Source organism: Vulpes lagopus, chromosome 1 (genome assembly GCF_018345385.1).
Source record: "Vulpes lagopus strain Blue_001 chromosome 1, ASM1834538v1, whole genome shotgun sequence".
In the NCBI taxonomy this organism is placed as follows: Eukaryota; Metazoa; Chordata; class Mammalia; order Carnivora; family Canidae; genus Vulpes; species Vulpes lagopus.
Window position 1 is genome coordinate 90,444,374 of NC_054824.1, and position 50,762 is coordinate 90,495,135.

The 50,762-nt window shown below is 36.0% G+C and overlaps 1 protein-coding gene across 1 annotated transcript; it reads right to left on the reverse strand.

Annotated features, from left to right (window-relative positions):
- Positions 1–9,559: 9,559 nt before the first annotated feature.
- On the reverse strand, positions 9,560–47,020 carry LOC121473678 (T-cell receptor-associated transmembrane adapter 1). Its single transcript, XM_041726306.1, has 6 exons — positions 46,839–47,020; positions 32,624–32,731; positions 25,647–25,683; positions 19,220–19,281; positions 17,028–17,116; positions 9,560–12,266 (listed from the first exon to the last, which is right to left on the reverse strand). The coding sequence occupies exons 1-6, from the start codon at positions 46,843–46,845 to the stop codon at positions 12,009–12,011; spliced, it is 561 nt and encodes a 186-aa protein (XP_041582240.1). The 5' UTR covers positions 46,846–47,020; the 3' UTR covers positions 9,560–12,008.
- Positions 47,021–50,762: the final 3,742 nt, after the last annotated feature.

Genomic DNA, 50,762 nt, shown 5'->3' on the forward strand with positions numbered 1-50,762 from the left:
CTTTGTGTGTTTTCTTTCTACTTAGACTCATTGATGTTCATCTTCCAACTTTTTTTTTTCTTCCAACTTTTTATAATAGATATTTTACCCTTCAGTAGTCACCCTATTTTTTTTTTCCTAACATAAGCACTCAAGGTTCTACATTTGCCTACAATCCACAAGGAAGTGGAATTACAGTTCCATTTTAGCTTTCAGTTTTGACTTTAATTATTTCCTCTTTTATCCATGGGTTACTTAAAAATATGTTTTTACAATTTCCAAATGTATGGATGTTTAAACTTTTTTAAAAAATTGATTTCTAACTTAGTTTCATTGTCAAGGAATATGTCTGTGTAGTCCTGGTGCTTTGACATATATTGAGACTCATTTATAGCTTAGAATGTGGTTAGTGATTTTCTTTTATTATTATTTTTTTAATTTTTCTTTTATTTTATTATTATTATTTTTTTTTGTCAATGATTTTCATAAAGGTTCCATGCGTTCTTGAAAATAATGTCCACTGGCTGAATATAGTTTTCTATGCAAGCCCTTTTTCCCAGTTCTTCACAAACATTTTCTGATCATGTCTTACCGGGATAAATGAATGAGGTTGGTTGTGGTCAGATGAGACAGATCTGTAAGGGTGAAGACACCCAGCCCGCTGTCAGCTTTCCCTGCAACAGAGCCAGTAAGGTCTCATGTGACTTGTAAATATACTGTAACAAGTTGCCAGAGCACAGCAGCTTACAGGTTTTGCATTAGGTCAATATTGACTATGTTTTGCAAATTTTTCAAATCCTTACTGATTCTTTTGTGTATTAATTTATTAATTACAGAGAAAGTTGTGGTTACGTCTGTTATTTTTATACTTACTCTCTCTAGTTCCATAAATGTTGGCTTTACGGATGGTATTAGGTACATACAAATTTGAATTCTTAAATATTCCTAGTAAATATTAACTTCATTAGTTGCAGTGACTCTTTTATCTCTAGTCTTGCTTTCTGTCTTCCTGTCCATTTGTCTAACAGTATAACCATGCCAACTTCCTTTTATGTTATTTACTTATATTTTTTTCATCCTTTTATTTTTCAACTTTTTGTATCCTTATGTTTTAGGTATATTACTGATAGGGAGTAGGTAGGTGGATTATTCCTCCACAATTTTTGTGAAATATTACTTCTGATAAGTTTATAGACTTGATCTCTTATTAAAACAAGAAAGTTGTAGTCATAGGCTTTAATTTTTTCCATCATGGCAGTGAATTCTTTTCTGATACGATCTGCTAATCTTCCAAGTATTTATGTTTAAAAGCACTAAGATACCAGATATAACAATATTACCAGGTCAAGTGAGATAACCATTCAGAATTGCAAGTTTTTTAGGTATTTGTTAGTATTTGTTACAGGGCATGGCAACAATCTCTAAAGTCTTCAAAGTCTTACAAGAATCTTTTCTGATACTTTCAAGGACAAATTTAAATTAATAGAACACTACAAGCTGGTAACAGTTATGAATATTCACACAAGTCTCCTTGTTAGAGGAAATAAGATTGATATTCTTGTGAATGTTCTCAATTTAATACCTTATCAAATCAGACCTCTTGAATGTGTTTTATGATGCAGAAAGCTCTCTCTCTCTCTCTGTGTGTGACTTTAGGAAAGAGGGGATATCTCTTTATCTCTTTTAGACTTTTTTGTTAATTGTGAAGACTTCTACTCTTTTTTAGATGAGGCTCTGTTAACTTCATGACTTAGCATAGGAGGTAAAAGCCAGGCTTAAGATCTCATTTTGATTTGCAGAGGTGGAATAAAGGATGAATAGGATTTTACTTATTAACAGTGAAAGAAGATGCATCTAGCATTAACCTTCCATATTCTGATTTTACAAATGAGGAACGTGCTATTTGTCATTGAATGCAATGAATGCAAGAATGACCAAACTGACAGGCAAACGTCACATTTTCCTCTTTAGGTAATCCAAGGTTTAAACCTTATAGAGCAGGGGACACTGCAGCACTCTCAGTGAGAGGGACCCATTTCTGTGTTCACCCAAGTCCCCCACCACAAGATGCTGCAGACCTGCCCCTGATTAGGAGATTAGTGACTGTCCCACTTCTCCATTCCTTTCTTTTCACCTGTATCAGAGCTGAACTCTGCAACCAACTTGATTTATATCTTTGCTGGAGGCTTGTCTTCAGGGCCTACTAGGTTGAATGAATTAGGTCAGACTAATGTGACCTGGATAATTGAAAATACAGCCAGTGATCTTGTCCTTAACAATCTGATGGGGAGATTGAGAGAGTGAATGAAGTATCAATAACCAAGGGATTGTTGGTCTTTTATTAAAAATAGGTTGGTTAATATTTATTTAAAGTATCTGTAAATGTCTTGCCAAATATTTTCTTTTAAGTGATCTCCTGAAGGCGCAATTTTATTCTCTTGATTGTATTTCCTCTGAATTGGTGAATATAATAATTAATAACTATGCAAATTTAGCCTCCCTAGTCATATATAAGATATTCTAAATTTTGGGGATCCCTGGGTGGCGCAGCGGTTTGGCGCCTGCCTTTGGCCCAGGGCGCGATCCTGGAGACCCGGGATCGAATCCCACATCGGGCTCCCGGTGCATGGAGCCTGCTTCTCCCTCCGCCTGTCTCTCTCTCTCTCTCTCTCTCTCTCTGACTATCATAAATAAATAAAAAAAAAAAAAAAAAAAAAAAAAAAAAAAAAAAAGTTAAGATATTCTAAATTTTAATGGAGAGGAACAAGTTTATGCATTTGTGAGGAATTTTAATATTAATCTTCCTGAAAACTGGCTTTTTAAAGATCCCTAAGAACATTCTGAGTGATGTGGAGTCAGTCTGTAAAAGGAAAAAAAAAACAATGCCACAGATTTCACTCTGACACCCTCACCTCACCCCATATGACATCATTTTAGCACTCCTTATTACCTCTTGGGAAAAAGTTCACTAAAAACTGAAACCAAGATATTTGTGGGTATATTAGATCAAGTCCACCCACAAGTAACAGAAAACTCAAATAACAATGGCTTAAATAAAACAGAAACTTCTCTCTCACATTGAAGAGGCTGCAGGTCCAAGGCTGGTGTGGTGGTGGTCTGCGTGTTAGGGAGGTAGGTTTTTCTTATCTTGTTTCTCTGACATCCCCAGCCCATGGCCTCTTGCCTGTGATCTAATATGGCTGCTTAAATTCAGGCACCAGATCTTTCCTCCAGCTGGAGGAGATGAGGGCCAATGAAGGCCACACAGAGCTATAGGGAGGGCATTGTTCCTTTAGCTATGCATTCAGTATCAATTGCACTGGACAAAGTTAAACAGACAATCAAGACTTTACTCAAGACTATGGCAGTAGAGGATAGAAACCAAATTCCACTCTACAGAACCAAAAAAACTGGAGAGATTTTAAAAGCTGGGTGGGGGCAATCTTAGGCCAGCTGTGTTTCGGATGGGCTTTACCTAAAGGAAAAGTAAACTCTCTCCTAGTTGGGTTTTTTTTTTCTCTCAGTTATTTGAAGAATAATTACAAAAACACAATAATGTTTAATTCAATAATTAATCTTATTGGCAGAATTTCAGGTACTACTATGACTTGTGTGGGAGAGATTTTGCAGGTGTGGAGGACCCTCCCAGTGTTCTGAAAATTCATTTTGTATCACTTGTTAAGTGATTTCCACTTATGTGAGCTATTGTATTGTATCACTTGTTAAGTGATTTCCACTTATGTGAGCTATTCTCTCTCCCTTCTGTAAACAGACTGACTTTTGACCACAGCATGAAAAACACTCAGGCCAGTAGATATTCCTCTTATAACCTGTTGAGTTTCCTACACGCCCCAGCGTGGTATGCTTTCCAAGAGTCAGTGGTATTCATTTCTAAAGTTGATCTAGCTATACTTGTTACTGTAGTTACATAAGATAATTGTTATGTTTCCTAATGAAATATGGGTGCGGAAGGAATATTTTCTTTCATAATTAACTTTGGTGCTTTGGAAAAAAAATCAATAAACCTAACTTGCTTAAAAATTGCTGCCAATTTTAGATGGTAGCAATACTTATAAAAGTCTTAGAAAAAAGGCCAAAAATCTGGAGAAGTTCTGCACTTAGATTTCATCACAAATGTTTTAAAGTTTTATTCTACTTTAAAGAAACTAAAACTGGGGCTTTAGACAGTGTTTTATAGTCAGTGAGATTTAAATAAAAAATATGGCATGGAAATCCCATCATAGATGTACTCAAGAAAAAGTCTTGTCCTAGGTCAAAAGGTTAATACCGAAAAGTGTATACATTTGAGGTCAAAATGTTTATGGTTCTTTTTATTATCCAATACTTGGATCATTTTTAAAAATTAATCTACCAATTCTTGTTTCAATCAATTGAGATGAAAACAGAACAAAAGTAAAGCTCCACTAAAACTGCCCAGTTTTATAACAGACCAAGAGAGTTGTTCATTACTTCAGAGGTGGCCAAGGACACTACTGATTGAAATGCTTATTCACTTTTCATTTTGGCTTAAATACAAAGATTTCTCTAATTTTAAATGAGATAACTTTAATCCTCACCCCACCCCCCAGATAAAATGGGACAAAATTGAGCAGAAAATCGGGGTTTAGCTTTAATATTGGAATTTTTTGTGTGTCTAAGTTAGTTTTGCCTTTTGAGGGGCTTGAGCATGACCTTTGTATAAAAAAATCATCAAAATGATGATGTCTGTCTTTCAAGGTATTTAAAAGCAAGTGTCATTGATAAAATATTTTCCTGTAAAAACACTTTGTTGTTTCTTTTTAAAGATTTTATTTATGTGAGAGAGAGAGCACACATACATGAGTGAGGGGCATCAGGTCAAGGAGAAGCAGGCTCCTCACTGAGCAGTGTGAGCAATGTGGGGCTCAATCCCAGGACCCTGGGATCATGGTGCAAGCCAAAGGCAGAGGCTTAACCCACTGAGCCACCCAGGTGCCCCAGTAAAAACATTTTGATATGAATATTTTGTGGGAGATGACTTAGTGTTTATATAGAGCAACAGACTGTCATTTAGGTGGACTTATGTTTGGATTTGTCCTAAACTGGAAATCGTGTGTGTGAAAGTGTGTTTTCCAGTGTGTGAAAGCTACCATAAATTGTCATTATTTTTCAACATTTTAAAGAAATGTTTTTTATTTTGTTTTAATGATAGTTTTGACTTTAAATAATAGAAACTCAGGGACACCTGGGTGGTTTAGTGGTTGAACATTTGCCTTTAGCTCAGGGCATGATCCCAGAGTCCCAGGATTGAGTCTGGCATCAGGCTCCCTGTGTGGAGCCTGCTTCTTCCTCTGCCTGTGTCTCTGCCTCTTTCTCTCTCTGTCTCTCTCTTTGTCTCTCGCTGTCTCTCATGAATAAATAAATAAAATATTTTTTTAATTTGTTTAAATAGTAGAAACCCAGTCTATTTAAAGTAGAGAAAGATTAATTATGACCAAATAGGTGGAGAATACGACAATCTAAAAATAGAGCTTGAAGGTCTTAGGGCCAACTGAAATGATCACTTCTGTACAGAGCCAGCTCTGGACTTAGACTGTGTGTTCAGATCTTGAATCTACAATTTATTTGTGCACTATTAGGGAAGTAATCTTCATCAGTCTTGGTTTTCTCATCTGTAACGTTAGTATTTAATAGCATCCATCTTTTAGGGTTTTATGTGACTAAATTAAGTATACAAGTAAACACAGCTCAGTGTCTTGTACTTAGCAAGTTTTTAATATTAGTTGTTGTTGTTATGGTAGTAAATTGATTAGTCTGATTAGTTATGGAGTCTTGAATGCCACTCTGTAGTGACTATCATCCTGCATTTACTCTTAGTTTCTGTCCTTTGTAACCGTGCCTCGCTTCCCAAAGCCCCCTTTCTATCGCATGGCATCCTTATGGCTCTCGCTTCAGTGACCACTGTTCAATCATCTATGTATAGATTGCTTCTGAAGATGAGTTAACTATCTTGATTCGAGTATTCACCTCTGATCTAGGCAGCCATGACTTCTTAGATTGTAGAACTGTTAGTGGGTAGGGTGTTTTCCCGCAGAACAGGTTAAAGGAATGACAAGCAGGATTAAGAGAGCACTTCTACTGGGTTTGTATTCTTTCTTGCTTCCTTCTCTAAATTTTGGTGTTTCCTGTTTTTAGTGTCTTATTATAAATTGTCTGTTCTGTTAATCAAGTGACAAAAAAAAAACCTCAGAGAGAGATTTAGAGCATATTTCAAAACTAATCACCCTAGTTTTACTTTGCCAGAAATAAGCGCTATAATACCAAAGGGAAATGGGTTATTGCTATTATTCTTGCAATTCGAGTGAACATTTTGGAGCTTTAACATTCTCAGTGAAAATAGCGAGAATTCATCTGTTTTCTAGTCGCAAATTTTCTCTGTATTCTTGTCTGTGCATTTTTTTCTTAGTTGAAATGTGAATGCTTATAATGAGACTCCTCTGGGACATAAGCCCTGAGAACTGCCACAGGTAAAGTATACATATTCCCTTAATAATTGCATAATGATCATAATTCATAGCTTACTAATTAACATTTAAAAGACTACAAGTTAGGTTACAGAATTACACTAAATTACACAAAAAATATATTGTAGAATTACAAAGTGGTATGAGAGACTTGGAGTTTTGCTTCTGGTCAAGATGAAATTACATTTTAGATTTACCCTCTCACTTGGATTCATATACCCTCCGACCTTAAACAATTACAACCCAGACAAAGTATATAAGACATTGGCACTCAAGACATTGGCTATCAGGCAATGGAGGACAATCATCTCTGAAGGATGAGAAATAAGGTGAACTCTACTGTTGCCATATCTTGTTGTCTAGAGAAAGTTTTCAGGCCTTAGAGCAAGTAGAGGGATTGTGGGTATTGCCCACTGATCACCAGAGCCAAGAAGATGAAGCTTCATGTAAAAAAAAAAAAAAAAAAAAGCCAGGAAGGTGGAGTACTGGAGGAGAGAGAACCGTACATGAACTCTGAGATATGTAGAGTTCCCGTGAGTAATTTAGCTGAATACTGATCAGTACATGCATGTAAGAAAGCTACCAAAAGCTTGGAGGTAAAGACCCACCTAAAAAAGATTAGAGAAAACAGTGCCCATGCCTCACACAAGACTGGACAGAGTACCTGTTTTCCACAACCAAAGCAGAACACCTTGTAATTGAGAAGGGTCTGCTGAGATTCTCTTCCTCTCCCTTTGCCCCTCCCCCAGTCACATGCACTCTCTGTCTCTCAAATAAATAAATAAATAAATAAATAAATAAATAAATAAATAAAATCTTTAAAAAAGAAATATAAGCAAGATACTAAAGGGCCAAATTGTGTCCAAGTAACCTATTTTCCAGAACAAGGCTCAAGAGTATTAATAGGATTACAATATATCCATCTCCAAACAGAGTAATTTTCACAATGTCTTCTGCACAATTAAAAATTACTAGGAATTTTAAAAAGTTGGAAAATATAGCCCATAATGAATTAAACTAGTCAGTTGAAACGCAGAAGACAGAGATGATAGAATGAGTAGATAAAAACATTATAGTAGTTGTTAAAGCTACATTCAATATGTTCAAAAAGTGAGAAGGAAGGTTAGACATGTTTGATAGCTATGTGGAAAATGAAAAAAAAAATTACTCAAGCTGGATTTGTAGAGATAAAAATTAAATTGTTTGAGATTTAAAAATATCTATCTTGGATTACTGATGGATAAACATTTTAGAAGCAAAGGTCAGTAACTTTGAAGACATAGCAAAAGAAACTATCCAAAATGGAGCACAGAAAAAAGACTGAAGTAAATGTATTAGTGAAATGTGGGAGAATTTGCAAGTGATTGAAGAACTTGATGATGAGGGGGGAAGGAAAAATATTTAGGGAAATATTGGTCATTTATTTCTCTGCATTTGATGAAAACTATAAATACACAGATTCAAGATGCTCAAGAATGTCCTAATACAAGACACATAAAAACAAACAAAAAACTACTCCAAGGCATGTTATTTAAAACAGTGAGAAGGAAAATCTTAAAACAATCAGAGAAAATAAGAAATAACAGAGGGACAAAGACAAATATGACACTAGATTTTTTTCTTCAGAAAAATGTAATTGAGAAAGCAGTAAAGCAGTATCTTTGAATTACTGAAATATATAGTCAACTCAACCACAATTATTTTACCCAGAGAAAAGCTTTCAAAAATGAAGGCAAGTAGAGTTTTTCAGATACATAAAAGCTGAAGGAATTCATCACCAGCAGACCTGTTTTAGAAAAATGTTTAAGAAAGTCCTTTAAGCTAAAGAATAATGATAGTAGATAGAAGCCTGTGATCTGCACAAAGGATTGAAGAGCTCTGAAAATGTTAACTATAGAGATAGACATGAAGCTATTTATTATTATTTAAATCTTTTAAAAAGAGGATTGGCCTTATTAATAGAAATAACAAGGATAATTCCTTATTAAGGGAAAAATAGTAACAGTGTATAAAATAAATTAATCCCAGAGCACAAAAGCCAGAAGGGCAGAAGTAGAAGTACACTGTTTTAAGGTTCTTATACTATACCAAGGTAGTAGTATATCATTTGAATATAGGCTGTGATAAGTTAAAGATGCTTATTATAAACTCTGAGCAATCACTAAAATGACACAACAGACTTCTAAGTTTCCAACAATGAAGATAAAACAGAGTCATAAAAATATTACCAATGTACAGTTGGCCCTTAAGCAGCATGGATTTGAACTACATGGGTTCACTTACATGCAGATTTTTTTTTTGATAAATATGGTACAGTACTGTAAATGTATTTTGTGATTTTCTTAATATTTTCTCCAGCTTACTCTACTGTGAGAATATAGTATATAATACATAAATATACAAAATATGTGCTAATTGACTGCTTATGTTTATTGGTAAGGCTTTCAGTCAACAGGAGGCTATTAGTGGTTAACTCAAAAGTTATATGTGGGTTTTTGACTGTGGGAGCAGGGAGTTATGTCCCTAACCCTTGTAATGTTCAGATATCAACTGTAATATAGAAGTCATAAAAAGGGAAAAATGAGTGAAGAATAGATGAGAAAAATAGAAAACAGAGACCAAAAGTATTGGTTTAAACCCAATCATATCAATAACTGCATTAAATAAGAATGGTCCAAACACCCTAATTAAATGGCAGAGATTTTCAGATTGGATTAGAAAAGTAAAACAAACTCTATGCTGCCTATAAAAATGCATTTTAAATAGAGAGGATATAAAAGACTTGAGTAACTCTATCAACCAAATTAACTAATGGCATTTAAAGAATATCCTAACCAACAAAAAATAGACTATGCATTCTTTTCAAGTGCATATCATCATTCACTGAGATAGACTATATTCTGGGCATTAAAGGAAGGCTCAATAAATTTAAAAGGATTCAAGTCATGTTTTCTTACTACAATGGAGTTAAATTAGGCATCAATAACAAAAAGAGATCTGGAAATTCTTAAAATACTTGGATACTAAGTAACACACTTCTAAATAACCCATGGGCCAAAGAAGAAATCAAACAGAAAGTAGAAATATTTGAAATAAATAAAAACACAATATATCAAAATTTGTGGGAGATTTATAAGACCAAATACCTAGTTTAGACAAGAAGAAAGGTCTCATTACTGACCTGCTTTCACTTTGGGAAGCTAAAAAAAGAAAACACACAGATGAAAACACATTGGTCAGAAAAAATAATATAGATCAGAGGGCAAAATAATGAAACAAAAATATAAAAACAATCGAAAAATTATGTGAATGGTAACTGGTTATTTGAGAAAATCAATAAAATTGATAAATCTCTATCTAGACAAAGTGGGGGGGGGACAAATTCCCAGTATCAAAGAGAGGTTAAATCATTAGATTCTACAGATATTAAAAGAACAATATGGGGATATTTCAAACAACTTTATGCCAAGAAATTTAACTGCTCAGATGAGAGGGATACGGTCCTCAAAAGATGCAAACTACATCATTCACTCAACAGGAAATAGATAACTTGAATAGTCTTTTCTCTATTAGTAAATTTACATTTATAGTTAAAAACCTTCCAAATTATCAGTCATCGAGTACAATTGAGTAGAATTCAAATGATATAAACCAGAGGCAAAAAATTCAAATATCTTTAGGAGCTAGTGTAAGTGAATGATGTAGATTAGTTACAGGAAGAAGTAACTGCCAAAAATACAATCAAACTTTATTTTTACTGAACCACAGTATGTATAAAAAAGTAACACAAATGCACATAATAGTGAAGATTTTGAAAATTTCAAGTCAATATATAATTAATTATTATTTCTATGTTTTTATGGCTCTTTTCTAAAATCAGGGATCTGGTTCTTTTTTCCTGCCCTTAGATATTAAAATTTTTTGGAATTTTTTATGGCATTGTAAACTTCAAATATTTTACTTTAGCATTGGCATTTAATTTTATGCCAGTTCATAATGGAAAAACAATTATTGACAGAAGTTGGTACTTCCAAATGTGGATAGAGTTCTTCCTTCTTCTCTCTTCAGGTGGATGGCTCCTCATTGTTCAATTCTCAGAATTAAAATGTTCTCCTCAGAGATGCCCTTCTCCCCATTATTGTTTCTCATTCTTCCATTTTCTTAATTGTATTTTTTCCCTAGTACTTATACTTTATTAAACTGAGACTCATCTTTTCTACACATTTCTAGCTCCATGGGGGCAGTGTCTACCTTGTTTTACCTCTGTTTTCCTCGTACACCAGTGTCTAAGTTAGTGCCTACACTGTGCTAGGAGCTCCACAAGGAACTAAAGAAAGAATGAGTAAAATCCACTAAGTCCTGATTAGAGGGCAGGACTACAGCTCCCATGTACATTTTCTTTGGTTAGTGATGACTTGAGACTCAACCAAACTCCTCTTTCAAGTGGAGGAAGGTAACAGAAAGATTTGTTTTTAAATAACTTCTTGGAGGGCAGTTTAGGAATTGAAATTGGACACATATTCTGACCTACTCATGACCTTTTAGAAGTATATCCTATGGAGATTCACTATGCACATGTTTTAAAGCAGCAATTCCTTTCCTAGGCATCTAGCCTCAATAAGTCATGTAAGTACTCAAACGTGTGGAAATGCATTCTCATTGCAATATTATTTGTAAAAGTGAAAAACAGAACTTGGAAGTAAGCTAAATGTACTTTCAAATTATTTGAATAAATTCTATGTAGTCATCAGTGAGATGCTATGCAGTCATTAAAATTATAGTATGTAACTCTACTTAGTTAAAGAAACAAGGAAAATAAGTCCCCAGTATATTAAGTGAAAAAATTTGAATAATATGTATAAATTTATTTTTTTGGTAAAAAAGAAAGAGACAACCCATGTGTGTACATATGGAAAGTTGCTCATAGTGATTATCTCTGGCAAGTGGAATATCCAAATCCTTTTTTGTTTTTATTGTTATAAGGAGCACGTATTAACTTTATAATAATTTTTTAAAGTAATAAAGATACTTCCATTTGGAAACAATACTTCTTAATTCCGCTTCTAGTAGGGATATATTTAATGTCTCATGTCTTTCAATTAGAAATTTCTTTCAATTAGGGGGTGTTTCATATCAATGAAAAATGAAAGATGTTTTTTTAAGAGTGGCTTTTATTTTTCTTTCAACATGTTCTAGAAGATACTTATGCTTAAAACATTTGTTTTATCTGAGTATTAAGTATTGTTGGTGAATTTGTGACTTCGTAATTAGGCTCAATTTGCGACCTTGAAATATTTCATTTTACATTTTACTACTAGGCATGTGTTAAGCAAATCTAAACAACTAATTTTCATGCCATTACATTTGGTGTGCAAGAACCTAAGCTCTGGATGAGAGATAAGCCACCATCCCCCTAACGAACGATTTAGATCGTCACCCTCCCATACCATGTTGTGCCGTATACGGATTTTGTTTTCTTTAACATCTCCAATAAGAGCCAGGTTATTGAGCTAGGTCACAGTCCAGCTAGTTTATAGATTCTTTCTTTGCACGAATCAATCCAAACAGTCTGATGGGATCATCATGAACATTTTCCTCTATTTCCTGGTTCTCAAGTGGGAAACTCTTTACCAAAGTGGTCTTAGAGAGGCTGACATCCTCTGCATGTAACTGCTCATCTTCATCCTTATCTAACACATAATTATTCTGTTTCTTGGGCTTCCTGTGCTTCTCCTCACAGTTGTGATCCAGCGAGGCATAGAATACCTGTGCTTCCTCGGATGCCTAAAAAAGAAAGGCATGTTAATTTTCCATTGTTATATCATTCCTTAACTTTGATGACTTCTGGGAATTTCTAAGGTCTATGAAAAACAAGCAGCTTGTTTTCTGCGCTTTGGCTACCTTGTTTTGCCAAATTTGTCCGGTCGGATGTGACAGCACAAAACAACAGCTAACTCAAGACTTTTGAGTAGAAAAACACTTCAATGAAATTTTTGCGTATTTTGATTTCTTTCTTGTACACAAAATATACACGAACATTTTGGGTGGACTCTCACGTGCCTCTCCCTCTGCCTTCACCTGATGTAGCTTTTGTGCTGCTTTTACCAAGTGACAATATTCCAATTTGTTAAGCTGGGCACAAGCACGATAGGAAGGAAGGCAATGAATATCAAAATCTACCTTATATACATTTAATAACTGGTCATTTGATGGTACACACAAAAGTCCCCAATTTTTCTACATTTTTGAGGTTTGGGAGTATCAATTATAAAGATTCAGATGACAGTATCCATTTATGTGACCAGCATCTGGCAAGAATTCTACTTTCCATCTCCCTCCCATGATTTCCTTCTCGCCTGCCTGTCTGCAGGTTCCCTCTGAGCTCATTACAGGTTGGCCTGGAGATCTTCATTTGCACCCAGGAGGGAGGGTGTGCTGGGCCTTGACCTAGAGCTGAGAGAATAAGGACAGGAGACAAAGGAAGCCTGGGGAACCAGTAGGCTTGAAGCCAACACCTTGAATTTGGTGTGGGAAAGCCTCGCCTTGAATCCTGGCTCTGTAACGTACTTATCGTGGGACCTTGGGCGATTTTGAAAAATGACTTTGAGCCTCAATCTTCTCACTTATCAGTTGAGGGTATCTATCTTCTAGTGTTAGGAATAAGTAGAGATAATATAGGTGGAAGCTATAATCATTGCCCAAAGATAAATTGGGGGATTATAGTCATTAGAAGTTGTAGGCTAAAACTTTACGACAGCTATTGAATAAACCAAAGGATTCACCCTTAAGAGCAGGCCCCAATTATATCAATTTGTGGGGGGCATGGACTAGGGAAGCAACAATGAGGTTAACAGAACTTCTAATGCATCAGTAAGCATCTCCCTGTTGCCCTCGTTTGCATGCTAAGAGTTACCTGTCTTAATATTTGCTACCAGGTGGAAGAGATGGTCCTATTTACAACCTCTCCGGTGTCTTGTCTTTATTTTCCCTAAAATAATCATTTCGGGGAAATTGCAATAGCTGCCTCACTGGTATCCTTGCTCCACTCTCTTCCCTTTGCCAATTAGCCTGGCTGTGGTCTTCAGATTATCTTCCTAAGCCACAACTTCGATAGTTTTGCCATCCTGTCTGCAAAAATTTAGCGTACAAAATCTGAGTTTCATATTCTGACATCTAAGGTCACCTTTTTTATTTTGATCCTGCTACTCCCTCTCCCCCGGCCCCCTAAACGGTATTCCAGACAAGCGGGAAAATTCACTGCTTCCCACACACACCATCTACTTCTGCCTGCTTTGCCTTTGCCCAGACAGACAGAGAAGGAGATTCAAAAATAACTAGAAGGCACTCAGTGATACAAAGGGATGGATATCTTTTTTGTCTGTCCAGCACTTTGTTCCCTTTTTTCTTTGATAAATTCTCCTTTTTATTTTGGGAAATCCTTCTGCTCTGAGTCCTGGAGAGGCTGCCAATTACAGTCCTGTACCCCAAGCCTAGCACGGAACTAAACATGTGACTCAGGCTAGAACCAACCATACCACCCATTTCCTTGGCAAAACAAGTTGGTCCAGGAATGGACATGTGAAGGATGCCTGGGTGGCACAGTGGTTGAGCATCTGCCTTTGGCTCAGGGTATGATCCCAGGGTCCTGGGATCGAGTCCCACTTCAGGCTCCCTGCAGGGAGCCTGCCTCTCCCTCTGCCTATGTCTCTGCCTCTCTCTCTGTGTCTCTCATGAATAAATAAAGTCTCTTTTTTTAAAAAAAAGAATGGGCATGTGACTTAAGCAGAGCCAATTATATGGCATCTTTGGAATTGATGTACAGATGTAGGAAAATGTGTTTTTCCTTGGCACTGGGAGGAAGAAAATCTGGGTCCATTCGTGGCTTGCCCAGCCTCCACAGAAGGGTCCATTGGTAATAGAAGAGAAGGAATTCATTAAGCAGGAGAAGCAGGGAGGAGAAATGGAGAGAGCCCTCATATTCAGTCATCTCAAAAACAAAATACACCCTTCAATCTTGCAGTTATAGGAGGCAATAATTTCCCTTTTTTGCTAACGTGGTTTGAATCTGGTTTCTCTAATTATAACTATAAGCAATTCAAATAACATATGTTTGGTCAACAGTTGGTCGACTTTATCAAGTGCTTCAGAATTCAAAGAATGTAAATTCTGAGAAAGTATCACAGATTGTACATAAAGAGTCCCTTGTGACCTCCAGAGCGTGGTTTCCTTTGAGTGTATGGGGTGAAAAAAAATATTGACAGTAGTAAAAGAATGTGTATCTATGGAAACAGTAGAGGAAAGTAAGAATCGCTTTAGGAATTAGGGAGAAATACAGGTAGAAGGTGAATTTTGTTGTTTTGTTTGTTTTTATTTTTATATATCCGGGTGATTTGTGCATATTGGTAGGTAGTGATGGTTCTTTAAAGAAAAAATGGAAAATTGAGACAAATGAAATAATTGAAGGTACAAGACCTTGAAAGAAATAGAAGAAATGATGAAAAGCATAAGTAGGGTGTTGGCTTTGGAAAGGAGAGCGGATACTTCAGACATAGGAGGAAAATGCAAGATCAGTGGGAGACTGTGACATCGAGGGGAGCAAGCTCACACTGGTGTCCCTCATTTGTATTACAATATAGGAATTTTGTGGACTCATTTTATTATTAGGTTTCCTGATGACGTCTTGCTAGTTAATAGTAGATATTGAAATTATAATTTCTGAACTGTACACACCATTTTTAAAGGGCAAGAAGCTTATTTCTTTTTCTAAGAAACAGACACTTTATCCATAAAGCTTTCTGCATAATATTGTAGACTACTTTTGTAATTGGCCAACGTAAGTATTGTAGCAGCAAACCGGGTAGTGGCTTTCATGATAATGATCATTCTAATAAATGGAATTAAGCAAATATAAAGAAATTACGTTTAATTTGTGGAACTAAATTTGTGAGAAGGATATAATAGAATAAAGGCTAATCTCCTTAGAAGTGTCTTTAAATACATAATTTATAAAATAACAGGCTTTTAAAGACATTTAAAGCTTTGCATAATTTCCACTTGAGTAAAAGCCAGATGTACCACAATTCATATGTACTAAATAGTAACTTTTATTATCAGTTTTAAGTGCCTTTGCAATTAAGGTGCGGTGCATCTCTACATTTTAGATGGTGTGGTTATATTTTAACTTTCTCTAAGAAGTTTTCTTTTTATTGTCCTGGATTTAGCAGGTCATATGAGAACATGCAGGTTTATATATCTTTTATCTAAAAAAAATTTTAGCACTAATTGAACAGCAGGTGACAGATTTGTGCATCAGAAAGTGACTTCATATTCTGCTTAAACCTTACCACATCTTGGTTTCTTAAAAACTTCAAGAATTCTGATTTTTTGGTGGACTCATATAAAGGAAAAGAGAAAAATTCTATCCTAATGGAACTTTTCGAGATGTGACCCATGTTAGGGAGGAGAATATTTTTTGTAAGACAGAACTAAGTTTAGCTTCTCTTTCTACTTAGTACTTGAGTGCATTAGGGCAAGTTTTTCATCCTTCTCAGGTCTCTGTCAAATGGAAGAAATAATGCTGTTTCCTTCATAAAACTCTAAGACAATAATACATGTAAAGCAATACGACAAGTCCTGACACAAATGACTGCAGAGGAAATGCTGGCTGGCCCTGTGACTGTTTTGAGGGGTAGCAAGAGAACACGTAATTGAAGGGACAAGATCTTTTAACTGAAATGTATAACATTTCAGGAGCGTGTAGATGAAGAATTGTGCATGGCTTCTGATGATGTCAGTGCTATGTCTGAGGATGTTGAACTGATTTTGGTAGGAAAAGGAAAAACTATTTCTTCTTGAGTTTTTATATGTTTCCACTTACATTTATATCCTATTTAACCCTACACGAGTCATGTGAAAATCTCTTGCCATTAGCCCACAGCCATAGAGCTGTGTTAAAATTTACACTCATTTGCCTTATAAAATAAAAGTATGCTCTTTTATATCCAGCTAATTTATCTTTTAACTGAAGCATTTTCTCTTTCACCCACCCCACTCTCTCCCATTCTCTCTCTCTGTCTCTCTTTCTCTCCTCCATTTCTATCACTCTCCCTCATTCTCTAAGGCACAACTTTCTCTTTCTCTCCTTCCCTCTCCCCTCCTCCCCCTGTCCCCATAAATTCCTAGCATCTAGGTCTTATGAGCATTATATACATGTCACCTTTTATGTTTATTTTTGTGAGTTACATAATTTTTTTCAACCTGAAAGAAAAAAGCTTAATTGGTTAATAATAGCATCCAGTTGTTTCCTTCAGTCTATTGCCTTTGTAATGGTACACAATTTTGACTTTTTGAGTGTGGTAAACTGTACTGTTTATTTGCCTTTGAGGTTCCCTTTAGAGCTCAGGTCCCAGAACTTGACAATATTTGGCCTGTAAAATCGCAGGCTTCAGATGTGAATCAGAATGTGCTGCTCTTATATTCTTGAAACATGCAGCTGTGCTGTGATCTAGGCTGAGCTTGACCCCTAATACAGACAATAAAACTCACCTGTGTAGGCAGGGTGGCTCCTTGCAGTTCATTTGTACATCTCTCTGGTCGGGCTTTCATTTGTTCATAGCAATTTTCATCCACTGGTTCTTGGAGATGAAACGATCATGATTTACAATGGAAAAATGAAAAATGCTGGCACAAATAAAAATACATGACCCCAAAAACACAGCTGTAAATATGAAGCCCCCAAGGGTCTTTCAACTTGTATTTTTTGTGGAGATGCAAAAGAAAAAAAAAAGGATGCACAAACAATTTTATGCATATCAGAATGTGAAGAAGTCTTTTGACCCACAGCATCACTTGGGATAAAGACTAGATCATATTAGTTTATGCCATTGCAGGATATAACAGGCTCATCTCAAGCTTCCACTGGATGTTACAGAGATCCCATGTGTTCTTTTCTATTTAGGTATGATTGCAAGTGATGCAGGGGGCCACAGCATAGTGTGCATGCACTGATGATTGCAATTTGGTCATTTTTTCCATGAGTAAGAAATTTTATTCAGAGGTATATAAACACTTATGTCCTATTTTTGAAAAAGAATGTTTAGATTATATTTTTTGTCTCAGAAATCAGTGATAGCACAGCCAGGCTGTTTTGAGGGTCTAGAGCTCTGTAATGCTGATCCTAATTACTTAGAGTTTTTGTGCAGTGTCTGATACCCAGAAGATAAGCAGACATTTTATCCCATAGGGACATGCTTATTATATCATCCTTCCCTTCCCTCCGCCTCCCCCCTGCCCCAGATATGCCTGTTTGAAAGGGAGAAGAAAGAGAGAAAGTGACTTGTAGGATGGCCAGTCCACTTGGCAGAAATGTGGATTGCACTAACTTGATCCATAGAAAAAAGATATATTTACTGCAATGCAAGTTATCTTATAATCAATCATTCAACCCTTTCTGAAAAGCAACACAGAGGAGTGATGTTTCTTGAAGCATCATCCATGGGAAACATGCATTAGATTCACCTGGAGATTTGTCAACTAGCAAATTCCTAAATCCTATTCCTAAACACTACTAAATCAAAATCTGTGGGGTGGCACCTGTGCTGCCTTAGATATGGAAATTGCAGATATGGTGCGTGTTGCACCACCAGAGTAGGTAAGAATTAAACTCTCAAATATTACAGGTGGATATGAGGATTATACAACGTGGAACAGAAGAGCAAGTTATTTTTAATAGGTTAGTCTTAAGAAATAGTTTTGATTTCTCAGAGTATACAGATTAGAAGACACTTTACAAAGAAAGGAAAGACAAAGATTTAAATACATTTTTAAAATTAAATAAAATTTAAATCCTTTAATGGTCTCACATTCCTCATTTTAGGAGAATTGCATAAACAGAGATTTAGATAGTTTTGATTTCATATACAGAGATTCAGATAATTAGTTCATTCCTAGAAATTTCTGTTAACCCCCAATTCATGAATTAAGTGAAATGCTTGCAGGGCAAGGATGGGGTTAAATGCTAGTGGTTAAAAAAAAAAAAAAGATAGATAGATAGATAGATAGATAGATAAATAAATAAATAAATAAATAAATGCTAGCAGTTACCCTCACAGCTTCTCTCATCAGAAATCTGGGATCAGATCATGGAATTTAGTGGCATTTTGTTTTGGGGTGGTTGGAATGTTTCAAATAATAAGGGATGCTGGGAATTGAAAAGTACTTGTTACCTAAGAACAAAAAATGTATAGCCTAGTCAGTGTGATTTAGCTCTTCTCTTTCCCCACTTGCCATCAATGTAGCCCTAGGTTCTCTACTTAACATGAGCAGCTAAAACCAGAGAAGCCAGTGAACATGCTTGTTGTTCCAGATTATTCACTGTAGATTTGCTTTTATAGACAGAACACAAAGCTCTGTTTCCTTGAGCCATTTTCTGTCCTAGAAATAGCTTTATTTCATAGAATTGTGTATGTCAAAATTCAAGGTAATAGTCTTCCTGTATTCACATTTCTACTACAGTAAGATGAAGAGACTATAGAAAAACAGGATATTGCAACACAATTGATATATGCAGCTTTAGAAATATATACTAAATAATATGCTAAACATTATTGAATCTATGGTTACCATTGGGATATTTAAATGTGATTGCAACCAAAAATAAGCCACCTCAAATGCTGTGGAAAGGAGGGGAGGGATATTAATTTATAAATAAATACAGTTTCTAGAAAAGTAAAACTTACCTGGGACCATGTCATCTAAGTTACCATAAATTGGTGTGTCTTCAACATAATACTCCTCCTCCCTATAATAATGAAAAGCAATTGATCTTGTTAGAACCCACTTTACACATAATTCTTAATTCCTCAGCTAAATTCTATATGTGATAGCATGTTCTTGTTTAACCCCCGCCAACCAAGGTAGATATGTTATGTGCGAGTGATTGGATGCAATGAATGTTCACGAATGCCTATATGCACGTGTGTGTATATATTTTTGACCTTTCAGGAAATAATAATAGCAAATGCTTACTCAGCACTTAATGTTTGTCAGATGCATTTTATATTTTCATTTATTCCATTCTAACAACAATCCAACCAGACAGGCACCATTGCATCCCATTTTATAGATAAGTCATTTAAGGCACAGAAAAGTCATATAATCTGAAGGTCAGAAGACTAGTAAGTGGCAGAGCTGGGACTAGAACCTAGGTTATCTGTGCTCTTAACTGTACGTTGCACTGCCAGTTTACTTGCCCTGTGTATCACTATGAATAATCCCCTAAAGCTATGTTTACTAAGTAAATACTAATTGAGAATGATGCTTAAAAAAATAAGAGGCCAAAGAAATACTGTAGACTCAGCTTGACTGATACAGTAAAATGATTGATCACCTATTACATCCATGTGGTGTGCTAAATATTTTTTATATATTATCCCAAAGTCCTGGGGAAATTCTGCAAAAATATTATTTCCCATTTTATAGATGGGAAGTCTGAGAGTCAGAAAAATAGATTAACATATTTTCCCTAGCCTTATGTGTAATGTCAGCAATAAGTACCAATTCTGAAAGCTTTTCTTTATGCCAGTGCTCACTCAACCCTCAGAACAACTCTGAGATCCACCCTCCTCCCCCACCCCCTATGTTTTTTAAATCCCTACTGTGTATATAAGGAATTTGCAACTCCAAGAGTTAAATTGTCCGAAGACAAAGATAGTAACTAGCAGTGCTAGGATTGTAATGCTAGTCTGGTCCAAAAGCCCTGAATACTATTTGCTCTTGATGTTTGATTAAATTTCCTTACAGCTTCATCTGAGAAATCCTTTTAGGATTAGCCTAGACATCCTATCATTGTCACCAGACAACAACAATGGCCCTGGTGACCAGCTTTCACGATGACAGGCTGGGAACAGAGGAACATATCAGGCTGCGAGAGTGGCATTTCATAAAATAGTAGCAACTGCTTTAACTTTGAGATTACATATCATCAAGAACTGGAGGGAATTGCATGAAAAGAAAAAAAGAACACTTATCTCAAGGCATATTTTACTCCCTATGCTTCTGAAAGAAGACACAGTATATGTAAATAGTAAGTAGGTGTCTTTAAAAAAACAGATCAAATGATACTTGTATGAAATGGCTTGAAAAGTCCAGATGCTGGCATGTATATCTCTCATCTGATAACAAAGGAACTCATCTGTAACCTTTCTTTCCATCAGTAATTCAATACAGCTTAATATTGGGATATGGAGTAGTCCCTGTTCATGGTTTTTCACCGGCTGCACAGAGAATATAATAGCAAAAGGTGAAGAATTTTTAATAAGACAATCCATCCATTTTCCTAGCTCACACAGATAGCAGATACAACCTGCAAATGATAAATCATGTCCAAAAAATGAATATCATTTCATTCCCTATGAATGAAAATAAGATGTGATTTATAATGCAGTGCCCTGTGTCTGCAGGCAGGTCTCAAATGATTAATCATCCCGAATAAACTATTATAAAGGAACAGTTGCCTAACCAACAAATTAAAAAACATATTTTTACTTAGCAATGCCAAATAGCTCCAGCCTATTTCAAATATCTAATAAACTTTAAGCACAAATGTTTGTTAGTGTTTTATGTGGAAGATCAATTACTATTAAAAATAGATTAATAAATAAGCCCATATCCCAGAGGCCAGTGCAGCGCTCTGAACATGGCCTGCTGACCAATAAGCACATTTATTGATACTCCAAAATTTAAAATAATATTGATTGTATTTTTTGCTAGGGTCCAACTTTTTCTACTTTCATGTATTTTTTCTTAGTCCGTATTTTTAAAGTTTTAATATCACCATTATTTTTATTGTTAAATCCTCTTAGAAAAATGCTTAAATACTGTATTATCCAAGTAGATTAAATAAGTAAATTTTAAAAAAAAGTAAATTCAATTTTTAAAAAATCATTACTTCTATCTGAATGACTTTGGACACAAATTCTCTGAGTTTCAATTTCCTCATTTATAAAACAAGTTTATTAAACTATTTAATCACTATTGTTCTTTTCAGCTCTGAAATTCTATGATATAATTGTAGGGTTACAATACCCAAAGAAAAATTAAAGATATTTCTGTAAAACTAAATAAAGCTATTTTAAGGGGCTGGGAAATAGATTGAGGAAAGAGAAAACTTAGGGGTCTATCAGAAATTGGTTTGGTAAGTGTTATTTTGATTTGCTTAATAGGTGCTTAAACTGGCAGATATGTGCTTGGGCTCCATTCATGTATAAATGTTATACATTTAAACACATTTAAATGTTATTTAAAGCCATAAGAAAAGGTAAAACTACTGTATACAATGAGTATAGATAGAGAAGAGGTTCATTAGATGAGCCCTGGTACTCTAATGTCAAAGGTTCAGGAACCAGCAAAGGACAAAGAGCCACTGGTGAGGAGGAAAACTATAGATGAGAGGACCTGGCCTGGAGAAGTGTTTCAAGAAGTAGACAGTGTCAATATGTCAAACTCTACAGATGGACTACATACAAAGACACTAAGATTTGGCCATGGGGATTTCATTGGCGACCTTGATGAGGGCTGAGCTGGTGGATTATTGAAAGCAAAAAAACTGAGTAGAGTAGGTTAAAGAAAAAAGAGAAGAGGAGAAGCCAGCTAATATGGACAGAATGTAGATGGAACTTTCATGTTTTGCTGTAAAGCATACAGAGCAATGCAGAGGTAACTGTAGGCAATCTAGTACCAAGAGAGCTCTTCTTCTCTCCTTCCTGCCTGCCTTCCTTCCTTCCTTCCTTCCTTCCTTCCTTCCTTCCTTCCTTTTATGAAACAATACTGTTATATACCAACGAGAATAATACAAAAGGGATAGAAAAAGCAATGATTCAGGAGAGAAAAAGGAAGGTTGCTGGAGGGACACGTTATTGAGTGCATGCTCACTGAATTTTTGCTTTCTTTGGCAGGGACCATGCCATGGGTGTAGGTATCTTGAACTTGAGGTAAGAGGACTAAATATAGACCCCTGGTCCTGGGGTAGGGTATGAACCTTGGTACTGGCTTGGATGGTTGGAGACTAAGAAGTGAATCCAGTGGCATTCCCTGTGAGGGTGATGATTAATGTACTCTCAGAGCTATGCTATCTAATGCTAAACTTTTATTCTCTTGATTAGTGCTCCAATTTTTTTCTAATATATCCACTTCTTTGTGATGTCAATTAAACACAAGGTACTTATATTGCCAGTGCTTTGGAGCACTTAAAAAAAGGGGTGGGGGTGGGTCTTTTGCCAAAGCTTTGGGGAACGGAAACTGGAAAGGTCAGCCAGCATGAAGAATTCTAATGATATGGGGAAAGACACGTAGAGCAGTGACACAGAGATAGGGGTGACAAAAAAGACAATTGAGAATAAGGTTTTTGAAACCTATCTGTACTTCTCAAGGATTCTTAAGAAGGAATACTTGAAGGGACTGGGCTACTTGCAGTCACATAGGGGTGGAGGTTGGCTTATGGTTATTTGTACATTAAAACAAGTAAACAGAAGGCTGGAAATCTTGGGGTTATTTTGGTTACAAGCATGGCAGTGATCACAATAAGGGCCTTATCCGCACAACCACTTGCAAGTCTCAGATGTCTAGGAAGGCTCCCAGTTCTCTCATCATAAATGTCCTCAACCTTGAGAATGGGTGAGGAGGACAGCTAAGACCAAAAGGCAGGTTCAGGGCTAGGTTAGTGTGTTTAGTAAAGAGGGGAAGTGAAAGGAGCTTGCAGAGTCCCAGAAATCTAAGAAATCATCTTGAGGTAGGAGAATGGCTGAGACGAGATATGTTTCATCAGAAAAGCACTTTTCAGTACCACCCAGGAGCAGACCATGCAAAAGCTGCTGGGAATCTTCCCTGAGGTTTTTGAGAGAGACTCTGAAACTGAGGAGTCATGATAAATTTCAAGTAGTTGTAAACCTGAACTGATTTTCTAAATTAGGGGATAAATATAAAGCAAATGGGCTGGAATTTTCTTAGACCTTAATTTTCATCTGATAAAGCAGTATTTTTTTCAATCACCTATGCTTTATAAGGAAAGTATTACCTTATAATGTGTATTTTTCAGATGATAGAACTGAAGTTCACCGATGCTTATTTTGCTAAGACTACACAAGCCTCGTAATCACAAGAGTCTGATTAAAATCCAGAATTGTCTAGATCTTAAATCTATGATATTCTCACTGTATTAGCCTCCTAACACAGATCAAAAGACCAGAATTGTGTAGAATGAGGTTTTAAAGGAAAAATAAAGTGGCCCCAGGTAAATACCAGGAATTGTATACCTGAGTTTCTGTTACATATAGATGCTACATTGTTCTTAAAGTGATCACAATTTTTGAACTACTAGTGCAGGAAGGACAAGGATTTAGGGAAGCAGGAAGGTAAGATCAGAGAAACAAATTTCTTTCCCCTCTAGCATGGCTTCCTACCCAAACCAATGTTGGTAGAGACAGGGTGCAATGGGGAGCCTTAGCCTCAAACCACCCAAGAACTGAGAAGCATCTCCAATTTTTTTTCTTCTACCTAAGAAATATAGCCTTTATTTCCACTTGCTGTTTTAATGTTGAAGTTTTAATGGCTGGAAATAGTTTTACATTTGTTTGTTTCCTGAAGCCTCCATGTCCTTCCTATAAAGGTGATTTGGGCTCCCAAACTACATAATCAGAAATCGACAAGCTGTGAAGTACATACATAATTAACATGCCCACCACTTATTATAGATAAAATCTGCATTGTGTATTCAAATTATGCCTAAATTGAGATTTATTACAATAGATAATAGATTATTAAATCCACAAGGGACAATCTGCATTTTTCCATCTTTGCAACTCTTGTCTAGCACAACTCCTATTTGTTGAACAAATATTTATTGAATAAATGAATGAATGAGTGTTATAAAAGAACCAACCTCTTTTTCACACTTGCCCTATGGGTAAGAGCCTGGTTACTTTGAGGTGGGTATTTTACCAATTTTTCGTTCTAACTCTTACCATCTCAATCCAAGAGTACCAACCCAATCTTTAGCAGAATGATCAAATCACTAGACTTTCTATCACATTGCATCTTAATTGCCTTTCAAATGACAAATGTCAAATCAATTGTCCAAGAGATTAACTTCCATGTGGAAAATCCATATAGGGTTTTCTTTGTCATGATGTTTGTTGTTACCAACTCTGCAAATACTCTTGATATGAGATAAGGCACTGAAAATTATCTCCTGTTATAGAATCCCATGTTAAATCGTAAAAATAAAGATTTTCTTTTTTGTGTGAATCTGCCTACAGCCTACATCCTGCATCTGTCAGAGATATTTCTACATGGAGAAAAATTCTAAAAAGACCTTTTAGAGGCTAACAGCTTATAATCTTACCTACCCAGTGAGAAAGCTCTGTGTTTGTGAAAGACCTTTCTGCTTTTCAGTCTACCATTTCAGAAAGGTCTTGAAGAGTCCTGTAGGAAATTCTCTATATTTAGATGTTTTTTTTTATCCTAAAGGAGAAATCTCCAATTTAATAACACATTTGGGTCAGAATATACTGTACAAGAAAATGAAAATTCTTTGCTATGATTTACACCTTAAACCCATTGGGAAAAAAAAAAGAATCATACAAATTTCTCTGCAATTAAGCCAACAGGTATTAAAGAGAATCCATTATATCTGTAACCATATATTATTTTAGGGTTAATTTATCACATTTCCCCCATTGATTGACATTACTCTTAAAAACAGCACACCGCAGAGCACTTTTATCTAAGTATATATGTCTTAAATTTTATTAGATATTGCCAGATTTCTTCTCCAGCCTGGTTTCTTAAGAGCCCCCCAATTCCATATATAATTAGACTGCATTCTTACAATTTGGGCTAAATCCATCTGAAATTGACAGGAATTCTGTAGATACCAGATTAGGATCTCATTTTGTCCCTTAGCCAGTTCTCTTATTGACAAAGGATAAGTAAGTAACCAAGGAAGATAATAGTATAGCTTTTGATCTTCAGATAGGAGTAAAAGTGAATAAAATTCATTTCATTTTATTTTTACCCAAATATGACATTGCCGAGCCAAACCTATAAGCAATATAGAATCTGTTACTTCCCCTTATTAGTTGAGAGTCATATAACTTATTTTCTACTTACCTGGGAATATAGTCTTCAGAGTAACTGTACATTTTATCTGAAAGATATTAAAAATAGACAAATTAAAAGAAATTTTGACATACATTTGTTAAATCTTCTAGAGAATTGTGAAGTTGGTGAGGGTAGCTTAGCCTCAGTGTCAGTTCATATCTTTTTTTTTTTTTTTTTTTTTTTTTTTTTTCAGTTCATATCTTAAATCAAGACACTTGGCCACCACAACCAAGGTCCTCTGCTTTGGGCCAATCGTATATATTCTTTCTTGGTAATTTGAGATTGAAATACAGTGCAGCTTGGAGGTAATGTAGGGCCCAGATGTGTTGCCATTTTATGCAAGGGAAACAGCAAACTATGAACATGGGGACCTCTACCCATGCCTTTCCTGTGGGGCAGCCCATCATGAGTGGACCATACTGTCCTTTCTGCCTTCACGTTTCATGAAACACCTCTGCCTCCTTCTGACAAATTTCCGTCTTTGCCCTTGCTGATTTGAATAAGCTTTTCTTCCTTACCCAAAACAAGCAAATGAAAACAATGACACACACACACACACACACAAAACCTAGAAGACTTATTTATTTATTTTTGAAGTGTCTGTTAACACTTCATGTTATGTGAACAGCAACATAAAAATTATGTTCAGGAAGTTTCTCTGGTTGTGATTCTATCTCACCCACATGGTGCAAATAGAAGGAGAAAGAAGATTATATGGAGAAGAGATCAGGAAAAAGCTGGGTATACAGTCTAAAGTAATCAAAACATAGAGTGACTTAGAAGAAACAGTATACTGGTCTGCAGTAACAATACTGACCAGGGATCTGAGGTAAGATCATAAAACCATGAAAAAAATTCCGAACCCGGGTGCCTGGGTTGCTCAGTGGACTAAGTGTCTGCCTTAGGCTCAGGTCTCAGGGTCCTGGGACAGAGCCCCATGTCAGGCTCCTGCTTAGCCAGGGACTTGCTTCTCCCTCTCCTTGTTCATGCTTTCTCTCTCTCTCGCTCTCTCTCAAATAAATAAATAAAATCTTAAAAAAAAAAATTTCGTACCAAGTCTCAGAAAGTAACCCGCTGTTGAACCTTGAAGGTGGTGGTTCAAAGGCAAATAAAAGAAAATATTCTTGTTTCAAATTAAATATATGTATTTAAACTTGAAAAATTATTTTTAAGAATTTTTTGGTGAACAGTAATAGATTCATAATGAATTATTGAGGGAAATTTAGAAATTAAATTTAGTTTTAATAAGATCAATGAAGAAGTCTTTATTATCTGTTCATCAATAAATGTTCTTAGATATTGAATGGATATGTATACTATGACATTTATTATATTTTGACTGGGTATTAGTCAACGTGGAATTGAATAGAAAAATTTTGCAAAAGCTATTTCTATAAAAATGAGGCCCATTATTATCTAAGTCTCTGGAAATAAGACAGAGAAAATAGTAACCAAAGATGATCTTTCAGTTTTAACATATAAAAAATACCGTGTTTAGCAAAAATATTCCAAATGACTGAATAAGTCACCAAACAACTAGAAAGATTATATTTAGTTAGATTTATATGTGATGAAGTTGAAGTATTCTCCAGAAGGGTCATTAAATGTTAGAGAAACAGTATTGGAACAAACTATTAAAATCATCATATTGGAGGATAAAATGGACATGTCCCATGTCAGTGTATTTGGAAGAATTAAAATATATATATAAGAATTTAGTGAAATCTTAGCCTGATGTATTATGGGAAAAATTCAGGATGAGAGATGAAAAGACTTTGGATTTGGTTAGCAGCTCTTCATGCATTTGCCATGTGACAATATGCAAAGGAAACTCTGATTCTCACTTTATCCATAAAATAGAGATAATAATGCCTGTAGCATATGCAAAGATAGGGAAGATAAATGAGATAATTTTTGTTAAAAACATTTTAGAAAACGACAAGATTGATTTCAATATTATACCTTCTAAATCCAATCATATTGTCAGTCACAATTTAATTGTGCTGATTTGAATAGAGTCTCTTCATTAAATGGATTAGCTGAAAACAAGCTGATATAATTAAAATGCTATTTACAAGATTTATAAATAAAGCTTGATTTGTAATGAAATGACCAAATCTCCCTTCTGGCAAGAGGATTGTCACCAAATGAGTGTGAAAAGAAAAGATAAAAATTAAACAAAGAATTTGAAAACAAAAATAATGACATGACTTAGAATAAGAAAAAATAGGCACAGAGTCAAATATTTCCCCACACAGACTAATATTTTTAAAAAAATAGTATGGATTTTCCAGTGAGAAGTGCTTGGAGTATGAATGTTGGTGCCTGGAAGGTATGTGTATGTGTAAAAGGATAGCTTTATGGAAAGAAAATGTTGTTGGATATATTATCAGTAAAGAGAAGCAAAACAAGGTTTGGACCAAAAAGCTTTGTGGGAGGAAAAGGAAGCAGAAGCAACTCTATGAAGGATATGATATAATGATGTGATGCTTATCTGGAAGGAAAAGAAACAAACAATGTAAGGAAGAAAATAAGTATTGGGTAAATGACATTGTCCATGCAGACTAATCATATATTTTTAAAAGATTTTATTTATTTATTCATGAGAGACACACAGAGAGAAGCAGAGACATAGGCAGAGGGAGGGGAGGCTCCCTCCCCTGCAGGGAGCCTAATGTGCGGCTTGATCCCAGGACCCCAAGATCACACCCTGAGCCAAAGGCAGACACTCAACTGCTGAGGCACCCAGGTGCCCCTCGGACCATATTGAAGAAGCACCCTGAAAGGATCTTGAAAAGAGTTCAAGGTCCTCTTAGAATTTAAGTGTGTCATCTGAAGCTGGATGATGTGTACTCCTGTGGTCTTAGTAATTTCTTTCTCATAGTAAGATGTGTGGTAGCATAGGATTTCTTTAAATGGGGGAGTGCTAATCAAAAGTTTTCAAGGTTGGAGCCAAGGAGAATGGTCAGCCAGGCTCAGGCTCCTGAAGACTGCTCTGTCATGAAGGCTTATAAGCTTATTTAAAATAAATGGCATGAAAAAACAAAAAAAATAAAATAAAATAAAATGGCATGACTTAAAAGCTGGCTAATGATCTCAGTGATATTTAGCAAAATAAAAAGCAGTTTTTATATTGCTATGAAGCAGTTACGTTTGCAAGATTCTGTGTTGAGAAGAGCTGGGTGAGTTTTTACAATCCTCCCTGTGATTCAGACACAGTCTCCTTGCGGTCAGGTTCATGGTTGAGAGCGTGTAAGCAAACATTTCCTTTTATGTTTTCTCCTTTATAGTGTTTACCCTTCCGTGTGCAATACATAACAACAAGAAACAACAGCACACGGCTTAGACTCCATAATAACATTTTTGGATACATTCTTCATGTGAAAATGTGAAAAAGGTGCCATAATTTTCTAGGGAGTGGGAGATACACTGATAGGACTTTGATGTATGAGCAAACCATGCACTTACTTATCCTTCTTCTCGCAACAGAGAAGAAAGGTTGGATAAAGAAAATGTTTTGGATTCAAAGGAGGACACCGCTAATACATTCCTAGCAGAAAAAGAAATAAATATAATCCTCCTAAAGAACAAAGAATCACCTAAAAAACGTAAAGTTTATTTTGGGGAAAGGGAAAACTACATTACAAAGCCTCTAGCCAGCTCTGCTGCAGAAAACATCAAGGAGAGGCTTATCATGTCTATCTGATTGAATGTGTAGATATTGCATTGTTGCTGGAATGGAGATTTTCTTTGGTAAGCTGTTTAATACATCAGCAAAACTTACTCTCCGACTGTTCGCCATAGGTGGAGTCATCTCTTGCAAGTTCCTTAGCCACAAAGAATAGCACAAAGATGCAAAAATAAAAAGTTCCAGGAGGCCAGATACAGGGGCACTGCGTTTGCAGACCAAGCGGCAGAAAAGCTGGCTAATAAATAGAATTGAATCTCCTCTGTCTGGTCTGTCTAGGAGAAACAAAGCCCAGAGGAGCCTTTAGTGGGACTGGAAAGAAGTCAGCTTGCAGAGCTTTTCCCAGAGCCACCTGGAACCTCTGCGTGAGACAGACAGTGCTGTTTGCTCCTGTGGACTCGCAAGGGTGGCAGTCATTGCTGATGCTTGGGGAAAGGGTCAGGAGAAGCTGGGGCACTTGGGAGAGGGCTGCAGGGAGAAGAGGAGGAGGGAGGGGAACAATGGGCCTTTGGGCATCAATGAGCATGGCTAATCTTGCTAATAAAATGCAAGATGCAGGGTTGTGTGCTCACCCAGGGAGGGCAAGTTATGGCTCAAATAAAATAAGTTGCAGTAGGCGAATGGTTAGAACCAATCCTCTGAAAGCCTACGGAGAACTCTCTAAAATGCACCTGTATATGACTTAAATGGACACAGCAGTTGTTGCTAAAAATTCAGGTTGTTGCATAGACATGTTAAATGATACGGAGATGGGGCAGGAAGTGACCTGGAAGCTGGAAGGGACCTAGAGAACACAGAGATGGTGGGAGCAGGGAGGAGCCAGAGGAGCTAAGGTTCCCTGAAATACCCGACACTAAAATTAAATGAGATAAGATGTAGTCATAGCAAGCCCTTAACAAATACTTGTGGGAGGGGGGTGGGAAGCAGCAGGACCACCAAGAAGGGTGGGGGTGGGGGCTGTGCCATGTGCAGGACTCACCCCCTCAGTCCCCAGAACTGTGCTAAAGGATCTACAGAATTCTCGTGAGAACCCTGTGGTCTAGATGGTCTTTTTTCACATTTTGTAGACAAGGAAACTTGTCAACAAGGCAACTATGAGAAGATATGTCTCTTATACAAGAGATCTCCCAGGTAAATATTGAAAGCAGGGTTCTAGTTCATGACAGGTTGACTTCAAAAGCCATGATGTTAAAAACAAATTGAGAGAAGTGAAATTGATTTTTAAAAATACAGCAATGAATGTAATTTACCATTTCTTGCTTTTAAAAAAAGTGATTTCCCAACATCCTGCTTTTAGACAAAGTAATTTATGGCATGCCTGAGGCAGTTAGGGTTTTGTACAATTGAAATGAAAAAAGAATTAGTTTTTTTTTTTAAAGAAAAACCCTAACTTCCTTCCTTCTTCCCTTCTTTCCTTCCATCTTTCTTTACTTAAAAAGTTAGTCTACTGTCTTAGTAGTGGTCAACTAAATATTATAAGAATACAACTCCCAAAGGAGTTCATATGGTGGCAAATGGTATGAATACAGATAAAAAAATTTCCAATGTACAAACTACCAAAAAAGAGAACTGAAAAGGTCACCACTTGTTCCCTGACCCCACAAAGATCTCTGGAGGACTGCCACTGGAATCTACAGAAGGGTGAAGTACTAGTTCACATGGTTCTTCTTGTCCTGGCTTCCATTTTAAATTATTTCACCTATATAGCTCTTGATTCACCTTTTTCCTTTTTTCTTTTTAAAAAATTTTATTTATTTATTTGAGAGAGAGAGAGAAAGCATGAGCAGAGTGGGAGGGGCAGAGGCAGAGGGAGAAACAGACTCCCCACTGAGCAGGGAGCCCTATGTGGTGCTCAATCCCAGGACCCCAGGATCATGACCTGAGTCAAAGGCGGATTCTTAACCCACTGAGCAGCCCAGGCTGCCCTCAATTCACTTTTTTCTAATTCAAGGGACACTATTATCTGCGTTCATAAAATATCTTAATGGAGAAATTAGAATATAGTCATTTTAAGCTATTATATAAAGAATGCTACTACTCTTAGCTCACATTTTTCTGTGGTAGAAGCTTTTTTCAAAGGTATTAGATCATGGGTCATTCATGCATCTGGCTTATGAAATTTGTTTGAGAAAACATTTGATTTAAAAAAGAATTACTGAAATCCTTGCTAATGAAAAAGCATTGCCTGCCTGCATTTCAGGCATAGAAATGATATAATAGAGATCCTAAAACAGTGTTGGTTTTTCTGGCCAAGGACATTTGGTCAACAATGTAAAAGCAGCATGTGCTAGTGGAAACCATTCTGGGCAGAGAATTAGATAGGGCCCTTATCCTTGACTTTGCTATGAGTAGATGTGTGACCTCAGCTATGCCACTTCACTTTCTAGTGTCTCATATTTTTTGAGAGGTATAACAGTAACATTTTCTTCATATTTTATATTTGTGTTATCAACACTGAAGAAGACATTCCTAAAAGGACCAAGGACTGTCCCCAGAATCTGACCCTTGTTCTAAATTAGCTTCATGCCTAAGGCAATTTTATTAACTTGGTTTTATTTCTTTTCATCTGTTAAAATGCACCAACATTTTCTTTTCTATTCATTATTACCACTGAAATGTCAGCTAGACTTTCATATCCATCCAACCATCCATCCATCCCCCCACCTCCCCCAACACACTTGTGATGAATGCCAATAGCGCACAAAGATCGTGCCAATTGCCGGGCATTGCACTATTTCAATCGTGTCCATGAGGGTGAAAGCCAAGAGGTTAAAACTGCTGACCAGCTTGTTGAAAGGGAAAGCCAACCTCAGGAGTGTTAGATAATAAGCCTGTGGGTCAGCCTTCTCCGATCCTGATCCAGGATCCTACTGTGCTGCTGTACTTTGGAGGCTCTAACTGAATGAAGCTGAGGGGTTTGAGCAGACTGTGGAAGATTGACGAGCTAGTTTTCACTCTTCCCATAGTGTATCAGTGAGAACTTTTATGGCTGCTGCAGAATAGGCTACAATTTCATGAGCTGTTGAGTTGGAGGAGGAAAACCACATCTTATCAAGACAATTCCTTCCTCCTCTATATCTTAAGGCAGAGATAAAGCCGAGATTGGGAGTCTGTCTATATTCTAATATGATTGCATTTTTAAATTAGGAGAAGGGTGGAAAAAATATCAAATAGATTTCCTACAGATAAAAATATTCTATTGCATGACATTTCATAAAAGTGTCTTTTTCTATAGGTTTTCCAGTGACTTTTTTCCATTCAAGCTGGTCCTATCTGGCTATTTCTCAAAATGTCTTACCTTGTCGCTGCTTTTCCACATAGTGGGAAATATTGAAGATCAGTGATACAACCAGAGCTAATCCCAAAAAGGCTAGAATTATCCAGACATAAAAGCATTCAGAGCTTCCTGGAAAAAAACAAACAGACATACGTATATAAAATAGCTGCTTACCAATTTGTTTTGAATTAGGTATTCCCACAGTTAAAACCATAGTATTTATTCATAATGAAGAACAAATCCTCTGCCAAGAAATTAATTACCAGTGACAGACAAAGGATTCTTACAGATTTCAAATGGGTATTGGTGATAAGTCCCTGCATTCAGCATGGACAAAAGGAAGCAAATTTCCCACATTCTCAGTGTTGATGAAATGAAAGACATTTTCAGTCTAACTGCTAAAATTCAACAACTGGTGACTGATTATAAAAACTTTGGTTCAAAATTAAGAGCATCCAAATTATCCAGAATCATAATTTGCCACACTTTTCCCCTTTCTTTAGTCATCAGATATAGTTATACATACTTTCATTATTTATGGGTAACCACCTATCCCTATCTATAAATCCCAGGAGTATAGGATACTGTGTGTTGTGATAAAACAGTAATTCTGGCATCATAGTAACCTAGTTTTGTCAAGACTGGCCACAGGGTATTTTCCTCATACGATTTAGAGACCTGTGAATGGGTATTGGAAAACCAATTATGCTTTTCTTTACCCTTGTGAAGAGATTTTTTTTTTATTTCTGAGCCCTAAGGGGGTTTTGTGGGATAGTGCCTGTCAGTTGCCCTTGATTATTTATGGCAAGTTTTACATGTATATGAGTGATTTCTAAGATAATAACCTTGATTTTTATATATAAGTATATGTGTATTATATATAATACATATATAAAAAATACAGTATATTTGTATATAAATATATTGACTTTATGCATAATACATGATATGTATATGTGTATACATTAGTCTATACCACATATCATAAATATACTAAATAAACATTACATATTATGATATACTTATACATAACATATATTTATATTACATATATATGATATATAATATATATTATTTCTTTATATAAATATATTTTATATCTGTATATATTATAGTTTCATATATTTATATATATATAAATTAGACTAATCGTCTTAGTAGTCAAAGACTCATGTGAATGCTGACCCCAGAAAAGTAACTTATGATTCTATAACGCTATATATTTATGTATTCAACTGATACCAGACATCTCTTCTGTGTGAGGAATGGGTCCCTATTTGGGAATCAAAAGTAAAGAAATGGGAATCTTTGCCTTCAAGGAACTATTTGGTTGGGGACGCAGATGTGTAAACACAATCAGAAGTCCTATGTGACTGTAGCTGCAGCAGAGCTTATATTCCTTCATGGTCTCAGCTTCCTACATGACTGCCCCAAATCAGACATCATCCTCAGCTCTTTCAAAGAAATCTAAATAGCATAGTATTAGATACAATAAACAGAACAGGCAAATCCTTAATGGGAGGGAAATTAGTTTTGCTTCCCTATTCTGTCTTTAAATCAGCAAGTAAAGAATCCCTAGACTGAAATGTTCTTTGTGTGGCTCTCTTTTACCTATTTTTTATATCTCAAATTTGATGTTTGAATTGTTAATTTTTTTTTGAGTACTTATTGACATTGCAGTGTGTTTGTTGAACTGCTCTCAGTGGTCCTGTTAGAGGAGGTCGTTCTTTTCTGTCTCTCTCTTTCTTCCTTTCTTGACATCATTTATTTTTAAATGAATATAGTTAGGCATCTAGATGACTAAATATATAAAATAGATATGCATTTGTGATATAGATGTACCTATATGCATATAATTTGAATATTGCTTATTTATATATTCTTTGCTTTTGTTTGAACTAGCCTGTGGCTCTTTAAACACCAACAAATCTGTCTACTGCCTCTTTAATTCTGTACTATGTTATTTAGATGTTCAAAATACTGTAAACTCCACAGGAAATAGAATGATTAATGCCTTCTGCTCTGCAGTGCCAGACATACCATACATGATTTAGAAAGATTTTAAAGAATTAGTTAATAAATGGGAAAAGTTAACTGATTATGGTAGTGAAATGTATGGTTTTATTTTCTTTAAGGAAATTTTTATGTCTCATAAAGAAAATTGAGAAGATTTGAATAGTCTTTAATCCTCCAATAGACCCACTAATTAATGTGGTTAAAAACACTAAGCTTTGGAAGGGACTTATTTATCCATCATGAACATAATCTCATACTTACAAGAATTCTATAACATAGTAATCATTAACTACTTAAAATATACTAGAAATTCTAGGTATTGCGTGGTACTGCCTATATTCCTAGAACCGTTTCTTTGACTTTTGACCACAAGTGCCTGCTTGAGTATAAATTTTAAAAATTCTAGCAATAACAAAATCTAGAATAACATGTGAGATTCTCTATTAAAGCATAAATGGGTCACTAACATTTTACTAATTAGCCTTTTTAAAAAGACTTACCAGTGTGTCTGGGGGATTTTTACCATGTTATTGTGTTATTTTTAGTGGCAGCATGGAATTACACAGTATGGCTGTAATATAATTCATCTACCCACCTCTCTAAAATGGACATTTTGATTTTTTAAAATGTTTTCTCTTACAAACAATAATGCAACACACTTCATTGGACAGGCATCTTGGGCATATGTGGGCTTATCTGCAGAAAGAGGCTCCTCGGAATACAATTGCTGGATCAAAGGAAATTTTTAAAGCATGCTTTCGAAGAGAGCTTGTTCCCCACCTCCCATTGATAACAGTCCTTTTCAGGTAGTTAATGTAACTATAATTGTGAACAAATGGGGCCAGCAAGCTGTCTCTTTGCCAGATGGGTCTCAGTTTCCCTCGCTACTATCACAACACAAAGGTATTCATTTTCTGCTTTCTATGACCAAATTAATGGTTAAATCAATGAATCCTGTTATTAAAGACTTCTTTTCTTCTTCGTGTATAATCACTTAAAGACCCACAGTCTAGATGCAGTTCTAGGTTCTTCCACATTTTAAAACTATTTGAGGACATATATTTGCTTTGGAAGGGACTTATTTATCCAGAAAATATAGAGGACGCTATATTTTCTATGGGATAGATCACAATTATCAATTCAGGATATTCAGTCTGTCAAGTAGACTCTAATCACTTACCGTATTTGGTGACAAAGAAATGAACTTTAGTTGCTACACAGAGGCCAAACATGTTATATATATGTCATCCATGTTCAATATTAAAAGCAATTAGTAAACTCAGACAAGCAAAAACAGAAAAGCTAAGACTCAACCATAATCCTATGATGAAGAGACAATCACTGTGAACACCTTCATTCATATACTTCCAGTCATTTGTCTTTGTGTAGAAATTGTTATGGACAAAGACATAATATTCAATTATTGACTATACTATTACCTATTTTTCACTCCAATAATTTATAGTGTGTTTCTTTTCCTGTAAATAAAATATGCTTTCATATCTGTTAGCTGCCAGATATTCCATTGAATGAATTTTCCATAATTTATTTAAACAATCCCTTATTGTTAGGCCTTTAAGTTGCTTGTGATTTTTACTTATATAAGCACTGTTGTGATGAATATCTATAGCTAAAGCTAAATACATCCAACCTTAATTTTTTTTAACATAAAAATTCTTAACTTGCTAGATTGAAGGACATACACATCTTAAAGGATTTTAATATAATGATGGCCCAGGTTTCAAAACACAATACTAAGCAGACCCTTTTCGGGTCAGTCTGGCCTCTGTCCCTGTTGTTTCAGCTGGCCCTGATGTTATGTGCATAGCTATTTTGGTTCATCCACACTACATCAACTGCCATTCCTGGCAGCTACTATCTTTCCACACACTGTCTCATATAGTCCCCTCCTTTGTGGTTTTTCGGGGAAGTTGTTCTTTTGTCTTTTTTCTGGATGTGGGTCCTTCATGAGGAGGTGCTTGCTCCTATCTCTAACCTAAGCATAGTGACTGTAGAGGGTGAGTTGCTTTGTTTCAAATGAAGCATTTGATAGATATATTAATGATTTACCTTTGGCCAAATTGGGTGACTTGTAATCTTGTTTGAAATTAGTCAAATTCTAATTTTCTTTCCTTTCCATGAACTATTTCCACAAAATGTTACTTTAGATTTCCTATCTTTTAGGACCTGTTTGTTATGCCTGCGCAATAATATACCATGTTCCAATCACTCTGAAGCACTTAGGTTTCTCAATAGATACCATACTTACCACTTCATGCCCCTATGTCTCGGTATGTTTGCCCCTTTCCCTTAAGTGCCTTTCCCCTTACCCATTTGACAAATTACTAGTCATTCTTCAGGACTACCTTTTCTTTGAAGCATTCACTCTATGCTACCTATCTACCCCAAGTGATATCTTTTATATCTCTCTATAGTTCAATGAATATTGAGGTAATATTTATCATTTATATATTTATAGGGCATCATTTATATATTAAAATCTCTCTCCGCTTGGCTGTGAACTTATCAAAGAATGGAAAGGTCATATTCATGTTGGTCTTCATGCCTCCATATCCTTGTTGTACCTATTTTTGTGGAGATTGAGATTTATAGAAGAGTGTTCCTCACTAATAAGATGCTCAATAAATGTTAGCTATTATTTTTTCATTGTATTTGAGCATGGCCAATATACAGTGTTACATAAGTTTCAGATGTACAACTTTTCTATATATTATGCTATGCTCACAAGTGTAGCTACCATCTGTGTCCGTACAACACTATTACAAATCCCACTGACAGTATTTTCTGTACCTTTTATTCCCATGGCTTATTCAATATATTTCTGGAAACTATTGTGTGTTTTTTTAAAGATTTTATTTATTCATGAGAGTCACAGAGAGAGGCAGAGACACAGGCAGAAGGAGAAGGAGGCTCCATGCAGGGAGCCCTATGTGGGACTCGATCTCAGTACTCCGGGATCATGCCCTAAGCCAAAGGCAGACATTCAACTGCTGATCCACCCAGGTGTCCCTAGAAACTATTGTTATCCTAATTCTCATATTACTACCAGTAAGACTCCTATTTTTATTTCTGCAACCTATTTAGCACAAAGTACATTCTTACTAAACATGTGTTAACTGACTAAATAAAAGACAAGTGGAGTAAAGATGGGCAATGTAATGACCAGGGCCAACAGCAAGGTTCTGAGCAAGTATGGGGCCTAAGCACACTCACAACCTTGGAGAGACAAGTTGAAGATTCTATTACATTTGTCTCTGGTACTATTGAGAAAAGACCTATCTCCCAGCAGCTGGAAAGAGATCTCTGTGAGAAGGAGGGTAGCACATTAGGCCACTGTAATCTTGGTGAAAGTGCTCATCAACAACATCCTAAATCTTTCTGTCCTGAATCCGTATTTACCAAAAACCCTATAGACTATTTTATTTTTTCCAGGAAACTTGATACAAGGAATTGGTGCTAACAGCTAGTCAACTGATTAAATTTATGGGGTATCCACCACTAGAAATATAAAATTTTATTTTCTTGTTTAAAGGGAACCCTCTTACACTGTTGGTGGGAATGTGAACTGGTGCAGCCACTCTGGAAAACTGTGTGAGGTTCCTCAAAGAGTTAAAAATAGACCTGCCCTACGACCCAGCAATTGCACTGTTGGGGATTTACCCCAAAGATTCAGATGCAATGAAACGTCGGGACACCTGCACCCCGATGTTTCTATCAGCAATGGCCACAATAGCCAAACTGTGGAAGGAGCCTCGGTGTCCATCGAAAGATGAATGGATAAAGAAGATGTGGTTTATGTATACAATGGAATATTACTCAGCAATTAGAAACGACAAATACCCACCATTTGCTTCAACGTGGATGGAACTGGAGGATATTATGCTGAGTGAAATAAGTCAATCGGAGAAGGGCAAACAGTGTATGTTCTCATTCATTTGGGGAATATGAATAATAGTGAAAGGGAATATAAAGGAAGGGAGAAGAAATGTTGGGAAATATCAGGAAGGGAGACAGAACATAAAGACTCCTAACTCGGGGAAACGAACTAGGGGTGGTGGAAGGGGAGGAGGGCGGGGGGTGGGGGTGAATGGGTGACGGGCACTGAAGTGGACACTTGACGGGATGAGCACTGGGTGTTTTTCTGTATGTTGGTAAATTGAACACCAATAAAAATTAATTAAAATAAATAAATAAATAAAAATCAGTCTTTGGGAGTTTGGTTAGGGTCAATGAAATCTCTGGGAAAAAAGAATTTAGAAAACACCACTAGTTGAGGTAAGCAGTCTGAGCCAGCCAGATACAACCCTAGGAAATATATGCCTGCATAAAACTGGAATGTTAATGACATAAGAGTCAGGGTAAGAAGAAATAATCTCTTCACAAAATGCACAATAGCTTTCAGAGGCATGAAATGGGATGTGCTTTCAATCTCTTCAACTTTTCCTTGAAGACTAATGTTTCCATTTTTACTTATTAAATACACAAGCTCCTACTATGAAAAGACACAAATAAGGGTTTCCTGTATACTGATAACATGGTTATCATAAATCAAGAGTGGCCTCATGAAATAGTTGTTCTGTCTGGTTATTATTAGAGGAAGAATGGACAAAATGTAACTGCTTAACATTCAAATTGTTTTAGACAATATCCATTATTATTTTTTCAGCCTAGTAAATATATACCATAACATAGTATAATATAATATAGCTTATGTAAGAACATATCACAACTAATTTTTTATAGAGCTGATGAGAAAGTTGCTTTGTTTGCATTTGATAGATATATTAATGATTTCCTTTTGGCCAAATTGGGTGACTTGTAATCTTATGTCAGAAATAGTCAAATCTACTTTTTCCAAAGACATACAGATGGCTAACAGACACATAAAAAGATGCTCAACATCACTTATCATCAGGGAAATACAAGTCAAAACTATAATGAGATACCACCTCACACCTCTCAGAATAGCTAAAATTAACAGTACAGAAAACAGCAGCTATTGGGGAGGATATGGAGAAAAGGGAGCCCTCTTGCACTGCTGGTGGGAATGCAAACTAGTGCAGCCACTCTAGAAAACAACGTGGAGTTTTCTCAAAAAGTTAAAAATAGAACTACCCTACCATCCAGCAATTGCACTACTAGGTATTCACCCAAAGGAAATAAAAATACTAATCTGAAGGATACATGCACCGTGATGTTTATAGAAGCATCATAAACAATAGCCAAATTATGGAAAGAGCCCAAATGTCCATTTACTGATGAATGGATAAAGAAGATGTTGTGTATACACATATACACACAATGGAATATTACTCAGTCATCAGAAAGAATTAAATCTTGCCATTCTCAATGACATGTTTGGAGCTAGACAGTATATGCTAAGTGAAATAAGTCAGAGAAAGAAAATATCCTATGATTTCACTCATATGTATAATTTAAGAAATAAAACAGATGAGCATAGGGAACAAAAGAGAGGCAAGTCATAGAAAACTGAAGGTGGCTGGAGGGAGGTTGGGGGGCGGATTAAATGGATGATGGGCATTAAGAAGGTCACTTGTGATAAGCACTAGGTGTTGTATTTTACATGATAAATCGCTAAACTACTCCTGAAACTAATATTACAATACATGTTAACTAACTGAAATTTAAATAAAAACTTGAAAAAAAGAAAAACAGTTTACTTCAGAAAATTTGTAATTGGAAAAAAAAAAAAAGTCCTGTCTAGAATTATTGCATCAAATACAAAGGCATATACTTTGGAACCTTGATCATTCACCCATGCACATGCTGAAAGGATGTAAAACTGATTTTGGAAGGAAATTTTCACCCTGCCTATAGGTTCTCCCAAGATCTACTTCTTTTTTTTTTTTTAAGATTTTTATTTATTTATTCATGAGAGAGAGAGAGAGAGAAAGAGAGAGAGAGAGAGAGAGAGAGAAGAGAGGCAGAGACACAGGCAGAGGGAGAAGCAGGCTCCATGCAGGGAGCCTGATGTGGGACTCAATCCTGGGACTCCAGGATCAGGCTCTGGGCTGAAGGCAGACGCTAAACCGCTGAGCCACCCAGGGAGTCTCCCAAGATCTGCTTCTAAAGGGAGATAGAACTGGCTTCGATAGCTTCCTATTCTGGGACATGTCCCAGTTAATGTTCCTAAAATGTTTTAAGAGAATATCAAAGCTGTTTCCATTTCAGCTGACAATCTGCCCTAAAATGTCAACAAAATATTGAACTTCAGGTTGTAGTCAGAAAATAAAAATTAAAACACTTTGTTGTTCTTTTTGTTCTCTTCCATTTTGTACAGTTTCTGCCTATGTTATCAGGGCAAAATTAATTTTGATTTAAGGAAAAGAACCAATTGTGTGAAACTTGCTATTGAATTCATTAATTATAATGATTCTATGGACTAGAAGATATTGTTTAATGTATCACTTGGCATCTTAGGTAGAAGAAGCTGGGAATCTCAAGAACTGGCACATTTTCATTCTTATATAGTTCATGTGATTATTACCATTGGCCATCTGTCTGTATTTATGTATCATTTCATACACAATCTATCTTAAGCAAATCTATGGGGTTATGGTATACCCATTTTTGTGGCCTAATCATATCCCTCCCTCCTTATTTTCCTTTGTCTTGATCTATTTGGTTATCTTTTATACTGTACTATATACTTCAATGTACTTTGAATACCTCTTTTTCTGTGGGAGGGGAAAGAAAGCAAATACATACATAAAAAAGAAAAATAGATCTCTAGAACTTATCCTTGAGAGAACTAACAATTTACTTCATACTTAGTAGGGTTTTTTCCCTTTCCAGTTCTCATAGCCTCTAGTATTTAGTATAGATTCAATAAATAGTTGTGGTTTGGGTAAATAAAATAGAACACTGTATAAAAAGGTATACTTCAAGGCAAAACCCCTCATCTTATCTTTATAATTACACTGACTCTAGCTATAATATACCCTACCATTTGTGCAAAATTGTATTTCAATTAGAAGTTTCCCTTTATCCTTTTCAATTAAAAGGAGCACTGAAAAAGTTGTATCAGCCCATTAATTGGGACAAGAAGATAATTTGCTCTCAACTACAGAGTAACAATCAAATCAATGTCATGAGCCTACATTTTGCATAAAGGTCTTAAGGAAAGTCCTAGAAATTTTTGTGAAATATGTTAGCAACAGTAAGGCAAGAACTTAGACCACACTGTACATTCTCCTAGGGCTCGGTTTTGTCATTTACTGTAATGATAAATTTGTTTCACATAATCAACTGGAGGTTTTTGAAAACACATGCCAAATTCTAAAATATGGAGTTGGTTTAGCATGGTCTCTGGTTTTCCTCTGATTTCAGGAGTCTCCAACTCCTATCTAACCTTCTTCTGTTTTCCAAGATTCTTTTCCTTGTGTAATGTGATGTGAGCTTTAACCAGGAAGATTTTCATTTAGAAGCTTTATATTTCATGACATTCTGGATGGCTTTCATAATTTTTTTAAAAGGATTTTACTTTTAAGTAATCTCTATACCCAATGTGGGGCTCAACCTCATGACCCTGAGATCGAGAGTCACATGCTCCACCAACTGAGCCAGCCAGGGGCCTCAGCTTTCATAATTTTTTGATTGCCAACAATAAATGCCTCCATATGCAAAAAAAAATTTGCATTTAGCTACTATGTACTAAATGTATTGACTAAGTAGCTAAATGGTGGAGATTTTCAACCTGAATGGCAGATCTATGTAAATGCTCACATGCCCATGCACACACATACCTTCACATCTTCCTTCACCCAGTTGTGTTCCATATGCAGTATGATTCTCTCCAGACCCATGTGGGTATCCATTCAGTGTAGAGAATGCTTCTTATAATATTAGATGCACCAAGTGCTCAAGAATTCTTGCCCAACAAATGCCATCTTTAGTATCATTATTCCATAATTGTAAATAATTCCCTTTAAAAAACTTTTATCAAAAAGAAAAACTTTTATCAATTTAAAAAGAGCTCCCACACAATTGGAATTTAGTTCTTTACACTGTTAAAAAGCCAAAGGCCTCAGGAAGTTATTAGTGAGACCATGACAGCTAGGAAAAGCATGATTTAAGTTTCTATCTAGCTTTCAATTGCCGGGGGCTAATCGGCTAATCGTTGTAGCTTTGATTACAAGAACTCTGACTCCTTTAAAGCCAACAGTAGTTGGCAGGCACTGTATCTGGAATTCACACTTGCATGTGCTCTGGAGGGAAACTCAGCTGAGCAAATGTATTGTTTTTCTGCCGGCAGGTTTGATTCATATAGAAGCCTTTGCATAACTAACAATGGAAAAGCAATACATAAATGCCTTGTTTTTCCCTCAGGGAGTCTGTAACTGAGACAACTGTGTAAGTTTATAGTATATGGAATATGGTCTTTCATGATTGTTTCTCTTCCTTGGCTTATAAATTCTGTCAGAGTGGTGACCATCTCCTTGTTGCCTTCCACAAATATGTGCATCCACTTTAGGCACACTGGAAAGTTCAAAGAAAAAGTTCTGCTATAACCATCCCTATGGATCCTATGAGTAACAAGAATTTTTCTTACTGTGATGATGGTTTGGTGTGGCACTAGGTGCATCCTTGATGACTCTTTGTGGTACGTTGTCAGTATTCTCACAGCCCCCCACTCCACCACTACCCATCCCCATTACCCCACCAAGAAAAGCCATTAGAGTCATAGATGGAAGCGCAGGAAGGGATTCTCAAATCCACTCCCAGGCTTTTGAGTCAATAAAATGTTGTTTTTAATGCAACATTGAAATCTGTCAACCTTAAATGAGTGTCTGTTATGAACAGAGGGTCATTTGAGAAATGGATGGTGATGGGGAGTGGGACAATAAGCAATACAGGGCATTGGCATGTCTGCTTCAAAGTGCACAGGCAGATTGAGTGTAGTCACTTACTCGCCCTGTGACTTTTTGAACCTCACTAAGCCAATTGTAAAGTTGGAGTTCAGATCCCCATCTGTGTGACACCAAGGTCCCTCTTTCTAGTACATCATGATTGCTCTTAACCAACACTTACTGAATTTGTTTTTTATTTTTTAGATTTTATTTATTTATTCATGAGAGAGAGAGAGAAAGAGAGAGAGAGAGAGAGGCAGAGACACAAGCAGAGGGAGAAGCAGGGTCCATGCAGGAAGCTGGATGTGGGACTCAATGTGGGGACTCTGGGATCATGCCCTGAGCCAAAGGCAAGACGCTCAACCACTGAGCCACCCAGGCCAGGCGTCCCCTTACTGAATTTGTTAAGGAGAACATACACGTGGAATGAGGTGGGGGGAGATTTTTAAGATAGTATGTAATTATTCCTCCAGTACTGGACTACTTGTCACATTTATAAAGAAACTTGAATTGGGATTGGTCAACTTGAGAAATCCTGTTGGCATTGCAATGCTGCCAAAGTCCCTGCTGTTGATGAGTCTTTATCTGTATTCACTACTCTGTTTTATATACATGCTTATTGTTTTCTGTTGGAGAAGCACCTTGGTGAGATCCTCTGAAGATGCCATGGGTGTTTGGGAAACTGTCATCCAACAAAATTTTAACTACTGTGTTTCTTTATTGAAGGCCTGTTAATTTTTTTCTCTCTTCTTTCTAGTTCTGGAATACTGTGAGAATTAAATAAAATACAAAAAGCCTGGAAATATGACTGATAATGATGTTTACTATTATTATTATTATTATTATTATTATTATTATTATTAGGGTTTTTTTTCTAACTCTACAAACCTTTGTGTTGAGGATAATGATGTTTACTATTAACTAGCAATTTATGGGCATTCATTTCTCAAAGCTGAGACCCGTAAGTGACAATCTTTCCTGGATTGACCTTCCTTAAAATCATTACCTAGATTAAATGATGAAACATATTGTCTTTGGCCCATCTTTAATTTAAAGAACACCTAAGTTTAAAAGATGATTCATAAATTAGTCCTACCTTGTCTCTAAAGGAAAGGCTCATTGTTCTCAGAAAGGCAATTGAAGCTCAAGGGAAGAGGAAACAGAGTAAAGACAATGAAAATCCTTTTTTTTTTTTTTTTCGGAAACCAGCAATGTGTAACTAAGTGTGGATCACTGTGCAAACTAAATTAACGGTAGCCCACAGGAGTTGTTCTCACCAGTTGGTTCAGCTAATATTGATTTTATGTGCATGTAGAAACATAAGAGAAATTATGATATTGGCCCATTTATTGATATAGTGAGTGCAAAGCACATAAGCAGGAGAAAGGGAAAGGTTTGGGTTTTTCTTTTCTTACGTTGTTTTACTTAACTAGGAATAATTTTGCTTTTCACACTTTTTAACTTCACCTATCTAAATGTAAAAAAATGCTATCATCTGACTCTTTTTTCACATGAACGTTTTTTCTCCTCCTTTTAAGATCTATGGGTCTTTAATGGTATTTTCATCTCTTCTGTGGCATTGGAAAAGGTCTCAACTGACAATAGAAGAACTCCTGTATTACCTCTAAAGGGAAAATCTAAACTATGAAATGGTATGGAAGAAATGTTATCATATCCCTCATAAAATTAGAATTAATTAATCCTGAAGATAGTTGAATGTCATATTCACTACCTTTTCATTCCCACCCTTCCTGAATTCTCCAACACCATCCGCTCATGGCCACTGTTCATAGTATTGCTATATCTATTTTTTGCAGGCACTAGCAAAACTGGAATAGTTATTTTTGTTCTCTGCTAATCTATGAACCTGGAAAAAATAAAGACAGGTGTGCAAACCATATGTCAGGCTTATGCTCCCTGTGTGATGAATCCAATCAATTGATTCTAAAAGCCAGCAAACAAAATACTGGGAAGCAAATTCATAGAAATTATATATAATATCTTTACCCTATCAATGGCTCATACAAATTGATATTAAAAGCACTATAATTAAGCAAAAGGTATAATCAGACAATGTTCAGGTTGTATGATGATAAACAGTTTAAAAACCCATGTAAAAATGTTCAGCTTCATTATAATCAAAGTAATACATTATCAACAATGGGTTGGCATATTACACCTTTATGCATAGAGATTTTTTTAGATGATTCCAGCCTGTTCAGGAGAAACATGCTAGGATGAGAGTGATTGACATCACTCTTGGAAAAGCAACTTAATAATAATGAGACTTACATTGTTCATAACCTCTCACTCAGTAATGCCAATTCTAGAAATTATTCCTAAAAAAAAAACCCTTAACCTAGAAAAAGTACAGAGATGTTCATCTTCCTGTCATTTGAAATATCGTACAACTAGATACAACATAAATGTCCAACAATAAAGAAATAACTAAGGAAACTACAATTAACCCAATGGATGTCATTGCCCACATTCATCTAAAATGATTAAGCAGAAATTATCGTAAAAAGGCAAAGAGTTATTTTCTAATGTTAGCAAAAAATCTGGATATATGATTTTATGTTCATTATTATTTCAGGTATGAAAAGCAAACCATGTAGAACATATTGAATAAAAAAGTAGGAAGGAAATACAACATAATATCTCGGGTTTTTTTAAGGTGATGGGAAGTATGTAAATTTTTTGTTTCATATATATTTCAGTTTTCCTACTTTATATGTGTTTTCTTTTACAACAAAAAGGTGTTTATTAAAGAAATTAAAAGTACATAAGACATTAAAAGAGAAATGAACCACCAACGTGGAACAGACGCTCAGCTAATTGATGGGAATTTGAGCCTTGGGATCCATGCCACGGAGACTGAGTTTTCACTGGCCTTTGGAGACTAGTCATCTCCCTACTATCGACAATTGGATTAATTTCTGGGAATATAACACAATTCTTAAACTCAAAGGAATTAGAATGTGGTTACTACTAACCTGCTTTATAATTATACAAAAGAGGAATATGCATCATCAACAAAAATTTCTTCAAAAATAAGATACTATAAATGGCTTAATTATCAGTGAACACTTACAGCTGCAACTAGCTTTATGTTATAGAACTTTTTTTCTTTTCGAAAGAATAACATATTCATTAAAATATTTCCAAGTATGTTCTAATTATACTAAAGATTATCTCACATTTAAAGATAATATGTAAACTAATTTACTTCCCAAATCTTAAATGTTTTTTTGGCTGGAGACATGGACATTTTTTAGTGATTTTTTTAGGCGTAGGAATAGAAGAAAAGAATTAAAAATACCACTTACCTGACATGCTTCCTTTGTCAGAGAAATCCTTATGTAGCCATAAGGCAAATGTAAGGATGAAAAATTCTCCTACAAACTTTTTTTTCTAAGTAAAGTTGCTCGGTTATTTCAGAAGCAGTGTGCCAGTAAAACTTGTTTAACCATACCTCAGTTTTCTCTCTTCTGTGTCTTAAAATCTTTTGTGTGTACTTTGTTCAGTAACAAACAGGAAATGTGGTGATGGAGGCTTCTAGAGTTTTGATCTGAAACCAGTACGCTCTTAAATTTTCATGTTACATGAGAAGAAAAATCCCACAAGCCTCTGTATTCTGATATTTGGATTTTTATCAATACTTGAATCTAATTTAAAAACAATAATGAAAGCAGCATATGAATTAGCCTGGGAGGGTTCTCCTAGCCCTCTGGAGAGAATCCAGGGATCTCCTCAAAAGTGAGTTCACATGGAAACAAAATAAAATATATTAAACCAGGGAGGAAACAGTGAGAAGCCCCCAGGTGTGCTCAGCTGTTGGTTGTGCTTTCTTTGAGGCACAGTGGAGGAAAGGGGATTGATGCTTTTTGAACATTGTTATGTGCCAGATGCCTTTTTACCTGGTCCCACTGGGACACTGGGTGCCAACCTTCTTTCCTGGCAACCTCACTCCAGCCAATGGGAGTCCCTCTGTCCAATCTAGGGCCACTAGGCAATGAGCGCCAGCTCTCAACACACAACCCAGTGTCTTGGTAATCAGAGGTTCCTAAATATTAGTGTGCGTAAGTGTGATACATAGCACTGATTTAACATGCATATTCCTGAGCCCTACTGAATCTGAGTATTTGGAGCAGAGTCCAAGGATCTGCATTTTCACAAGTGCCTCCTGGTTATTTTAAGATATAGGTGTTCTCAATGATGCTCTGAAAAACTCATGTATATGTCAATGGTAGTGTTTATTTTTGGCATCAGTCAGATAAAGATGATCTGGGCTGTATCTGCGTATATGGTTTGTATGCATTTGTGTGTACATACATCTGCTGCATATTGTGTGTCTATAGATATTTGCTCATGGATTCCACTGGTTTTAATATAGAAAAATGACAAAACTGGATCCGTTTACTACAAAAGGGGATGTACATAAACTTTAAGAACAACTTAAAAAATGAAGCTTTTGATGCACAGACTCAGAACAAAAATATTAAATGGCCTGCAGGATATCTTGCTGATTTCTCTAAGGTTCTTGAGGGCAGGGGAGTATTGCTCTTGTCCATCATAAAAACCCCAGCATCTGCAATAATGTCTGGCATGCTATACATCTCAATAAATATTCTCACAATTATTGAATAAATAAAAGAATGCTAATCTTCTGCTTTCTCCTTGTTCCATTAATAGAAAACAACTTCCTAGTAATGAAAATACGGTGTTCTTTATTCTCTGAACGGAGTTGACTAAAACTAACAGATTTTTCCACTTCAATCACTTTCCTCCCCAAATATTTCTTGTGAATCATTGAATCAGAATCTGTAAAACTGAAAGAGACCATGGAGATTCCGTAATCTTCTAAAAGAGCATTTTTCAAAATACATTTCATAGAATAGCCCTTTTAAGAAAATTTGAGGATAAATTCACCTCAACAGATATATCTGGAAAAGCTCTTATTTTCACTTTCATGGATGCATATAGTATATTAAAAGCTTAGGTAGGTCCTACAAAAAGTAAACCTGAATAACCACTTTAACAGAGCTTTTTCTAAACCTATTTGGCCAGAGAACTTTTTGTTCAGGACCATCCATTAGCAGGGTATCGGGTTGAATGAAGCAGGCCTCGATGCCCACAGACCAAGAGCTCAAGGGAATAGAAGTTTCAGGTTCATGGAGGGACCCAGGACAAAAAAGAATTAGAAGGATCCAGCCAACAGTTAGGTAGGACACAGGAATGGAGATCTATTCAGGAGGAGAGGGCCCAGTTGTGGGGCAGTTTTGAGCAGTTGAGCTTTGTGCCTAAAAGAGGACGCCTGGCAAGGAACATGGAAACCCCAGGCTCAAAAGGAAACTGCATAGATTGCCTAAGCAGGAACATGGACTTTTGAAACATGGGCAGGGTAGATGCCTATTTAGATCAGCCAGGACCTACAGAGGATATGGGAAAGATAAGGGGTCTCAGGACTGGAGATTTCTTTGCAGAAATCTGTTTCCTCCTGTTCAAGCAGGAATCATGCAGAGGATGAGGAAAGAAGGAACAAGGATGCCCTGGTTGATCCACAGAGCGCAGATCCAGAAACAAGGGTGTTCAGTGATTAGCTTTGGTTATGAAAAAGGTCAGCTTTAGTGAGAAAAATTCAGGTGGAATTCAGGTAGAATAATTCAGGCAGGAATCCTGAGGTTATCCCCAGAGGTGTATGACTAAGGACAGCCCAACAGGGATATAGACTCAAACCAAGTGAACCAGTTGGGACAGCGCCCAAAGCTGCCAAAGCTGTCCCTGCCTCAAGCCTGTGTTACACTTACCAGTCTGCAGAAATCTGGGGAAGGCAAGAACAGGGGAGACAGGCAGGAACACAGAAAGGGTATATCCTGCTCTTTCAGGTCAGTAAGGCAGCCTGTGGTACATGCTGAGTGACTACTTAATGGCTTCACAGATTTATGAACATGATGCATGATTGGCATCTCCAAAATGGTAAAACTTTAACTGATAAATCTGAACCACTTCACAATTTCTAATTATTATAATATTTTTGAAAAGTGATCTGCATGACAATGTTCTCCATCCTGTAGATTCATAAAATCAGGATATAGAGCAAGATTGTCCAAGGTCACATAGGAAGTCTGTGCCTGCCTGTGCATTGGATAACTCCACATATGTTTGAAATTTGCCAGGAGGATTAAAAAAAAAAAAGATAGCTTTTCATTAAATATATGTGGCTGACCACATGGAGACATCAGAATATAAAAAGGCTTATGGATTTATGTTTGTTATGAAATACACTAGTGAGTACAATCAGAGATTTGAATGATGGCTTCATGAGTCATGTTCAAATAATAAATAAACATGAGGCTTCTGTAGTACTTTTTAATGAGTTGAGTTCTCAAAATGAAGTTTATCAGATAGCTGGACTAAGCAGATCTGTCCTGACAAGCTTGAAGCAGTTAAAAATATTGTAGGAAATTTGCGGGGCGGGGAAAGGTATGTGGTTCTGATGGGCACCTGTCAGGAAATGAGAATTTTAAGGTCAACAAAATTGAGGTTTTTGTTGCCAAGAGAAAATGAAAAACATATCAAAATGGCAGCTGCCATTCAAAGCTTCCACACTCAGAAAAATGGGTCATAGGGTATAGAAAGAAGACCAATTTTCAAATCTCTTTTTGATGGTCATCTACTTTTATTTTAATCTTTATCATTATAGTAATTTATTTATATCTATATATATCACAAATATATATGAATATGTATTTTAAATTTCAAGAGGTTTCAAACTGTTAGTAGTAGTTACTAATAGGGAATTACCTCGAACTTTGGATTTACACTTTATAAATTTGTCTATTGTTTAAATTATTTTCAATAATATGCACTGAATAAAATAGCTGGACTAAAAGATGCCTTATTTTTTAAAAATATTTTGTCTATTCATTCTAGAGAGAGAGAAAGTGAGCAAGAGAGTGGGGGGAGAAGCAGACTCCACATTGATCAGGGAACCCAATGTGGGGCTCAATCCCAGAAGCCAGGACCCTGAGATCATGATCTGAGCCAAAATGAAGAGTCAGATGCTTATCTGACTGAGCCAGCCAGGTGCCCAAGATGCCTCCTTATTTTAAAGGACCTCCTTTTTATTTTAAAGGACCTTTATTTTACAGAAACAACTTATCTCTCTGTGTGATTTTTCTTTATTCTGGTAAGTCATTCTTCAGTAAGACTGAAGCTGGTATGCAAACAACTTTATGAAAGACAGGATG

Coding starts and splice junctions, on each gene's coding strand:
- LOC121473678 (XM_041726306.1), bottom strand. Junction 25,684..32,623: donor TGTGGAAAAGCAGCGACAAG/GTAAGACATTTT, acceptor AATATCTTTCAG/ATAAAATGTACAGTTACTCT. Junction 19,282..25,646: donor TCTGAAGACTATATTCCCAG/GTAAGTAGAAAA, acceptor TCATTATTATAG/GGAGGAGGAGTATTATGTTG.